The 56,957-nt window shown below is 39.6% G+C and overlaps 1 protein-coding gene across 3 annotated transcripts; it reads left to right on the forward strand.

Annotated features, from left to right (window-relative positions):
• The first annotated feature begins 272 nt into the window (after nucleotides 1–272).
• UBN2 (ubinuclein 2) lies at nucleotides 273–51,690 on the forward strand. Of its 3 annotated transcripts, none has more exons than XM_057430583.1 (17): nucleotides 273–1,059; nucleotides 5,565–5,657; nucleotides 11,186–11,287; nucleotides 22,872–23,009; nucleotides 24,171–24,283; nucleotides 25,331–25,829; nucleotides 29,150–29,220; nucleotides 29,913–30,042; nucleotides 31,353–31,471; nucleotides 32,135–32,248; nucleotides 33,553–33,696; nucleotides 41,491–41,541; nucleotides 42,823–42,865; nucleotides 43,557–45,092; nucleotides 49,156–49,402; nucleotides 50,199–50,288; nucleotides 51,458–51,690. In XM_057430583.1, the coding sequence occupies exons 1-17, from the start codon at nucleotides 601–603 to the stop codon at nucleotides 51,505–51,507; spliced, it is 3,999 nt and encodes a 1,332-aa protein (XP_057286566.1). In that variant the 5' UTR covers nucleotides 273–600; the 3' UTR covers nucleotides 51,508–51,690. The 3 variants fall into 3 exon arrangements, with proteins under 3 accessions (XP_057286566.1, XP_057286573.1, XP_057286583.1); XM_057430590.1 differs by having other exon boundaries at nucleotides 5,568–5,657; XM_057430600.1 differs by lacking the exon at nucleotides 41,491–41,541.
• Nucleotides 51,691–56,957: the final 5,267 nt, after the last annotated feature.

A 56,957-nucleotide genomic window follows, 5' to 3' on the forward strand; every position in this document is an offset into this window, starting at 1 on the left:
TCTCCTCCCGCCCCAACGGGGCCGCGCGGCGCCTCAGGGGAGGAGGGATCCCCGCCGAGGCCGCTCCCCTGGCGCCAACGGTCACCCTCGGCCAGCCGCGAGGCGCGGGTGGCGAGGGGGCGGGCGGGAAGGCGGCGGCGCGTCCGCCACTGCCCCGGCACGGCGTGCCGGCGGGCAGGGCTGCCCAGCTCGGCTCGGGGCGGGCTGGTGGCAGTCGGCGCCGCGGGCCCTTTAAGACGCGGCCGGCAGGCAGCGTGCACATCGCCAAGGCAACTGGGGGCGGGCGCCGGCGGCCGCGCTGACGTCGGGGGGAAGCTGAGCAATAACAACAGCGACGCGGGGCGGCGCGTCAGCGTCGGCGGTCCCAGTGCGCCTGCGCGGCCTGCGGGCCTGCTTCTATTTATGTGGGGGGGCGCCAAGATGGCGGGGTCGGAGGCGGCGAGGAGAACGTAGGGGGCAGCTCCGACCGGGCGGCGGAGGGGGGAGGGCGGAGGGAGGAGGAGCCGGGGCCGGTGGGAGGGAGCGCGGAGAGCGGTGTCACCGAACGCGTGAGGCGGGGGCCGGCGAACGGCAGGCGGGGGGCGGGGGGGGTGGCGGAGGATGGCGGAGCCGCGCCGGGTGCCGTTCATTAGTCTGTCACCGGTGAGGCGCCGCGAGGGCGAGAGCCCGGCGCTGGAGCGGGAGCCGGCAGGCCGCGAGCCGGAGCCGCCGCCGGCGGGCCGCGAGGCGCCGCTGTTGGAGCCGCCGCACGAGCTCTCCCGGCCGGAGCCGCTGCCGCCGCCCCGCGAGAGCGCCGCGCGCCTGGAGCCACCCCGCGAGACCGGCCGGGCCGAGCAGCAGCCGCAGCGGGAGCCCCCCCGGCCCGAGCCGCCGCCGCTGCCGCCGCCGCAGCTACCGCTGCCGCCGCCGCGGCAGAGCAGCCGGCAGGAGCCGCCGCCGCCGCAGGAGGCGCTCCCGCTCCGCCAGACGGTCCGCCTGGAGGTGGTGCTGAAGGACCCCACCGAGGAGGGCTGCGTGGAGTTCAGCTACCCGGAGCTGCTGCTGTGCGGAGACTCGCGGGTACGGGACCTCCCATTTCCCTCCCTTTCCCCCTCCCTTCCCATTGCGCTTCCTCCTCCTCCCGGCGGGTGGCTGCCCACGTCCCCGGCCTCGCCGATAACACTATCTGTCTGCCGCCCCTTGCTGCCCGGGGGTGGTCCCGACCCGGCGGGGCGGTGTCCTGGGGGGAAGTCCGGCGGCCTCGCAGTCGTTCTGAGCTCGTGCCCATGGGCGGAAAGGGAGGCTTCGCACTTGTCGTCCCTGAGTTGGCTGAGGGCTCCTGGCTTTGGCTGTGAGCATGGGCGGGGGAGTGCCAGTACCTTGTGCCCGGCTTTCCCCAGCTCTCGTTCCCTCCCCTTGCCTGCCTGGGGAGCGGTAGTGTTGCATCCTCCCTTTCTGGGAGCCTTTTCCGGCAGCTGGGCGAAACTTTTTAGCATGCCGGTCTGTTTTCCGGGTTGTCTATAGGCTATATGCAGGTAAATGGAGAGTTATAAGCCCGGCTCTGCTATAAGGCTGGGAAGCAGTGAACTGAGCATTAGCAGACTTGGAGATGAGTTTCTGCAGGGTGTTTTTTTGGGAGGGGTGATGGTGGTGAATGAGAGTTAATGTTGAAACTAACTTCGCCTGTAACTCTTTAAGAACTTCGTTCAAGAAAAAAAGTACTTTCACTTTTACTCTTCCTCCCAGCCAGAAAATATTTGGTACTCGAACTACTTCGGTTTTTCAGAAGATCTTGTCTAGATAACTTCAAGAAGTAAGCAGCATTAGCCAGTCAGCAGGACCCCCTGTTCAAGTAGGAAGGAGAAATGTGTGTCCTTAAGCTGGTCACACTTAAATCACTCATCCTTAGTGAGTTACGAGTACCAGTGAAGTTGCACTTGACTCAGATAGTTGTAGTCCCTCTTAATTCCAGTACATGATTTCAGAGGAGGTTTCGGGGGACAAGGAAGTAACTACTATTATGAAGGCTTTGATAGCTGTGGTGATAAAAGCAAACCTCAAATACGAGTACTGATATCGCCACTATTTTTGCATCCAGCACAAACTTGAGAATGGCTGAAACTTCTAATTTACCGAACCAAAGTGTTTCTAGGTGGTGATGCTGTATAACTCTACGTAGCAGCCTGCTTGCTTTTGGTTTGTTAGTTGGAGGGGTGTATGCACTGGATTGTGTTCAGATGTGGAAAACGGAAAAGTCGATGATTGTGATTTTAATTCCTCTGAGATCTAATGCGAGTTAGAAGGTTCCTTCTGTTCATCCTGTCCTACAGCTATTGTGGACAAACGGCGCCACTTACGACTCCTCTGAATTGGTGTGGCATAAGCATGCTGCCTTGTCAAGTGCCATCTTTCAAAGCAGTTTGCTTATGAAAAATTGTGTTAGTGTTTAGAAGTGGTTCAGTGTGTGGAGGTTGACTTTTCCTTTTGGCAGTTCTGTAACTGCCTTTTTTTCTTTTTCCTGTTAATCACACATAGTCATGGAAAAAATGGCTTTTGAATGTTGTTTTGGATGTAAATTCCGTGTCTTCTGGGGACAAGGACTTATTTATGGGATTTTTGGTACAGTTGGGACCAGAGGATATATAGGATTGGAGACTTCTTGTAAGGTAGAAACAGTCGTAGAAATGCTTTATAAGAAGTTGTGGGTTTTTTTCATCTCTCTCTAGAGTCCAAATTTAAATGAATAGATCATAATGGTCTGTCTTGCTGAGCTATGTGGAACAATCAGTTGATTATGTAAAACAGTGTTATAAATTGTGATCCTCTTACAGAGATTCTGGACTTGTGTTCTTGTAGAAAAACTGATATGTATTTGGCCTGTCAGTTTACATTCTTGTTTGCTATATGGTAGGAGCTGGAAAACCTACTCTGATGTGGTAGGGAGGGCTTAAAATCTTGTCTTAATCAGCATGAAAAGTGAGGGCAAGCACATTTTATCCAGAAGTAAAATTAGTGCATGCTGATTCCTTCCCAGTTAGAGCAAATACAAGAGGAGAATTTGCTCTGCACAGTGCAGGAGGCTTAGCATGACAGAAGTGTGTCTTCTACCCATTTATGTTAATTGTTCAAAGTCCTAAAATAGAAAAAAAATTGTGAAAGGAAAACTGATCCTGCTTGTGGAGTAGGATAGCTATGGTAATTTATACCAGTTAATGCAGCAGAGAAAACTACTTTGTTAAAATGAAGCTTGACCAAGAAGTGCCAGCCCTTTACACTTTTCTGTAGAATCTGTAAGATTTGCTCTTTCTAAGTATGCAGTAACTAATGGGCAGTTAATGCTGTGGTTTTCAGTGGAGTGTTAGATTTCCTTTTTTTTTTTTTGTTTTGTTTTTAGTAATGATTCAGTTTAAAATGAACAGTTCATACAAACTTAGCTATGCAGACTGGTTTTGTAGTAGAAGATTGACTGGCTTTTCAGAGAGCTTTTGCAGGCTTCTTAATCCCTTGAAGAAGTTGCTTGACTTGCTTATATCTATTCCCATTAAAGTTCAATGTTACAAAATTGGGAACTTGTCTTTCTATCTTGTGTTGCTTGGAACTGGAACAACCAAGAAAGTTTTTCTATAGGCAGGCAGTTCTGGGAAGGCAAAGGCTGATGCACAGGAATAACTTCAAACATGGCTTTAATAGGTCTTTTAATAAATGGTAAAGAATCCCAAAACTTACTTGACAGGAGGAGTGCAGGTTTTTTGGTTTCGGGTTTTTTTGTTTGGTTTTTTTTTTCTTATTTGTTTAATTACAAATTTGGGTTCATAGCCTGAATCAGAAGCAAGTGGAAATGTTTGTTAGAATCTCATGCTGTCTTTGTCCTGCTTTTTTGCCTTGATCAAGAGACTATCCTTTGATAGGGGTGTTGATAGAGTTCATCTTTTGGTTGGAATTATGCGTGTAGAGCTTTTGTATGCGAGTAATAAGTTGGTGTGGATGAAGAGTTTGTCTCTTTAAAAACTGGCAGAAGTGTGCTGCCTTTTCTGTTGGTGCAATAGAAGCTTGGTGTGTAAAACTTAAAGCGAGTGAGCCAGAAACCCAAGACGGCTTCAGTCAAGTTAGGGTATGAAGGCACTGAAGTAATGTCATAAAGTTACTGCAAAGTCAGAGTCATTCATCCTGCAGAAACTGTCAAAACTGAAACTTCCTTGAATTTGAGATTTCAGTAGTGCTTACTTAATCCATCTGGTAGTCAGCTACAACTTTGAGCGTGGTGGAGAGGCAGGTTAACACTTAAATTACCAGATTTTGTCCTATTTCACAATTAAACAAAATCAAACATTTGCCTAGTAGTATTCCCAAATAAAGGTAGAGAAAGCAGTGCTGCATGTATTGAGTGGTATTTTATATTTAAGTATGCCTGCAGGAAATATGTATGTAACTTCAACTTATGTTTCAGGATTAACCTACTGATTTTTTTCTTTTAAGTTATTAATTTAGAAAATGTAAGATAATTATGTGGTGTTTTCAGTTGTGCTTAGCTTACCTTCCTCATTACATTTGTCTCAATACTGGTGGGCTAATTTGCCATTATTTGGTCACCATTTAGTCAATATATTGGCTTTTGATAGTGTGGAAGGATCTTGCTTTTCTGAACTTGGTGCTGCTTTTTCATTCTTAGTCTGCTGTAAAGCTTCATTTATTCACTTATGAGTGGTCCATGTGCCTTATAGTTGCTATCCATAAAGTTCTGTAAAATGGAACTCCAGTCCATTGTCTTTTAGCATCTTAGTGCCTCCTTCAGCTCCCCTTCCAACAATTGCTTGATGTTATTTGAATTCTTAAATTGAAGACAGCAGCCTGTTTTTCTGCTATACCTTATTTATTAAAAAATACCCAAAACACTATGTATATCCTTGATTACTGTATATTGACTTCATGTTAATGAAAACGTCATTCTCAAAGAAAAAAAAAGGGAGGGGGGATGTACTTCCTGCTTATTTGTACAGCTGGAATATTAAATCTCTCTTGTCATAGCTGCCATAGCGTCAGTAGAACTTGTGCTATGATTAGTGAAATTATCTGAAGAAAAGATAGCAATACAAGAATTAAAGGAATTAATTTATGGTTGCAACTTACTGAGCTTTATAGTCTTCTGGCTGCTTCCCTGCTAATTAGCATACCAGGTACCTCCTGCATATTGTGTCTGGAAGGATCACAGCACCAATAAGAGGCACCCGTGAAAGCAGAAGCAAAAGGTAGTTCTGTTTAGAGAGGGTTCTTTCTCTTAAATATCAAATGGCAATAGTTCTCTTATGCTTACGCTTAAAATTGAGGTTGTAGTGGAATGCTTGGGAAAATGTAAGTCTTGTCTTTCACTTAACTTTTCTGTTTGTGTTCTCATTAGAAGCAAAGTAACTGAATTGTAACTGAATAGGTCAAACTAATTTTTAGAGAATAAAATAAGTATTTGGACTCAGTATAAAATCCAGCTATTTAGTTATCAGGGCATTGTTTATTGACATAGAATGCCTCTAATAAAAACCCTACTAAAAGTGTTTCTTATGGAATGATATTTGACTTCTGCTTTTTTTCAGAAGAAATCTGTTCACTTGGAAGATCCATTTAATGATGAACAGCGTGAGCGGCATGAAGTAGAAATGCTAGCCAAGAAGTTTGAGGCAAAATATGTGAGTTATTTACCTGAATTAAAATGTGCAAATATTTAATAGTGATAACTTACGATGCTGTAGAGATGTTAACACCTTTTTTTTTTCTTTTTTCCTGAGTAAGGCTGCTAATGTAGTGTCAAATAACTTCTCTATACTTCAGAGCCGACAGTCTCATGATATTTCATTTAAGCAGCTTGAACCTGCTACAAGCTTATTAGACAAGTCTGCTAAATAGATTTGTCTATAGAACGTTATAGCTTGAGAAGCTCTTCTTCAAAGAGCTTCCTATGTAAACACAACTGAGTAATAGATGCAGGTTGATTATTAATGATAAATACTGTGCTGAAGGAAAGAAATTTTATGTAATACTGGTGTGCACTCTTGAACAGCTCTTCTGTTTGAGCAGAATACTGATGGATCTTGGTGAATTTCTGACTAGTTTGGAATGTTTCCATAGGAAGTTATTGTTGAATAGTAAGTCATTGCTTGATGAGTTTATCTTCTAGCTTCCAGCTGCCTAAAGATACTCTGCTGACTCCTGAAAGTGTAGCATGAATGACTTGAACAACACTAGGTAGTAACATAAAGAGGCTTTCAGTAATAAACGAAGGTAGAAATCAGAAAATGTTGACTGAAACCGCGCCCAAACAGGTCTTTAAGAATTCATATGGGTAGGGTTGGGTGATTAATTCTGAGCTGGCAATCAAAACTCATCATCATGCTTAGGCATGTTGATATTCTGGATTACTAATAGAGTACTTCAGTAATAAAGAAGGGAAACGAGCAGCCATTTGTATCTTTTGCTGTTAATATACATACTAAAATCTTTCTTGTCTGGTTTATTCAAGGTTTTTTTTGGTGGTTTGTGGATTTTTTTTTTTTCTTTCTTGCAAAGTCACATTTCTCTGAGTGCCAAGCCTATGCATTCTGTAGAAGTAATTACTGTGATACATAACAAAAGAAACCCTTAAACTGAAAGGAATCATTTTGGTCTTCTAGAGGGATTAGTGGAACCCAGTATACCCAGTGAATTGAGAAGGCAGTTCCAGAATCCTCTTTTTTTTTTTTTTTCATTTGAAAGATGAATTAGTTTTTTGAATGTGAGAAAAAAAAATGTTTCAACTGTTTTTTTCTAGGAGACTCATTTCCATAATACAAGTTAGAGATTTTATAATGCCCTAAAACAAGTTGCTTAACTACAGCAGATTAAAGTTAGTGTAGAGCACGTAAAGCAATGTAAGTAGGAGGGAGTGGTAGTGGAATTTAATTTTACATATGCATTTATGCATACATCAAAGCTAAACATGTACATTTATGGACAAAACATGTTGTTACGCTTAGAAAAAACAGAGTTAAATGCCCAATAGTCATAAAAAGGGGCAAATAGATACTTTTAACTATTAGAAAGCAGTAGGTAACAAACTTGTAAGATTAGAGTTTTAAGTTCACAGTGCTCTTGTATCTTGATTACTATTTGCACTTCTGATTTCTTGCATTTCTCTCATTCTCTGCCATACTTTCTCTTATCCTCTGCTATGCCCCCCTCAGCCCCACAAAATTCCTGGAAGGGGAATGTCTTCTGCAGAAAGAACTACTTATGTTAGGGCCAATACGCGTTGAGGGTGGTGAGTGATTAATAGTTCTTGTGTTAGATATTCCCTGCGCTGTTTCTCTTCGAATAAGAGAACCATCAATCTATTTACCATCCATGCTCAGAGAAATTGCATCTTTGTACGCTGACCCAGTACAATTGCTCATGTTCTGACAGTATCCAGCCATCTTTTCGTTCTTGTGGTGAGCTGTTCACACCTTAGCTTAAACTAGAACAAATTAAATACCCTTTCTCTCTCTTTAATGGTGTTTTAGTGTAAAAATAACCACTAGTTGTATGAAAGAGAAGTAGAGGTTTTTTGGTTTTGTTTTGGATTTTTTTTCTGTTTTGTTTTGTTGTTGTTGGGTTGTTTTTTTTTTTGTTGGTTTTATCAGCTTTGCAAGAATTACTATATCCTACTTAAACTAATTAGGTATTGCTATCTATATCTGTATTAAAATGAAGTAAAAGAATCTCAGCACGTGTGGCAATACTTATGAAAAATTTGATGCATGAAGAACAGTATTCTTTGAAAACTTTTTCTTTCTTTTCAGATAAATTCCTGTACTCATAATCAAATCGGTACAGTATTTGATATGTCTTGCAGGTACTAAGAAAGCCTGTGAATAAATATATTTTCATAAAGTAAGATGCAATAAAGTTAATGTACCGTTTGTTTACTTGATCAGAACTTTTCTCCAATTGCTGTGTGTTTTACACATCAGCATAAAACTCCGTTTGGAATGGTTCCAGTTTTTGTTCTTTTGATGACTGTTGCTTTCTAGACTAAATCAAGCACTGTTGTAAAAACAGTATGTTGAATCTCGGACAATATTGTACCTAATGTAAGAATTTTTATTGGGTCAAAACAAAGGTCCATGTAATGGATGGTAGAACAATCATCAGACACTAGTGGCATCCCATTTTAAACATCCTTGTTGGCTTACTGTTCCCTTTTTTGTTCCAATTTCTGTTTCTAAATTAAAGCATATTAATGGTAGGATGCCCTGATTTACTGATGGTATAATGATGACTTCTGTTTTTTTTTCCTCTGTCCTTTTTTTTTATAAGTCCCAGGTTTTGTGGGGCTTTTGGTATGTTTTTTTTTTTTTGACCGCTGTTGATTGTTGAGCAAATGTCACAGAACTGTGTGTAACAACTCCAGTGCTTCCTGAGCAGAATAAGAAATTGTGAGCACACCATATTTATTCTTGTTTGGGTTGTACTTCTTTTGTGTCAACGACTTTTATTGATAATGAATTCAGTTGATGATTTACCATATTAAGAACAACCGCGCGGTCTGTCTGTGATTATTTAGTTGTCTTCGTATATTTACTGTCATCAGCAATTTTGACATCTCATGCCCAAACCATTCTGTAATTTCTCCAACTCTTAGCCCTCTCTGTTGCTTCTAAAGATGAATGAATATACATCCCTAGGTGACTTGACTGATTACTTTCGTTGCCAAAATGAAATACTTATTCAGCCTTAAACTGGACGTTAATTTGAGTGGACCTTCCCTCTTATCACTTGATAGTTTTTTGACTTTACAGATATTTGGACCTTTTTTCAAGTATCTGAAGTACTGCTTGCTTTTACCAAAATTCTTCCCTGCTCTGGAATGTATATTTCTTGTGCTTGCTGGTTTTGTTGTTTATAACTTCTGTTGACTTGCCCAATGTAGAAATCAGGTTTACTGGTTTATAGACTGTTTTTTGTCCTTGGGAGATTTCACAGAAGTTGGCGTTGTATTTGCCACCGTCTAGTCCTGTTAATTTATTGAAGTCATATTGAGTTTTTTGAAAACTTGCATGAGTACTGTTTGCAGCCTCGGGAGCTAGCCATCTTGATTCGCTCTAATATCATGACTGCTTATGTTGTGGGACCAGGTTGGAGGAACTGTTTTGAGAAACGTGAAAAGCTTCAGTGGTAAAATATCCCTGAACTGGTGCATAGTAAACACTGATGCAGTTGATGATATAGTTCTGCTGTTGTCGTGCATCCTTAACATCTTGATCACATGGACTTTCAAAATTCTTCCTTAAAAATAAGTGAACCAGGCCTGAAGAAAATTCTCTGCCTATAGATAAAGCGGTTCAGATATTTTCATATGTCTGAATATAGGTTACTATTTTAATCCTGCTTTTCTTCATTCTGGTATTATGAACTTCTTTTTCATTAACTTTGTTCCATATCCACACTGTTTTTATGAATAACAGGCAGTCAGAATGTATTGAGAGTTTTTTAATATTTTTTGTAATGCCCATACACTGAAATAATTGGATAGCTGTTGCTGCAACAGGATTTTGGACTGGCAAACAAGGATATTGGTGGCTACTTGGTCTTAACAAGAGATGTGGTATTGAGGTGGATTGCATTACACACTGGTGATATCAGTAAAGTATAGTTTATGTAGCATTCTTCAGTCAACCTGCTAGTGCCTTGGTTAGGATCATGAGAATTACGTAAGCTTTTGCATGGGTTAAACAGAACTCTTAAGTGCTACCTTTATTTTTCCGAAGATTTTTTTTTTTTTTTTTCTTATTCAAACTCTTTTCTATGGCATGTTTTGGGAATATGCAGACATTCACCTGTGACATGAGTGACTGTAGGGGGATGATAGGAAGTTAGGAATACTTAGCTTGGAAATCTGAGGCTTGAAATATAGCTTGGAAACCTGAATTAAAAATGGCACTTAGTTTGGTTCTCCCCTCCCACTCCTCCCAGGGCTATTGTGTTTATTTGTGTAATTATACCTGAGAGATTCTTCTTTGTTTGCAAGAGCACATGCTTTACTTAGTTACAAACTTGAATTCTTGCAAAATATTGTTAAAGTGGAGGTGTTCAGATGCTTAGGCTTTTCATGAGACCAAGGATGAAACCTTCTTTGAACAGTGTCTACATATACATAGTAACAAGCAAGTTATGATATTTGGATGTCACAACTGAAAAGACTCAGATTTTAAATGTGCTTAACTGTAGAGTAGAGGCAGAGAAGCTTCAGGAGCAGTCTTTTTGAATTCATTGAAGATAACTAGTTAGCATTTTAGTAAATGTGGTGCCTTTTGCGGAATTTTATCTTTTAAGACTTTGACAGTTCTAACAGTATGTGGGAGTCAGAAATGTAGGTCTTATATCCTAAGTGGATTGCCATTTGTATAACTAAGTTTAGATTCCCTGAATATTTGAGCTGGGTGTGAGTTTTTACTTGATTTAACAATAAAACTTTCACGTGAGAAAAGTACTTACATGTTAAATTGAAGTTTATTGTGTCCTGGAGGCGAGTGAGCCCGCAGTCTGTGATGCACCTTCTGGCTTTGAGTCACTCAAGTAACCATGTCATGTCCAGTCCTATCAACTGAGGTGATGGATCTTGCATTTCAGGATTTTATCTTAACACATTTTTCTTCAGTTATGTCATATGATTGCTGTAATTTCTTGAAAACTCATAGACACCATATCTGCAAGTACCAGATCAATATTGTTTTATTTGTGACTTGGGCTTCACTCTCCTGTAGAGAAGCAGTTTATTTTGTGTGGGGAAAGACTTTACTGAATGCACGGCTATTAGTATTTTCCTTTGTAACAACTCTGTAATATCCTGAAAAACTTAACACTTTCTAAATTATCCCAGCCCTTCTATCACTAACAGTTCTATCACTATGCTTTAAAAACATAAAACAGTGAAACTTCTCTAAATAGGAAATGTTAGGAAAATTTCAGTAATGCAGAAATCAGGTGGCTAGTTGAATGCCTTTTAGGGATGATTCTGGTGAGGCACATTTACCAGAACTCATTCCTGTGTGAAAGTTTTTATTAAGTCGTATAGACCATCTTCAAGAAAGCAAAACTAATAATTCCCTGAATGACCATCCCTCAAATATTTTATGTTCTGTAGTCTTTTGTATGTTGTTTCCATGTTTCCTAAATTATCTAACTCTTGTTTTGTTTTCAGGGTGGAAAGCCCCACAGACATCGGAAGGATCGCCTGCAGGATCTAATTGATATAGGTTATGGTTATGATGAAACAGACCCTTTCATTGATAATTCTGAAGCAGTAAGTAAGCCTCATCATAGCAGCAAGAAGAAATAAGAGAGTGCTTTATTCTTTTTAATAAAGAAAGGTATGGGAAAAATTGTGCCAGTGTATAACTAATAGATCCAAAAGGCACCCTGTTTGGGAATCCAACGAGTGATTGTATTTGTAGTCTCATTCAAATATCATTATGCACTGCAATAATAAAGAAGGCCATTGGTAGGCTGCATAATTTTCCAGCTTTAGAAATTATTTGTGCCCTTCATTTACCCTGGTCTGAAATTACACTGGCTCTGTTTAGTTTCTTGTACCAGCTATCTGGATTGTTAGTAGATTACTGGTGTTAGATTTCCTGCATTAGATCAGGAGGGTATTCTGCTCTTAAAACCAACTAAGAACAGGATGGTTATTCTAAACATTCACCGAGTGTCTGAAAAATTTGAGATAAAACAGCTTGGTTAAACAGCACAACACTACAGCTTATTTTGTCTGAATATTTGCAGAAACGAAAGTACATCTCGAGGTAAAAGAAAAAGATAATGGGTTCAGGCAATATCAGGCATATCAGGAGGTTTAGAGAAGAGGCATTTGAAGACGTGTTAGGGATAGTATATGAACTTGTGAGAATGAGGAAGAAGCTTGGGAGAGAGAATGGATGATTTAAAATCTTGGAGACCTCCTATAGTTCTCCTTTATTGGATACCAGGAAGAAGGTATGCTGTTTAGTCAAGTAAAAACAAACATCATCCCCTAGAAAAAAAACATCTGCTACTTACCCAGCTTTCAGTTTCCTCCACTGCTTGCAGATACGAGTTACACTGGACAAAACAGCAGTGATCTGCTGCTCTGAAAAGGAGGAGGCTGAAAGTCTGAATGCGAATGGAAAGACGATGAAAAGGAGTTGTGAGGAAACAGGAAGAAAAACAGTAGAAGTAAAGTGCATTGCTTAGCGTGCATTGTGTTGCACCTCCACTTGGATGTAATAGTAGACTTAGGAAATCATAAAACTTTAAAGAGCTTCATTGAACACTGAGCTGTGAGGTATCTAGCATATAGATGTAGCAATAAATACTGCTTTTCAGAACTGTGGGTGGTGCACAGAAGGCATGCTGCAGAACTCACACCTTCTTAGCAAAAGAAGTTACACAGTGGATAGCAGGCTGAGCTTATCTCTGTTAGTTTTTGAAGTAGGTCTCGAAGGCATATGAGCAAGTTTCATGAAAAGTGAGTTTGCTGTATGTGCTTATTGTAGCTTGTATTAATTTGTCCTTTTTCTTGGTCTACATTAAAATTTTAGTTGAGCTTGCCAATATTAAAAGTGTCCTATTGTTATCCCTCAAATTCTTTTGTGCTGCTGGAACAGTACTGGGGCATAAGCCTTTGTATGTCCTTTCCAAAGGTCAGATTCTGATCTTCAGCTCAGTATGAACGAAGGTTCTTCACTCCTGCTGAGAAACAACTTGAGCCTATAGGCTTACTGGGTGTCACTGTTGCTTAAGTTAACCATCCTTGGTTTTGAAATTTTATCATACAGAACCCAAGTTATAGCTTGTTTTTTCTGGATTTATTGTGACCTATCACAGATCTGATACGTGATTTGGATAACTTTCAGTACTCAACAGTACAGGTGTCTATCAAAGAAGTGTGGGAGTCTAGCAGGGTGGAACACTCCTTACAGTGTTGCTGCTGTTACCAGCAGCAGATCCATTAGATTTATGGGAGCATTTATTTCTGATATCTTTTGCCAGACTCCTTGCAGGAACATACAAAAGGCAGTTGTTAGGGGACCAGATGGTTGCATCATGTGGTAGCTGTGGAAGCTACTGGGGAGAATGGTGTATTCTCTAAAGATTGCTCTCCTGAACAAATCATTATGCCTTGTGTCTGCATTACAAATACAGACTAGAGAGAGACCATCTCTTATTTTGCTTTCACCCCCATTTCTGTATAGAAAAGAAAAAAAAAAATGCACTGCGTGCCAGCTGCAGTTTATGGTGCAAAGCTTAAGGATCCTGTAATGTAGGAGTTAAGTTCAACAAAACTTCTCATTCCATCTCAGATGCAAATAGGAAGTGTTCAGAAAGATCTACGTGTCTGGCTTGCTCATCTTCTGTGTAGCCAGCTATTAAATCACAGTGTACCCTGAGAAATGGAAGAGCCAGGCCCAGCCTGGACTTGCTTCATTTTGGAAGATGAACTTTCTTACACATAAAAAGCTATAATATCCTGGGTACAAACACTTGAAAAATGAGTAAGAGTGCCTCTTGAATTGCTACAGGATTAGTGTCCTGTTGTCTCCCTCTGTACCCCAGAAAAAAATAATTGAAAGCTTCTTTAGAATTTTAGACCTTTTTTCTTGTCACAGGTGTTAAAGGAATACTGAGCTCTTTGGCACTGAAAGAGATATATTCCATAGCTTTAGAGATAGTTTCCTTCTAGAACCAGATTTTGAAGTAATGCCATGAAGTATTATTCAAGAAATCAATAAAATTGTAAGTGTGTTTTTAGCAGGCATTGTATTTAAGAAATTCTGCTTGCTTTGGATCCATTTCCAATTAAGCTATTTTATACATGTAACATGGATGTATATATAACAAATAGCATATGTAACAAACAGCATTTGGGTCCTCCGAGGATCCAGGAAGGCAATTGTTTTGCTTGTTTTCCTGAGGGCAGGGATTGGGGTCAAGTGCAGGGAATTCGCTAATGGCATGGTTCTCAGGTAACAGATTTTAATGGGGTTGGAATGCAGAGAGGTGCAGGACATGCCTGTCTGGAATAAAGTTTTTGGAAAGTGCTGACAAAAGGGAGCTTTTCCTGAGTGAGGAGACTTTTCCTGTCAAGCTCCTCAAAGGTCACTGGTACCTGCCCTGATGAAGTAGGGTAAATTTTGGTGTGCTTAGTAGGCTAGGTTGCCATTGTTTACATTGCCTTTTGTGTAAATGCAAACTGTGCACAAGCTTCTTAAAGATTTGCTTTCATTGTTTACTCTGCAAAGAATATAAGTACTTACCTACAGTGCAGTAAAGACATTAGCAGCATGGCTGCATTAAGACCCTCAATGTCCTGGGGGAAACTAAACACAGAAAAGTAAGGGCTCCGGAAGGGCGCCCTTCAGTGGGCACAGACATAATGCCAACTGAATGAAAGGGGTTTGGGTACATAATTACCCTAAGTGATGCAGTCAAGTTTCTGCCTTCCATCTTCCTTCAGGTGTGTCTCCTCTTACAGGAGTAAGTGCATAGTTGCAGGTTGCTGCTTGCTTTGGATGAATCTGATATATATGCTGCTCAGGTTTTTTACCTTGCTCCCCTCCTTGGAAAACTTCTAGCTGGTCCTTTTTGGAAGAAGTTTCTTTTCCTCTCTGGCTGCAATTGCAGGCAAATGGGAAATCCATGCTTCGGTCTATATCAGTGGATATTTTTGGGTTGAGTGTTTGTAGCCAGTGGGTTGTGAACTCTCCATTTGAAAAAAATGTAAATCAAGACCATCTTACTGTTGCTAACATGTGCTGTTAGTCTGATGGCAAGTTCTAATCTTTGCTTATCTTAAAGGACCCTTGTTAATATAGAAAATGTTCATAACTGGCAGAGCAAGCTGTCCCTCCTCAGTCTTTCCACTGCTTTGATGTTGAAAGTAGGTTTTACTATAGTGTAAACTGACAGGAACTGTGTTCTTTGTGGAATGATGTTCCTGTAGATTTCTGCTTCTGCTTTATTCTACCTGCATGCACACATGCATATCAGCCTGATTTGGCTGGACACCTTGGTGATGTGATGACCTCCGAATATTCACTTACTTGAATACCTTCTGGACAATGTAAGCTTCACATAGATAAGAAATTCCAGGGGAATACAGTGCTCTCTGAGCCTTCTGCTGTGTAATACAGAACAAAGATCTGAAGTAATCTTAAAAAAAAAAAAAAGGTGTAAAAGTATGCAATTTTCTCTTAATCAGAGGTAGTGAGATTTGCACGTCCAAAACAAAGACCAGCTAGCACCTTCACCCATGTATGCTATAGCTGAACTTCTTCCCATGCAGAGGAGGAATCATCTACCTAGAAATCTGTAACCAGTGAAAGCTGTCTTTTGAAGCAGCAGTACCAGGTAGCAACACTGATAGGACCTGAAGCAATATATGAACAACAAGAGCAATGGGAAGCATATACACTTCAGTACTTTGGATACTCAGGGCAATATGACAATATTTAACCCAGTGAACTATATTCATGGTTCCACAGCAGCCTTCTAAATGTGCTAGCGTAAGAATCCTGTGATGCTGGGTAGAGAAAACTAGCCTACCACTCATTTCTCATACACGGAAATTTTCTCCAAAATAGGTACTTAATAGGAAAACACTTTCTTCAGCTGCATCTTGCCTCAAGAGGTCAGACCTTCTAAAAGACAGTCTTTCAAGGATTGTATGTTGATTTTTTAGTAATTCTGAACACACTGGTAATAGAGTTGCTATTTTTCTATCTAGGTTGCCTAGAATACTTTCCATAATATACGGGCTTAGTCTTCGCAAAAATTCTGTGTCACAATACACAGTTTTCATGTTTTTCAGGATAAATTTGGTTTGCTTCATCTTGTTATCCCCAGGCTTATTAAAGGTGTGATTCATTTTAACATCCTCTTCTCTCCCATCCTGGCTTCCCCTTAAGTATTCCTAGTGGTGGGATCTAAAAGTTTAAGCTGATGGGCTGCCAGTAAGAGCATCTTGCCTAAGACTTGTGAATATCCGAGATGTTTTTTCCCAATGAGAGTGTTATCCATTTGAGGAATATCAGAGCTTAGTGTGCCAGTGGCCATGAATGATATCTACCTGGAGAATGGCAGAGCTCAGCTGATGGTAATTTTTACCTTGGTTTGGGTTTTGGGTTTTTTTTTGGTGGTGTTTTTGTTTTGTTGTTTGTTTTGTGAGATTCTGGGCCAGATGTTGTTCTCTCATCCTTTCTACTCAAAGGAGCATGTTTTATCCAAAGCTGTGGAGGGCAGTGTTGTTGCTTGAGAGAGATCGAATGTCAAACAAAATGAAGAACCCCACCAATGTTAGAAGCATATACAGGAAAATGCTGCATGGGCTGCATTAAACATACTTTTATGTTTGAGAGATAAATTCAACATTGCTGCATTTTTTTATATGGAAAGAGCTTACTTTATAGAACTCTATTGCAAAACTTCATCCATTCTGAATACATGAGGGTACATTAAAGCTTTCTTGAGATTTGGCTTATTAGCTGTTTTGTTGGCTCTGGATTTCTCTGTTTATATTAGTGGTCTGTCTTGTTCATTGTCACTTTGCCCAGTCTTGGAAATTCTGTGGTTGGAGAATAGTGCTTACTCAGCTGAGTGCACCATGTCACCTTTAACAAAAGAAGTCTTGCGTGCTTCCTAGGTGTCTTCAGGGTAGATCTGCCAGCTGGCACCTGACATGTCATATGTGTTTGTGTGAATACCAGGGCAAATTTCAACTAGGAGATTATTCCATTGCTTTTTAAACGTCCTCACCCCAAGATAAAGGTGTGAAATGGAGTACCAAACAAATAAACCAGGTATCTGTTCTGCATTAAGCAGAATAGTATGTTTATATACCCAGCAGGCCCCTAATCAAGAGCCATTATGGCTAGAGGGACAGAAGTAGTTGAATTAGCAGAACAAGTCTGCAACAGTAATGTTCTCTTGCTCCTTCTGTAAAATAATTTTTTTGTTAGGAAGGAATAAATAATTTCTTAAATTTTTTCCTTTTTTTTGGGGGGGGAGGGTGGTGTTTTGGGGGTTTTTTTTTTTTTTTTCTTAGTTCCATCTTCTGGTGTTGGGTTTCAACCAGGTAGTTTAGGACTGCTCATGTATTTAATATCAGTGGGGCAACTAGGAAAACTGAAAACTTGACTTCTGCATAGGAACTTGAAAAAACCTGAGACATCTGGCTTTTGTGTACATCAAGAATGTAGGAGTAAGAAATAATCATGTGTAGCAACTTCTTGGTTTTTGCTAAATTTATATTTTGAAGAGCACTAAATCACTTCTCAGAGTCATCTGAGCTAGTAGAGGGTGAGATCGTGGCCTAGGATCAACTATTCTTCACAACTAGATGAATTTATTTAAGCAACACAAGGAACTTGCTTGTGATTTTTTTTTTTTTAAACACTGTGATTATTAATATAATACAAAGGGGGGGGTTATAGCATGCCAAAATAAGAGATCTTTGATAAGAGCATTTGTCTTAAGTATCATATGTTAAGTCTGTTCTTCACATTAAATGAATCGAAAAGGAAAGTGTAACTTTTTTATTTTCTACAGAATCTTCTAGTAGCAATGTAACAGGTAGCCTGGAGAGGTTAAGTAATACATGGCATATTTATTTGTCATAAAACCCCTGAAATCTATTTTCAGTGTAGGTCAGAGCTCAGTCTTTGAACGAATTGAGTTGAACAGATAAAGGTGGTCACATGAGTGGTCATACATGTTACATCCTAGACTGAAATATTTTCAAGGCTGTAAGAACGTCATCCTGTTGCACTGAAGGTCGCTTAAGCTAATAGTCTGACTCTGTGGCTGCTGGAGGGGTATGAAAGATGGTAGTCATGGTGAGAACAAAACAGGACAACATACATGTACTAGTACTTCTCTCAAGGTGCTCTTGTAGGCTGACTGATTACAATATACTGACTACTAAACTAGGGTTCTCCAAGGAGACTATCCTATCCTAGTCTAGATTACCATGAGTCAGGTATTATATCTTTATTTAACAGTCTGTTACACTTTCTGTTGTGCTTTGTTAGCTGTCCTCTGCCCCAGGGTCAAAAAACACAGCACACCACAAAACAACATGCCTATGAAATTTGGAAGAGGAACCTTCTTTACCCATGGGAAAGCCCTTTCTGTTTGTTTTTTAATGTAACCTTGAATTACAAAAGCAATATATTGTTCCCCCTTAGCCTTGTCCAGGATTTCATTGTATATTTGATTATGCTATTTTTCAGGAAGTTCTGTTTGTTTGAACACTTCTCCTTAAAGGACAGCAAAGCCGAAGACTTCATTTCAGTTATTTGTGTCTGTAAGAAGCATAAAGATTTATCAACTATGTATGTTTGAAGTGCCCTCAAGTGTGTACTGAACACAGTGTATGGGTATTAAATCCATTTGACTGAAGCAGCCATACTCAAAGTAACTTCAGTAGTTTGACTTTATTTAGTAGGCTAATGATGAAAACTAAACAACCCACCCAGCTGGTTAAAGTAATCTCAAAAATAAACTGAACAAGGAATAAAAGTGATCCCTGCTTATCTTTTATCTGAATAATGCCAGTTTCACAACAAATAATGCACAAGGGTGCATGTCTTCAAAAATACTTGGATGTGTTTGCAGCAAAACTCATTTCCAGATCTCATTTCCAGAATTTAATATAGAAGTGTTATAAAGACTTTTCACATGTATTTTTATAATGTACGTTATTGCCTGGAAGAGAGCTGAATGAGCTCACAGTCAAAATATCTGCACACAGGAGCTGACAGTATTAATATGATACCGCTATATACTGTGGGTTTGGATTTCAGAACTAAATTGATATAATCCATAAACCCAACTAAATTTCTTTCACACCTAAACATTTCATTACATTAATGGCCCTAGAAACAGCAATGTAGCTCAAGGACAGTAGTTGAAAATAACTTACATGCTGATCTGCTTTTAGATGCTCAGACGATACGTCAGTCTTCCTTTGTTTTCTGCAGAATGATTCCATAATCTTCTGTTGGACAAATCTCTGTTCTCAGGAGTCTTATAGATGAAATCCTGTGTATTTGGAGGTCTGAGAATATTTATCCTCTATCTTGGAATGTGTAAGGAAGAGCAGAATGCTAAAGGGCTTTTACCTGTTCTGCTGAATAGGATCAGTTCTGTGATTTCATATGCAGAAAAGCTAGTGCAAAGCAAAAGTCTTGAAACCAATTAATCAGAAGATTTAGAAGTTTCAAGAGCCATGTTCCCTTTAACTGAGACTCCTGAAGAAACTTTAAAATGAAGTTTTATCCAGCTATTGCCAGTATCTTGTACAGCTGTATTCAAATTCTCTGTTCAATTGAGGTGCTACAAGAGAGTAAGCTTACCTCAAAGGAGAGGATACTAAGTAAATTGTGGTCTGCATGCCCCAGTTTTACTAAGTTGAAAATAAAATTAAACATTTAGTTGTAAGTTATACCTAATTTGGTAGGCTGAGGAAAAAACTAATTTTGGTAGGGAAAAGTAAACTCAAGGGTTAGGAGAACTGAATTTCAAAAGGCTCTTCAAAAGTTTTGACTGAATTCATAGTGCTCAGCAGAAGCTGTTGAAACCTCAGTTGATAAGTTATACTTCCAAGTGTTGCTGACCTTATTTCCCTGCTGGCTGTTATGGGATAGGTAGTTTGTTCATCTGTGTATTGAATGATTTCTGCCTCTCTGGTTGCCTTATTCTTACAAATCTGTGTCACATAGCATGTTGATCATTCTGTTAATCTGCTGTGATTCATGGCTTCCTTGGTTGTGGAATGTCTATTCCTTACTTGTGTGTTCTCCAGAGCTTCCTTACTGCTCTGCAGCTGAGTCTTTATTGCATTTTCCTTTACTTGTTATTCACTTACTATGTTAATGGTCCCAGCTTTAACTGTGTACTTTCTCCTTCAAAGTTGGCAATTACTGTATTCTTCTGTTTTGATCCTGTTCTGGCCCCACTTCACCAATACAGTTCACACCCTGTCAGCTCAAAAAGGAAATGCCTCCTCTGTTAAGCACTGTGGATAGTAATTTATTTTCTTTTCCTTTTATCTTCCTTGTGCATAATAAAGCTGGTTCTGAGAGCTGTGGAAAAACATCAGATTTCTCTGAAGTTCTTACCCAGCCTCCACTCAAGTTTACTTTGCACCTCCTATTTTGCATGGTCGTCCTGGTCTCTTAAGATGAATGACAAGCCCACTTTGCCTTATTTTTGTCCAATTAATAGATTCTCGTGCTTTCTTGCGCTAGTCTTTCATATAATCTTAGGGTATTTCATAGGTCTTGTCACTGCTTTTTATTTCCCTTTCTGCCTTTCTGTACTGCTTGTTAAGCCTTCCATTTCAGGAAGATAAAAGGTGATGACTCACTGAAATTTCTGAATACTTACTCAGATTAAATCCACATAGGTCTCCAGTTCAGGCTCTTTCACCAGCTTTCTTGTCAAAGTATACATTTTGTGTTTTCCTCTTCTGGTTAGTTCTTCCTGTCTCAATGCTTCTGGTAGCCCAGACTTCTTAGTTCATAAACCATTTTACTTTCATCATATGGAGGGGGAAATGAAATAAGTAGGTAGCTGACACTCTGCTTTGCACTCTGTGTGTTCTCTTCATGTAGGTGATCTCAAGTCCTTAGTTAATGTTGTGGCAGTTAAAATGGCTTACTAATTTATTCAGCCTGTTGATTTCTGTCTTCAGACATGCAATGGAAGGCCTGCTGATTCAGACTTCAAAATAACAAGCACATTGTTCCCTTCTCAAGTATCTTAATCATTTGGCTGAGCTACCAAACGTTTATAGCTTGCAGGTGTAACTCAAAATCGTCTTTTGCCTTTGCCACAGTGCACACCTCTGAGGTGTGCCAACATACTACCGTTTCAGGTAGGCAGAAATTGATTCTAAGTCTGTTAGACGCTGAGGTTTTTTGTAACACTTTCTGGTACTTACTGGTAACTGGTACTTCTGTAACACTTTCTAGGCCTTGGAAACGCTTCCTCCTTATCTTTGTTGGCAGGTGTGTGTCTCAGGCATTCTGGTTTAATGCTTCCAGGCAGACTATAGCCTCCAGAATTAATATTTGTTGCTTGCATGCACCATCCTAAAATTTTCCAAATTTGAAAACTAAAACTGGTAGTTTGAATTTGGAGTCGTTCAGGACAATGTTTTCTATCTGAGCAGCGGTAACAGCATTGTCAAGGCAACTCTCCCTAAGTTCTCTTGCAAACACTTCCATGACTGGCTTTGCTACTTACACATAGAGCTGGAATCAATCTACTCATCCTCCCAGCCTTTCTAAGAATTTGCTATTAACAAGATACTTCCTACAGTTTCCTGGTAATGCTTGGGAGAAGAATGTCATTCTGAGGAGGCTGCTAGTCATGAAATAATAGAATTCATGTCCTACCCTGTACTTCAGTATTGACCACTTTTCCTGTGTCTTTGGATTTCAATGTTTTTGAGATACAGCTTCGTACTTCTAAATGGGAAATTCCTTCATAAATACTAAATACTTTTCAAAGCGTGTATAAGAGTTTGAAACCTTGTGGTTTTAAAACTCTCTAAACAGAGTGAGAGTTTATATGACTTCCAGTGTAACAAGTTCTGGCACTGTGGTATTTGTGTAAGAGGCAATGTAATATTCGACACAAAATTAGAAATAAGCCTAACAGATACTGCACTGAAATTTCTCATGGCTGGGATAGCATTTTTAATAAAAGAAAATTTCAGGGTACTTTTGTAAGAGAAGTAGAATTTTGAGCAGAGCACTGTAGTTAGAGTTGGTACTAAATGTAGCATGTGTTGAAATGTCTGAACATGACATGCACTGCAGAGACTGGTATTAATGAAAATTCTGGCAGTCTTAATGAAACAGCATATAATCTTGACAAGTTCTTATGCTTAATTTACAGAAGTATCTCTACGATCTGTTCCTGGATATAACATCCAATTCTATAAAATTCTGATACAGATTAGTTTTCTTCCAGTGCAGTGTTCAGACTGTCATCTTTTCTGAAAATATGGAAGAATTAGGTTCTGGAAATAACTGTAGCTATCACAGATAACTTAAAGGGCCTGTGATAAAAGAGTATGACTAACAAAGTAATTTGAACCACACATTGTCTCATAAAATTGAAGGGCATTCAGTAGAAGTATTAAACGTCAAATTTAAAATCGGTAGAGGCAGGGTTGTGGGGTGGGGTTTTGTTTTTTTTTTTGTTTTGTTTTTTACAAAATTTTGTTTCAGCCAGTGATGTTGCTGATATGCCTGTAAGGCTGTCCTAGATGAAAACTAATAATTCACTATGTGCCTGCCTATTTCCTGGACAAAAGCAACCTGTGAACAATCAAGTAAACCTGCTTGTAGGCAGGGGGTATATATTTGTTCATATGATTTACATATCTTGAGATTTAACATCTAACATAATGTAACATGCCTTCAGAGACAAGAGACAGAATATAGGGGGGAAAAAGGTTGAAAGCTTGGGGTTTTTGTTTGTTTGTTTGTTTGTTTCATTTTTTTTTGGTTTTTTTTTTGGGGGGGGGATTTGGGGGAAGGCCTCTGTGCCCATCCTAATTTCCTTCAGAAAGCAGTACTTTTAATGCCATAAACCTGTCTTTTTCCAAAAAAGGGCATTATTTGAAAGTAGGAAAGTTATTCTGTGATGTCAGCTTCCTGTGCCTTGGCCAGTAATTTTTCAATAACATTACTATCCTGTTTCTATTCCAACAAGCTGTGATGTGTACTTGTATAGATTTTTTTCTTTTTTTTTTTTTAATGCATAGGGACTGGTAAATTAACTATATATTTATTTTACTGAGAAATGCTGATAAACTCATTTTTCCTCCTGCCCAGTATGATGAATTAGTTCCTGCATCCCTCACAACCAAATATGGAGGATTTTATATCAACACTGGTACACTGCAGTTCCGCCAGGCATCTGACTCAGAGGATGAAGACTTTGCAGAAGACAAAAAGCATAGGCCACCTAAAGTGAGTGATCTTACAAATGCTTTTTATACACAGCTTATGCTAGGTGGACACTGAGAAATATTTGATATGCATAGAATGGCTCAGATGAAGAGGTTGAAACCAGAATGCTGCACAGCACTGTTTTATTGGATTTTCTGGTTTGTGGCTCAGGTACTAGCCTTCAGGAAATAACTCGGGATGTCCAGTCTTGTAAGAGTAACAATTAGGCAAGCTAAGAAGTGTCCATCCATCCTCAAGTGACAGATGATTCTGTAATTTTATTGGGATTTTGTTATGAGATGAGAAATTTTCCAGTACTGCTTTTATGACTTTGCACAACTCTTGCATGATTTGAAAGTTTTCCTAATATTCAAAATAACACTAAACATGTCTGTTAAAGTAAACCTGGCGTATAAGAACAGCTATACTAAAAAGCACATATAAAGTTTTTCCCAAACAATGTGCTGCTCTGCGTACATTGACAAAGTTATGATCAATGTGAACATAATTGTTTGCATAGTACATTCACAAGTTCCATGCCATTCTAAGAGCTTCATGTTTTCTGATGTCCTTTCCTGCTCTATAATTCCTTAGCATAATTTTAAGGTTCTTATATTGGATCTAATTGGGATGGAGTTAACTTTTTTTTTCATAGCAGCCCTTACGGTGCTATGATTTGGATTTATGACTAAAATAGCATTGATGGCAACAGACAAAACTCTGATGTGTTAAATAATGTTTGCATAATGTGAAGGCTTTCTTTTTCCCCACTCTGCACCAGCAGGTAAACTGGGGATCAGCAAGAACTGAACTGGCCAAAAAGGTGTTCCATACTGTGTAACTTCATACTCAGCAATGAAGCTGTGGTAGCAGAAGAAGGTGGGGGGATTCAGTCTTCCAAGGCTATTTGGCCATTGCTTAGGAGTATCAGTCTGTGTGTGCCTTTCAGTATTTTTCTTGTTGAAAGCTCTCTGAATTCAGTAACTGTTTAAACATCAGTAATTAGTGAGATTTGTCAGCAACTGCACTGCTGCTAGGAATCCAGTGGTACTATTTGCTTTTACACACATTGAGGTATTTTTCCTGGCTCTGAATTGGAAAGTGTAAGGAAAACCAAATGTTTCTTGCTGTAGAAGTCCTTTAGGTGTAAGAATCATTGTCCTTTATTTGATCTCATTCTAGATAGCAAAGTTAAAAGAAAGTGAAGATCGTGGAATGAAGAAGCGCAAGCGGAAAGATGAAGTGACAGAAAAGGAGAAGAAGCCTCGGAAAATGAAACCTCCTAAATCGTTGGGGTAGGTTTCTTTCATTAGATAACCCTTGAATTGTATGTGAGGTTTGGTTTTAAGCTTGTGTACCATAGCAAGATTATCACAGCTGTTCAGAATATTTTTAAACTATAATTAATAGCAAGTAGATTTTGGGTTTGGAATTCATGTGGAGTTTTTTCATAATTCCTACAAACGGATTTTTTTTTAATTCCCCCCCCCCCCCCCCCCCCCCTATATTTTGAATAGCCAGTAACAAAACAGGGGCAAAAAGCATTATGGAAAAGAGGTGTTAAGTTTATGAATAGTATTATCCATCATTGTTCTACTCAAAGTCTTACATAGTACTAAGAATTACATCTTCTAATGAAAAATAATTTCCTTCATATCCCTCGGTTTCTAATCTGAAAAATTACAAACGTAGCTTAATTCTACATATTTCTTAGCAACTTTATGTGCTTTCCTGAGATCTGAGGCTAGCATGGAAAGATCAAGGCTGTGTTTTTAATTGGCTTCTAGAAAATTGTTGTTGAGTAAAAGTTATTTTGTTATGCATATTCAAGTTGGTATTGTAAATTTATTGATAGTTGTTCTTTATTTATCAAGGTGATGAATTGGCAAAAAGCGCTCTGTTTAAGTAGCGTATAGATGTTGAGCCTGAATGTCAAAATTCGTAGCAAAGAGAAATTTTTTTTAATGTACATGGTGTGCCTAGTCTCAAAGCAACCTGTCACCATTCACAAGCCTTGAGAGGCAAGTTTAAGTATTTTAGTAGGGTAGATCAGCCATGAGTTTAACAACTGTGCCAACTTCTCCATAATTAAATTGAGAAGTCAAAAGTAAATAACCTTTGCCTCAGTGTGTACATAACCTAACAAAACAAATCAGTTGGAGAGTATGAAATCACATGACCAGCAAAGTTTTATGGTAGTTGATAGAATAGTCTGAAGATGGAAGCAGAAAGCATTTGCTTCATTACCCCACTCATTTTTTGATTGTACTAAACTCCCAGGCTTTTGTAAAAAGGCCTCAAAAGTCACATGCATCCTAATGAAAGATTTCTTTCCTCTGCAGAGTAATGGCCTTAAATTCACACAAGTCTGAAAAGAAGAAAAAGAAACTGTATAAAGACTCTCTCTCTCTGGCTGCCATGATCCGTAAATTTCAAAAGGAGAAGGAAGCCATGAGGAAGAAGGAATCTAGTCCAAAACCGCCAGTGACTGTTGCAGCCTCTACCCCTAGTAAAATTCCTTCTTCCTCTCTCAGTGCAGGAAACGATATTTCTGACTTGAATCTTAGGATCAATGATCCTGTCCTCTCCATTTTTGGTAGCACAAATGAACGTGAACTCATGCAAGAAGCTGAAAGTGCCCTGGAGATGTTGGGAGACATTGACTTTGACAAGTTGCTTGATGGCACTTCTGATGGCAGCCCAGTATCTGAGCTGTCAGGAGAAAATGGAAATGTCACTCAGGCAACCTACACCTCTCAGGTCATGACACCCAAGCAGGTGCCTGCCCTCCCAGAAGGTCTGCCTATACTACTTGAGAAGCGCATTGGAGACCTTCGAACAGTAAGTATGAATTCACTGGTAAAGGATTACATTCAAGAATCTGTATTTATACTCAAATGAAACAGACACAGAGACAATGAAGGTCAATTGTTAAAGCAGTGCTTGTTTCACGGTGGAGACAAGGTTTTCTAAAGCTTCTGTGTATAATAACTTTTATTGTTCGTTTGAGGTTTTTTCCATAATGGAAATATCGGTGTTACTTTAATTTGAATGTTGATGAAATTGATGGATGCTTTCTTTCTTTGGAGGAAGAAATCTGAAATATGACAGCAGCTTACAAATGTCTTGGATTTTTGGCTTTGTAACATAACTGCTAACTTGCCAGTTTAAAATAACACAACAAACCCCACACCACAACCCAAAAAAACCCACCAAAACCCTCCACCCAGCTACAAGAAGAACGAATTCCAAAACAACCACAAAACTGAGTATTTTCTTTTGGAAAGTTAGCACGCAGTCCGAACTTGTTTAAAATATTAATGAAAAGTATTAAATCTACAACTTAAAAATATCTCAGTAGCTTATTGAAAGGGACCAGAGCTGTTAAGGTATGATGGGCTCCTTGTTTCAGTTGTGGATAAGTTGAGAATAAATTTGTTGTTTGATTATCCAGATTCTGATATTAAAATTTTTCCTTATTCATTACAAAGTGCAGCTTTTCCTTACTCAGCACAAATTTTGAAAAGCAGCTCAAGTTACTACCTTTTCAGAAAAATATAATTTGAACAGTAGCAGAGCTTGCTTTGCTACAGATAATGATAAAACATAATGTTTCTCACCTGTATGTAAATGGCTTATAATGTTCTTAGTCATTTTTAAATGTACCAAGCTAACTACAGCCAAGACGTTAATATCAGTTAAAGTGAGAGAGATTGTTTTGCCTAGCCTTGAATACTCAGATTAATTTTACTATGAAGTAATAATAAGCTTTTAGCAAAACTGAAGAAGAACTGTAGTAGGCCAAAAGTCAGTGGCCTACCCCCCAAATTCATGCTGCTTCACAGTATAACAAGCTCCACACAGCTGGAAGAAAGCCTTAATTCAGTGGATCTTGGAAAAACCTAACTTTTCCATCCTGTGCTTTTGATAATGTCTTCTGGAAGTTTGATGCTGGCAGAACAAGTTTATCCATACACTTGGGGTAAAACTAGACTGTTGACGTAAAGACTCCAACTTTCTCACCTTCTTCTGTAAACGCAAATCAACTGACACATCGTCAGTGGGGGGAAAACGTCTTCTAAAAGGCAGGAAAAAAGAAATGGTTCTTGTCAAATACTTCACATGCTCACAGCTTTAGTGCTCTTGAGTGCAAAGAAAGCTAAGAAGTTTATAGAGCTGTAAGAAGAAGGCTGTGTTGCAGGAATATGATGTTTCTAGACTAAGAACAGTAATAAAAAACCCACTGACTAAATACAGCAAAAATTTCCTGACCTCCTTTTGTAGATGAATGCATTCTTGTTCCCTAAATGGGCAATTCTGAGCTACCATGACAGAAGACAATATTGTACACCTGCAGGAAAATTAGTAAAATGGCTTTTTCTCTATTGTGAAGGTAACTATCAAGATAATCTGTGGGGAAAAGAAAAAAAAACAAAATCCACAAAAACCAAGCAAACAACAAACCCCAACAAAACTAAACCCAAGCACAGTTCAGTGATAGTGATGCAGTTTTTGAATCTGGAAATTCAGCCAGAAACACTGTCCAGTGTGACAGTATAATGCTGAAACTATCTGCGTGGGACCAAAATGTCAAAACGTATCTTTCCTCCCCTTCATATAAACCAGAAGATGATGATAATCCTTGTATTAATTATGCTTAAAGATACTGCATTTAAGACTTTCAAACTTGTCTTTCTGGTATCCTATTACCTTCAAACACTTGTAGTAAAACAATTACTAGCAAACACCTTTCTAAATTTTTTTTTAGCAGGACAAATGCTTTGATAGTACCATCCCTTCAGCAGCTGAATTTACAGTAGAAAATAGTGAGCAGAACACAGTCATTATAGGAACTTAAATTCTGCTATCAGTGTTCATGACTGAACTGGTAAAGCATTCAGACAATGGACTACCTTATGTTTTTTGATAGAGTATCAGACTTCTGTTTTCCTGTGCAGTGTAGAGTTTACAATTCCAGTAAATATTTTTCTTCTCAACTTAAATGTGTCAGTTTACAAATAGCAAGAACAGGAAGTATTTCATAGTAACAAAGGAATTTTATCAAGCTAACACTTGCATTTATTTATAGTTTTTACCTAATTTGTCGCAGTATTGGAGATTTTTGATTATTTGAATATTCAGCCTTGTAGCATATTGGCTGCTTCTAGTATTTGTCAGTCAGTATGATGATACCATACATGCTTACATTTCTGCATGCATATTCTTTCCTAGCTTGCTGTCTGGTCCCAGTGCCAAAATAGAAGGTGACAATAAGCCTGTAAAAGTAGGGCTTTTTTTTATCTTGATTCCTATAAATCTGCAGAGTGGATGGGCACTAGAGAGAAGACCTTACTGATTTTTGTAGAATGGTGCAGGGAACTGGATTTCTCTAATAAGGTGTTACTGTTTGTGAAAAGAAGAATCTAGGTGATAGGAATAAAGATACAGTAATTCCCATGTAAAATCCTTTTGAGATCAGTAAAACCTTCTAATAAAAGGAAGTATGTATAGGAATAAGACTGAGATTTTTTTCCTACCCCCAGACAAACTTAGGAAGAGACCAAAAATATTAGAGGTATATTTTAAAGATGCTGAGAATGCTGCACAGCACCAGAAAAGAGGGACGAGGTATTCCTCTACATACATTATCCCTTTGTTGAAACACCAGTGAAGGATTAAGGCATATCTAAGAAGGCTGGAAAGTTGTAACTGGCTGAGGCAAATAATGGAGGTAGGAAAGGAGCCTTTCACAGACTGAAAGTAGAAACGTGTTGATGCTGTTGCCTGCTTGACTTGTCCTCTTTTTAAAGCAAACAGTGGTAGTGGAATGTAGCTGGTTGTGAGCTACATGTCTACCAATTTCTTTCTTTGTAGCTATTGGAAAGATGAATGTGTTAAAATCAGTGATCCACGCAAATTATAAATGTAATGATTATTTGCCCTAGAGCAGGATGGTTTTATTTGAGTATAGTAACAACAACTGTCACGTTTTTTTCTAAACAGTTCAGTATAGTTTGGTTTTGGTTTTGGTTTTTTTTTCCAAAGTAATGCTGTTTTCCGGGAAATAAGAATATAATACAGCTGTAAAAGTAAAGATACAAAGGTTGTTGGGATTAACTGCTCTATGAACTTTTGGATATTCTTTATTGCTATGTTACCAGGCCGCCAAGATGTTTGATGAAGAAGGCAGGAAGAAGTTTTTCACGCAAGACATGAATAATATTCTGCTGGAGTAAGTGCTTATCTGTACAACCTTCCCTTTTTGGAAAGGGGGTGAAAGGAAAAGTGCAGAAGAGGAAATATTATTGAGGTTGTTCCAACAAAGCCCTTAAAAGTCAATGAAGGTAGATCAGTCTAAGCTAGTTACTAGCTAAAGAGATTTATATATGAATATGATTCCTGTCATGACTGTCTGTCTTTATCCAGTGTAAAGCGTTTTGTAGTGCCCTGTGTCCTTCACTTCATATGTTAAATTCAACAAAACTGCCATTATTTCTTCCTGTACCCCACTTTCATGACTCAAAATACCTTCAGCTTTCATGAAGGAAAATTCCAGCTCTTTTTACTCTGTAATGCTTCAATTAAGTAGAAAGTTCTATGTTCATATTCTAAGAAACAAAAATAATCTCTAGGAGATTGTAGTAGTCAAAATTGTATCAAGATTGATGTGCAGTGGTGGGAGTAAATGAAATTTGAATAATGTTCAATGTTGCTGGAAAAGTATGCATTTGAACGGTTTCTTGCCATTGATGAAGACATCCTCTTTTTGTAAAAAAAGTTTATCTGAAAATGTTCCAAGCTGATATTTTTGGTGCACATAGCTAGAATATATTATGCATAAAAGCTTCCTTAGGTTTTTTTTTTTAGCTGTCATTTTCATCTTGGGGTGCCTCAGTGGTTGACGGTCTCTTGTTTGTTTGCCAGTATTGAGCTACAGTTACAGGAGATAAATCCTGCCGTCCGCAATGGAGTGTACTCTCACCTTGAGGCTTTTGTGCCATGCAATAAGGACACACTAATAAAGCGTCTGAAAAAGTTACACCTCAATGTCCAGGTAAGGATAGGGAGATTAGCTCCAGCATGGATCAGTTATGTAATGGTGATGAGGACAGAGCACAGGAGAGTAGTGCAGCAGCCACACTGTCTCCAGTAAAGCAAAAGATTTTGGATCAGTTGTTAGATGAGCTTAAAAGTGCTTTTTTTTTTTTTTTTGTGTGTGTGTATGTATGTGTAATTGCTGTTGTCACTACTTTAAATACAAGTAGTTTTAAGTATTTCAGGCCCTTTATTTGAGAATGAAGTGCTTTCATCTTGAAAGCTAGGTACAAGGTACATATCAAAGTAGCAGAACTAGAAAGCTACAATAATCATGGTTATGATAGGCTAAAAAAAATACCCATAACTATTACATGCACTTTTGTGTCAAGAAAAAAGAAAGGATAATAGATGACCCAGCCTGTGCTGTTTGTGCAAAATAGCCTTTGTGGCTAGGTCTTACAAATACTTTGTGTGTCATTTGCAGTTACTTTTCTCTTAGAGTGTGTTTTCGTATTGAAAAAAAAGTTATCTGTCATCTGAAGTATCCTGACCTGATTCTTCAGATGAAATCTAGGACTAAATCTTGCAGACAGTCTGAGGATCATGAATGCAGAGTCTCAAACTTGCTAAGAAGACAAACAGATTCATGTGCTGTTTTTAAGCAGTAAGACATAATAGCACATAGTTTTCCAGTTCTTCTCAGTAAGCAGTTATGATTAACACTGTGAAGTCAGGAGATGTAGGAAGAGAATTTAAAACATGGGGAAGTATATACTATATTACTTTAATGGTTGAAGTTCTTAATTTGGAGGTAATTCTAAATACATATTTTTTACCTTTGAAGTACATGGATTACATATAATAATTAATATTCAGATAATCTGATACATGTATATTGTTCATTAGCTAGGATGTTTTTATACCACAGCATTTTTTTTGGAAACTTGTATTAATTGTGTGCTTATTTGCAAGTGTCATCTTGTTCTTCCCCTCAGGTTTTCTTGCTTAGTTTGGTTTTAATAACTGTCTAATGAGATCATGCCATAATGTTTTGGGATATTCATGATAATTTTCCTTGTGGCTTTCATTGTTTCTAGTCTCAAGACTTGAATTTTTTCATACAATTTTTTTTTAAGTATATGCATTTCTATAATCCTGTTGCACCTAACAGGATTCAAGTGCCATGTAGGAAATGGCCGTTGCGGTCAGTAGTTAGTGCTGGGAATACTGTGTTAGGAGTGAGTGGGAAGTAATTTTTGTGAAACTATCCAAAGCACTTTTTACATTGCATCTAATAAGACTGATCTGGTGTTTCTCTTTTTACAGGATGACCGCTTGAGAGAACCACTGCAAAAGCTGAAACTGGCTGTCAGTAACGTCATGCCTGAACAGTTATGCAAGTATCAAGAGGACTGCCAGGCCCGCAATCAAGCCAAGAATGCCAAGTAAGTATTTTTGGAGTCTGTGCATGCCCGTTCTAGAGTCCAGCTGAAAGTCTGTCTCCACATTGTTCATTCCCTGAGCTCAGCAGAGTACTTGGCTTCAGTTTACAGGTGTCTGTAAATTTTGAACTGTACAAAAAAACTTGGTTTTGGGTAGGTGATGTTATCACACCTAGCTCTAGAAAGAAATTCCATTAACTGAGGTCTTAAGAGAAAGAAATTGTAAACTGACAAATATGCTGGAGATTCTCAAAATGCCAGATTAATGGAGGAGGATGGTGTGTTCAGGGCCTTGATGTATTTTGCCCTTGTTCTTTATAATAGTTTCACTCGTCTTTCACTAATTTTAGACTTGGAGAAGCGTTAATAAACTGATAAGCTTCCTGCCATTTCTCAATAGAGACACTGTATAAAGTTTATAGCTAGTAGCCTTGATAGGATCCCTAAAATGTGTCCTTTTCACTTGTCTCTGAGGACCATGAAGCGGTGGGGAGATGAACTTTCAGGAGGGGTGTTATGAGAATCTGAAGACGAGTCTCTTTTTTTTTTTGTTGTTGTTGTTTTTTGTTTGTTTTTTTTCCTAGCACCTAAACCCACACTCCTTACTCAAGGAAACATTTTGTCTCTGTTGTATACCTATAAAGAAAATAATTGTTCTATCTGCAGGTTACAAGCGGAAGATGAACGAGAGAAAAATGGATCAGAGGAAGATGATGATGAGAAACCTGGAAAGAGGGTTGTGGGACCCAGAAAGAAGTTTCATTGGGATGACACAGTGAGGTGAGACAAAATCACCTTTCCCACTAAGAATTATCACTGACTTCTTAAAGGGATCTCTGAGGGGATGTTACGCAATGCTTTTCAGAAATACACCTCTGAGAAATTTTTGGAGAGTGCTGGGGCTAAGCAGGCAAGCTAGAATGTTGCCCTCCTTTAACATGAAGGGCAATACCATCCTATGTCTGATGGGATTTTTCGCTGCTTTTTTATCTGTGTTACCCAAATTAATATTTTCCTGGTCCTAGGACTTTAAGCTTCTTTAAGCAAAGAATGCATGTAAGCAGAGTTACACCTGCTTCCCACCATTCTAGGAACAGGTCACAAAATGCTGTCAACCAATGAGCAGTAAAGATTTCTGCCACAACAGGGTAGATTTTCAAAGTTGGTGATGCTGTTTTGGCAAGCCTCCCAGTCTTTGGGCAAGCCAGCATCCAGAATGCATGAATCTTAACCCCTCCCATCCCCTCCGAAAACAAATTCTATGTTATCTCTCAAGAGCAACACAGATTCTTATCTGAAATTATGAAGTCTCACTTTTCTTTTTCCTCAAATAGATTTTAACTGAAAACTGAGATTACTGTTATTTAAATAATCTAGGTAGGTTTCTAAGCGAGCAAATCCTTCTAAATCAGATATTTCCCATGCAAGATATAAGCTAATTTTAATACAAATGTATGTATTATTTAAAAGGGCTGACGGACTTCTCACAGTGAGTCTTTTTTAGTATGTTAAGATGACAGGGAAGCAAGCTTCACAGAATATATAAAACTAGTATAGCTTAGACTGACCTGGAGGGAGCCATACTTAACGAGAGATATTTAAATCTGCTCTTCATTGAAGAGGCTCTGAAAGGCCAGTGTTACTTTGTGCACTTTTTTTATATTTGAGGACAGTAAAAGACAACATCATTGTCAGGAAGAATGTAAAGAGTGTAAAATGGATTTCACTTGCTTTTAGACATTCTCCATCTTAAACGAAATAGAGGTCACTGTGAGCAACATGAGATGTTTCAGCTATGAGGAAGCTAGAAAAAAAAAAGAAAGTAAAACCAAGTACAACATTATAGTAAGGATGGCAAGAAGCGAGCCATATGGTCTGCTGGAAATGGAGGAAAAGTGGTAGTGACAAATCATACCAGTTGTAGTAGCAAGCTTCCAAAAATTCCAATTGGAGCTGAGCTCTTCCTACAGATGGTGATGGGCAGCAGCTGTATAATGGTATCAGTCTTTCCATTTCTCAGCCTTTTTCTGTTGAGCTTTTGAAAGTATTGTTTCTTTCAGTACACCTATTGTGTCTTTTTGCAGGTCTCTGTTGTGTAATCTTGTCAAGATCAAGCTGGGATGCTATGAGCTAGAGCCAAATAGAAGTCAGTCTGCTGAAGATTACCTCAAAACCTTTATGGAAACAGAAGTGAAGCCACTTTGGCCTAAAGGCTGGATGCAAGCAAGGTAAGGTACCTGCTTTGTGTATCTATTAATCTTGGTACTAAATATTTCTTGGATCTTCTTTATTGTCATACATTTGACTGAAATAGATCCTGTTAATTTTGGTTAAAACTTCAAAATATGTCAGTGGAACTGAAATAATTTAGAAGATAGAAAATTAACTTCTGAAGAACATTCAGGCTTGTGTGCAAGCCTGAGAGCTAAAAGCCCAGTGTTGTCTTTGGAGAACTGTCTGCTGTTGTCATCTGCTGGAGACTGAATTTGTGACAGTTTGTAACACAGTGTGTGATGCTTCATTTGAGAGAGAGGTATGAGGAGTGGGGGGTAACTGCTGAGGAAGTTCTTTCTATGGTATAGAAAGTGATAGTAATATAGAAAGCAGCCATGCCTATATAACTTGCAGGCAGTCTGATAACACAGTGTAACATGGACTATAAGATTATAAACTGGAATTTCAACACCAGAGTTCACAAAACACTAAGGTTTGTGCTCTTTATTTCCTGTATGCAACGGGGATGCTCTGTGATGCTGTGGTTAAAAATTCACTTGTTTCTTGACGAAGACTTATACTTGTGTCCTACTGACTTAGGTGGAAACAACCACACAAAGGAGGGAAAATGAGAGCAGTAGTAATCATTGTGAAATACAAATTTGACAGTTTTCAAATACTTTGAAGTGGAAGAAGAGAAGCAAATATAGGTGTTCTTTCCTTCTGTACATCTGCTGCAAAAGACAATTTCCCAGCAAATCTTTACTGTAAAAGCTTAATGATATATTATAAATGCTCCATTCCTGGCAGTGTTCAAGGCCAGGTTGGATGGAGTCTTGGGTTACATGGGTGGCGAGGCACCAGAACAGGCTGTCCAAAGAAGTGGTAAATGTTTCATCCCTGGCAGTGTTCAAGGCCAGGCTGGACAGAGTCTTGGGTGACGTGGTCTAGTGTGAGGTGTCCCTGCCCATGGCAGGGAGTTGGAACTAGGTGATCTTAAGGTCCTTTCCAACCTTAACTATATGATACATTAATACTAATCAATGAGATTGCCTTGATTGGAGATTACCTGCCCCAGGGAGCGTGAGCGACCAGGATCGCTGTGAACAGAGCGGGTCGAGGCAGTTTGTGCGGGTAGGCGAGCAGGATGGTGAGCACTCGTCGTATGACCAGGGCCCGGTCCGGGAGCTCTGGTCTGGCTGCTCCGGCGGTCACCAGTGTAGGCACCTAGACAGAGCCGATGAGAGGGGAGGCTGCAGTGCAGAGCTCGGGGTGTAGAGAGTGCCTGCACTGGTCTGGTGAGGGGAGGATGCACAATGGGCAGGGCTGCACTCGGTGCTCCCTGGTGGAGGTCCTCCTGCAGCAGGTGGCTGAGCTGCGGGATGCTGTTAATAGACTGCAAGATGTCAGGGAAGCTGAGAGTAAGCAGGAATGCTTGCTCCTGGCCCAAACTGTGCAGGGGCCTCGAGCTTCACCTCCAGCTCATGAAGGAAAGAGGGAGGCCTTTAACCTGGGAAGCTGGGAATTAGTGACAGAAAAAAACAACAAAAAAAAGGAGGAAAAGGACAACCAAAAGCAAGGGGCTTCCCCCTAAATCTGTTGTCCCCACGCAGAACCGCTTTGCTGTCCTGCAGGGGGCTAACGAGGGAAAACACTAGAGCCAGAAACAGCCTGCTGATGCCCTGGTAAAGAAGATCTCTACTGGTGCTGCTAGGAAAAGGTGGCAGATCATAGTAGTAGGGGACTCTACACTGAAAGGGACAGAAGCACTTGTCTGCCGGCCAGACCCCGTCTCAAGGGAGGTGTGTTGCCTACCGGAGGCACGGATCAGGGATGTGGCAGAGAAGCTGCTGCTCTAGTAAGTCCCACGGACTATTACCCACTCCTGGTGATACATGTGGGTGCTAGGGATATAGACAGTAGCAGCCTGGGGAACATAAAGAAGGATTACAGAGCCCTGGGGGAGGTGGTTAGGGGCTCTGGAGCTCAGATAGTCCTTTCGTCAAATCTCCAGGATACAGGGGAGGACCTAAAAAAAGCTAGGAGGATTAGTCAGGTTAATATAATGGTTAAAGGGGTGGTGTCATAGTCAGGGGTTTGGGTGCCTTGAACACGGGACCCAAGTTTGTAGGCCAGGTCTAGTGGGGGCTGATAAAGAAGGGAAAGAGCAGTTTTGGTAGGAGGCTTGCCAGACTGGTCAAGGAGGCTTTAAACTAGATGTGCTGGGGGAGGGGGGCATCATTCCATCCCAACACACCCAGTCAGTTGCCAGCACCTATAATAAATGCTCAGAGCAATGTAGAGATATCCCAGCCGCTCCAGCCAATGAGCCGGCTTCATTTGGAGCTCGGCTCAGATGCCTCTATACAAACACCCGTGGCATGGGGAACAGACAAGAGGAATTAGAGATGTGTGCACATCTACAAGGGTATGATATAATAGGCATTGCAGAAACATGGTGGGGTGGCTCCTATGACTGGAGTGTTGGAATGGAAGGTTACAGGCTCTTTAGAAAAGACAGGCCTGGCAGGCAAAGAGGGGGAGTTGCCCTTTATGTTAGGGATAGGCTGGAGAGTATGGAACTCTGTCTGGGGACAGGTGAGCAGTCCACAGAGAGTTTGTGGGTCAGGGTTAAAGGGAATATAGCTATGGGAGACATTACTGTGGGGATCTGTTACAGACCGCCTGATCAAGGAGAACCTGCGGACGAAGCACTCCATAGACAGATAGGAAAAGCCTCATGCTCACAGGCCCTTGTTCTCATGGGTGACTTCAACCACCCTGACATCTGTTGGAAGGATGGTACGGCCCAGCACAAGGAATCCAGGAGGTTCCTCGATTGTGTGGAAGACAACTTCCTTCTGCAAGTAATAGAGGAGCCTACAAGGAGAGGTGCCATGCTTGACCTTGTGCTCACCAACAGGGAAGGACTTGTTGGAAATGTGATGCTCCAGGGCAGCCTTGGATGCAGCGATCACGAGATGTTCGAATTTGAGATCCTCAGGACAGTGAGAAGAGCATGCAGCAAGCTCACTGCTTGGGGGGGCCCAAGACTCTTGGTTGATATTCAAGGATCACCTGCTACAAGCTCAGGAGTGTTGCATCCCAACTAGAAGGAAGTGCAGCAGGAGGGCCAGGAGACCTCCTTGGATGGATAAGGAGCTCCTGAGGAAAATTCAAATGAAAAAAGAGGCTTATAAAAGGGGGAAGCAAGGACAGGTGGCATGGGAAGGGTACAGGGATGTTGTCTGGGAAGCTAGGGACCAGGTTAGGAAAGCTAAGGCCCAGTTAGAATTAAACTTAGCTAGAGGTATTAAAGATAACAGGAAGGGATTCTACAGGTACATAGCAAATAAAAAACAGACTAGGGAGAACGTGGGCCCCTCAGGAAGTTCTCGGGAGAACTGACTACACAGGATTTGGAGAAGGCTGAGGTTCTGAATGACTTCTTTGCTTCGGTCTTCACTGGCAAAGGCTCTGACCAAACCACCCAAGTCTTGGAAGGCAGACGCAGGCACTGTGAGAGTGAAGACCTTGAGCCCACTGTAGGAGAGGATCTGGTTCGAGACCATCTTAAAAATCTGAACGTGCACAAGTCCATGGGTCCTGATGGGATCCATCCGCGGGTCCTGAAGGAGCTGGCAAATGAACTTGCGAAGGCGCTGGCCATCATATTTGAGAAATCATGGCAGTCAGGTGAAGTTCCCAACGACTGGAAAAAGGGAAATATAACCCCCATTTTCAGGAAGGGGAAAATGGATGACCCGGGGAATTACAGACCAGTCAGTCTCACCTCTGTGCCTGGCAAAATCTGGGAGCAAATTCTCCTGAAAGGCATGCTAAGGCACGTGGAAATCAACAACGTGTTTGGTGACAGCCAGCATGGCTTCACTAAGGGGAAATCCTGCCTGACCAATTTGGTGGCCTTCTATGATGGGGCTACAGAACTGATGGACAGGGGTAGAGCAGTTGACGTCATCTACCTGGACTTGTGCAAAGTGTTTGACACTGTCCCACACGACATCCTTGTCTCTAAATTGGAGAGACATCAATTTGATGGATGGACCCCTTGGTGGATAAAGAACTGGCTGGATGGCCGCACGCAAAGAGTTGTGGTCAATGGCTCAATGTCCGGCTGGAGACCAGTAACGAGTGGCATCCTTCAGGGATCAGTGTTGGGACCGTCTTGTTTAACATCTTTGTCGCTGACATGGACAGTGGGATTGAGTGTGCCCTCAGCAAGTTTGCCGATGACACCAAGCTGTGTGGTTCAGTTGATACCCTGGAGGGAAGGAATGCCATCCAGAGGGACCTCGACACGCTTGTGAGGTGGGCTCATGCCAACCTTATGAAGTTTAACCATGCCAAGTGCAAGGTCCTACACCTGGGTCGGAGCAATCCCAGGCACAGCTACAGGTTGGGCAGAGAAGAGATTCAGTGCAGCCCTGTGGAGAAGGACTTGGGGGTGTTGGTTGATGAGAAAATGAACATGAGCTGGCAGCGTGCGCTCGCAGCCTGGAAATCCAACCATATCCTGGGCTGCATCAGAAGGAGCGTGAGCAGCAGGTCAAAGGAGGTGATCCTGCCCCTTTACTCTGCTCTTGTGAGACCTCACCTGGAGTATTGTGTGCAGTTCTGGTGTCCTCAACATAAAAAGGACATGGAACTGTTGGAACAAGTCCAGAGAAGGGCCACAAGGATGATCAGGGGACTGGAGCACCTCCCGTGTGAAGACAGGCTGAGGAATTTGGGGCTGTTCAGCCTGGAGGAGAGAAGGCTGCGTGGAGACCTCATAGCAGCCTTCCAGTATCTGAAGGGGGCCTCTGGAGATGCTGCCGAGGGACTCTTCATTAGTGACTGTAGTGACAGGACAAGGGGTAACGGGTTAAAACTTGAACAGGGGAAGTTTAGATTGGATCTAAGGAGGAAATTCTTTCCTGTTCGGGTGGTGAGGCACTGGAAGAGGTTGCCCAGGGAGGTTGTGAATGCTCCTGTCTGTGGCAGTGTTCACGACCAGGTTGGACAAGGCCTTGGGTGACATGGTTTAGTGTGAGGTGTCCCTGCCCATGGCAGGGGTGTTGGAACTAGATGATCTTAAGGTCCTTTCCAACCCTAATGATTCTATGATTCTAAGCTGTAAAGATAACTGTACTGATTGTTTCCTAGAATAGTCAGTGTAGAAAATGAGGTTGTAATAAGCTGTTTGTGAAACAGTAATGAAAGGAACAAATGAAGCTTTACACTTCTTGGCATACAGCTGACTTATTTCTGTTCAAGGATCTAGCTTTGTATCATAAGTATGCTGATGAGTGAGAGGTTATCTCATATGAAGATTCTATTGAAGTAAACAAGATGTAGAATCCCATTTTAGTTTAAAAACACTAAACGGAGATCACTGATAGTGGCACAACAGTCAAGTGATAATGTGAGGTCATCCAAGAATACACAAGGAAAGCATGTTAAAACTTTGCTTTTGAAAGCGATATAACATACGGTTCTTTCCCTTCCATATGGTAAGCATGCTGAAAACTTTCTGTAAGCTTTGAAACTACCTATAAAAGGGATTTCAACACAAAAGGACAAAAATCAAACAAACCTAAAACCCCCCAAATGACTTCTCGCCTTATACAAAACAAAAAACCCCAAGCAAACAAAAAAACCTTTACCCACCAACAAACCAAATAAACACCAGGAGCTGCCTCAGCATAACTTTCTGTAGACCAGCAAGACTTCTTTTGCCAGCTAGGCAGTTTTGGTGCCATAGAAATTGTTCTGTATTTATAGGGAGGCACTTCACTGAGTTCTCTTTAGGAAGTGGTGTATTGTAATTTGTAGAGAAACAGTTACACATGGAAAGAGAAAAAGCAAGAATTTCAGGGAGTCTGATAGTGGTAGCTCCTAATACAGTACATTTTATTCATATGCTGGCTGGATGCTCAGTGTTGTTAATAAGTTAGAGTAAGGATTATCATGCTGAAGGATTTACTTTTATGCATGGTCTCAAGTGAGAAGGAGCTATGTAAGCTGGAAAAATGAAGGCTTTTAATGTTAAAAATGGGCTGCTGACTGCATTTCACAAGAAAGACTTCCTAATTGGAGTAGGTCTGTGGTACCAGAACTTTGTGGGATCAGCCTACAGGAAAAATTTCATGTGTGTTAGAAAAAAGTCTGTGACGTAAATATGTGTATGTTCAAAAATGAAGTGTAAGGAACAGGAAGTCTGTTTCCTTTAATTCCAAGAGTTTAATAATCATTGGAGGTCATCATGCATGTAGGCTTGGAGAACATTTATTTTGTGCAGGTCAAGCAGCATGCTTAACTTGAAATCATGATCAGAAAGAAACAATCTCATACTGATCTCTCATCAGTTTTTAAATCTGAATATATTTATGCAATGGTGGGGTTATCTTCCAAGTGTGTTCTTGCTTTGGAGCATACACTGCACTGTCCTTTCTTTGTACTGTAGCTTCTGTTCCTGTAGTAGTACACTTTTGTCTTGAACCCATAAGGATGATACTACAAGTTACTGGGGCCTGGATTAATTTTGGATTTTCATTCTCAAAAAGTTTAAGGAACAGACAAAGCACCAGGAAGGAGGTGTGAGAGAAAAATTCTGGAGAAATTTCTGGGTAGGACAGAAAGTGGCACATGGAACTTGTAGTAAAAGGAACATCTCATTACCTTATGTTCTTCATGGGCATTCATTAGTTCCTGATGGGGAGCAACGTAATACAGATTTGGAGTTTAGTATCGTAAAGAAAATGGGACAAAGTGGAATCTGAGAATTAAGGCACTGAAATGTAGCAAGAGGATGTCAATGTTTTCTTGCCAGATTATGAGATTTTGCATACATGGCTTTTCCATTAACTATTGCAGCTCTAAGGATGTGTTACTGGTGAAAAGCTCTTGTTTAGATAGCGGTTTATGATGTGATCACTGTTAGTGTGATAGTAGTGGTGTAGGATGATCTTGTCTGTTCTTGTTTGCCTACCCTGGAAACAGGGAAGAGGGCCAAGTTTTCATTAGTTGTCTACGTATAGCTGCATTTGGGTAGTAAAGCTGCAAGATAGGTACAGGTCGAGAATCATTTTCACTTCTCACTTGTCAGTTTATGGGTTGATAACAAGGAAATGAAAGCATGTGAACTGTTGAGATTTGTCATACCAACTCTTGCCATTCATTGGCTCTGTAGTAAAATGTCTGTTTAAGTCCAGTGTAGTGGAAGTCACAGAAATGGTACTCAATGGCCTGTGTAAAATATTGAAGAAAATCAAAAGCTGGCATGGCTGCTGTATTCTGACTTTTTTCCTCTGTTTTAAAAAACAAAGATAAAAAAACAGACACAAAAATAACACCAAAGCACAATAGACTAACCTCAAAACTCAAACTGTGATCAGTGTGTGACTACATAGTGTGAAGAGTTTATCATAATCCTTAATTTAATATTTGAAATGTCTCATTTGGTATTTGAGGAGAGAATTCAAAATTCTATTACATTGACTTGTGCTTGGCCATTCACTGAAGTGTTTTGAATGTAAACTTGAATTAGGGGTTTGGTGTTTTTTTTTTTGTTGTTGTTTTTCATTGTTGTTTGTTTTTTGTTTTGTTTTGGGTTTTTTTGGCATTCTATTTATGGGTACCTGGAGCTACATCATGTTAGCAGTACAGACAAGCTACCTACTAGCTGCTTTGGGGACAGATGATCAAAGTGTTCTTCTGAAAATTCAAGGATATTTGCATATTTGGTGGTCATATGCTGATTGTCCCTGTAGAATCACCTTATGTTTCTTTACTTGTCACTCTTTTAGGATGCTTTTTAAAGAAAGCCGAAGTGTTCACAATCACCTCACTTCTGCTCCGTGAGTATAACATTTATAACTGCTATCTTTAGGTTCTTTGTAGTGTCTTCAGCCATCTTCTTGCTACATTTTTTTTTTTTTTTTTTTTTGGACGGAGGAGAAAAGGGAGAGATTTTGGGATTTGTTTGAAGAAACTTATGATGTTAATGATAAGTAATGTTCTTGTGGCATGATATTTTAATTCATTTATGAAGTGGCTAGAGAAATCAAGAGGATATTCATTCTTGGATTAATGCCTTTAACTCAAGAGTATTTCAAAGTGCTGTATGCTGTCTGAATTTTGCTGTACAGCATATTAAATTGAACTTAGAGGCTGCAGTACTTCCTGCTCTTTTCTTCATAAATATCTCTGTAACAACATAAGTCTGTGTATCTTAGTGGAATTTTACCTCTGTTTTCAATGACACTGTGTACCTCTGGGGACCTGTCCGCATTCAGCCAGAATTCAGATAAACAATTATGACTTTGAATAGCACACAAATTGCAATCTCTGTGAGAAATGATTGATACAGGATATTTTTATACATAACAAAACTGAGTCACGGTCCACCTACAGTAAGGTTGTCTTTTAACCAGGCATATTCCTAGTTGTGTGGGAAAGGAGAGAAAATGACCTATAAAATGTAAATCCTTTTGAAGAAATAGAAATGTGTGAAATGCCTAACTTAAAAATTGAAGCTGATGACTAATAATCCTTAATGCTGTCCTTGATTGCATAACTGCAGTTCGTGCTAAGATGTTCACTTACACTGCAGAAGACCCTGGAAGCTTGTTAAATGACTTCTTGCAACAAACAGAAGTTAGATACAACAGTGGAACAGTTTTTAAGCAACAGAACCCTTCTTTTCTTTGGGGGGGGGGGGGGGGGGAGAAAGCAACTGATTTTATGTGGTTTGAAATATAAATGAGAACACAAAGTATACTCCTCAGTGACAGAGCCATCAATGTAAAGTGAAATTACTTGATTTCTTTTTTTTTTTTTTTTTTTTTTTGGAATGTCTCTAAATTGGACAAGTAAAAAATGGCTCTCTTGATACATATCAGATTATATCAGCAATTTAGTGAATTTTGCATCTAAATGACTAGAGATACATGACCCAAAAATGGATTAAAGGTGTGCTTGTTCTCTCCCCCTCTGTATTTTAACTCATTTTCTGGATGTTTTATTATTAAAGCTGGATTACAGTAGTCATCTGTCATATCGGGATGGGGTAACAGTTAAAACCAAAGTGACTTGCCTTTCTGTTGTCTTCTGATGTACATGTGTATCCTCTGTTTTAGGGCAAAGAAGAAGGTGATTCTGGCCCCTAAACCCAAAGTGAAGGTAAATATGCCTGTTTAGATATCTGAATTTTATATGACCACTTGATACAAGCTGTTTCCTGCCTCTGATCCAGAAAAATTCTGGCAGAAGGATTCTGTCAGGAAATGCTGTAAGAGGTTATTGACTTGGTGCTGTAGTACTACAAAAAAAGTAGTTCAAAAGACTTCTGTATAGCTTTGTAACTTTAGGCTATATTAGCTCTTTGAAAATGACTATTAAGAGGTACTAGTTCCAATAAAATTGCACTTTTTTTTTTAGTGTTTTTTGTGTTCTTTGTCAGCTGTATTAAATTTGGTAAGACTGGAAAAATATGTGGTTGGGAGAATAGCGCAAGTTGATAGAGGTTCTTGTTAGACATGACTAGGTGTTGTCTTAGTTCAGTAGCGATTTTACCTAGCAGTCAGGTTAGCTACCCTGTTCTTCACAGATTATTCTTAACTGTGTGGGGCGCTCTTAGTTACAACAGTAACTAAGTGGAGCAACAGGTTTTAAACACAAATAGGTTTAAAAACACAAATATTGAATTAGCATGGAGGACTAAAAGTCCTAGATATCATAGGTAATACAAAAGTTTCAATAATAGACCTTCTTCAGTTCATCTGAATATACAGAATAACAGAATTTCACTAAAGAAGACTTTAGATCTACTCCAGAAAGGCTATTCAAACCTGTGTAATCTCTTCATTCTCAGGACTCCAGTCCAAAGAAAGAACAGAAAACTTGTATGTCTTCAGTCAGTTCAAGTTGCGCTACTGTACTGAGTTCCAGCACGCCTGTCTGCACCCCAGCCAGCTCTAGCTGCACACCAGCTCCAGAGACCATCTGTTTGGATGACTCACTGGATGAAGACCTCTCGTTCCACCCACCTTCACTGGACTCTATATCTGATGCTCTGGCAGTTATCAATAATGGTGCCAAGGGATCACCTCTTGGATCCACCATAGACCCACCAACACCCAGACCTCGTCCTGGACTGAGGGAAGAGAAACTAGCAAGCATTATGAGTAAGTTGCCCCTGGCAACTTCGAAGAAAGTAGAGCCCACTCAGACATCCCATTCATCAAGTCTTATTGCTGGTCACACAGGGCCAGTACCAAAGAAACCCCAGGACCTAATTCACACTGGTATTTCTTCAGGCCTTATTGCTGGATCTTCAATTCAAAATCCTAAGGTTTCCTTAGAGCCTTTGCCAGCCAAACTACTTCAGCAAGGACTACAGAGGTCAAGCCAGATCCAAGCCGCTTCTTCCTCTTCACAGACTCATGTTTCTTCCTCTAAGGCCCAAGCAGCTATTTCCGCCTCTCAGAGAACCAAGGATGCTAATATCTTGGTATCATCTTCTGAGGCTCAAGGTGGTTCTTCCTCAACATCGCAAGTGACAAAGGTGCACCAGCATTCAGCTGTACAGCAGAAATATGTATCTCCTTTACAAGCAACTATTAGTAAATCACAGACCAATCCAGTGGTGAAATTGAGTAGTAATCCCAAACTGTCTTGTTCATCACCAGTCATCAAGGCTCAAGATAAGTCCGTAGTATATCGCCTGCCTTTGTCTAATCCCTCGTCTGGAAGTGGCTCTCAAGTGTCTCACCCACTGGTTTCTCGGACAACATCCAGCACCTCTACCTCTAGTAACTATTTAGCCAAGGCTATGGTGTCACAAGTTTCTTCCCAGGGTTTCAAGCCTCCCTTCTCCATGGCTGCCTCTCCTAAACCTGCTGCCTCTCCCAAGCCCACTGCATCTAAACCCTCTGTCACACCCAAGCCCAGTGCATCACCTAAATTTTCATCCAAGTCCACCTCATCCCCCAGGCCTGCAACAACACCCAGTTCTTCCAGCTCAAGTGCACTAGTTTCTCAGAGTAGTCACTCCAGCAACAACCCCCTTCATAAACAGTCCAGTGGTGTAAATATCAGCAGGCAGTCCCCCACAGTGAATTTGCTGCCCTCTAATCGCACCTCAGGCCTTCAGCCTGCAAAGAACCCTCAGGCTTCTTCAAAATTGCCCAACTCTTCTCCTTCTGGAACTGTTGGTAAAAATAATCTGGGTGGAGTTGGAATGAATGTACCTGCCAGCAGAGGCAGTAACCTTAACTCAAGTGGAGCTAGTAGGACTAGTCTGTCTGGGGGAGCAGGAAGTGGAACACAGGGTGCTACTAAACAATTGTCAACTCCACACAGACCATCTTCTGCCTCAGGGTCTCCAGTTGTAGCAGCCAGTGTGCAGGTACGCATCTAACAAGTTTACATTTAAACCTTGCATTAATATTTATCACACTTATTTTGTAAACATTCTTTCTTACAGTATCTTGATTTGCAAATGTGTCATAAATTTAATGTTTATACTTTACTAAGCATAAATGTTAATACTGATGAAACTGATTCTCACTAGTGGATAGGTATTTCCAGCTAATGTGCAATTCAGGGATAGTGTGGAATGAATCCTCACTGTAAAATGTTGGTTGGTCTATTCTGCGAAACAGAATACACTTTCGTTTGTTTGTGTTAAGAACACTAGAAAAGGTAAGCCTTCTGTGGCCGTATTTCCAGGGGATGTGGTATTTTCTTGCATTATTGGGTTTGTGTATTCTTACATATTTGCCTATTTGTAATGGTGCTGGTCACATGAACAGGTGTATTGGTACATTTTTTGCCAAGCTCCATGAATAATTTGTGAAACTAGAGTTCAGTTGCTTGTGGTTTGAGTATAAAGCAAGACATATTTAAAGTTAACACATGCAGGGCTTTTATTTAGTATTTGTGATTAAACATGTATTTTATATCTTAGGGTCTAGTCAAACTGCATGAGACATCTCTAATATATAAATATCCTAGAAATTGTCTGAGAGCTATGCAGAACTTTAGCACTGGAGATAAAACAGTCATACAAAACAAATACTTTGAAAATACTGTTGTCCTAAACCCCATGCAAACCTATGATTTACTCAGAAGACAACTTGCTTTCCCAAATTGTGTGGTGTTCTTACTGGGAACTATTTAATTACTGAGCTGATTTGAGGTTTTGCTCTCTCTTACTCTATTCTGAGGTCTTCACTACTGAAGTAAACTTAGGCAATATCACTGTAAATCAGGGTCTTGGTGTACAGCAAATCAAAAGCTTTGTATTTTTCTGAACAGTGGACATAGCTGTTGTATGGAAGTGATGTATGCTCAGCTTTTAGCAATTGCTTGTAATTTTTTAGCTTGTTAGCAATTTTTTCTTAATGTAGCTGAATTACAGGAGGAAGTTTTTTGTAGTTTTTTTTTTTTTATAGGACGTTTTTATGGTCTTTCATCCTACTGTACTGTAAGTCTGTTACAGTAAGCAAGAAATGTCTGGCAGGCTCTGACAGAGCCCTGTCATTATTTTGGGTACTTTGAATAAAAAAAAAAAACAACAACCCAACTAACCCACATGCTGTGCAAGGGCCACTGTGGTATCATTTAGAGTCTAGAGAAAAGGTGAGCCAGATACAGTCCGGTTTGGGTACTCTGGAAGGTGCCTAGTGGAGACAGAAAAAGCAACAGTGAATGGACTGGGAATGGAGTTGTTTCTTCCTGGTGCAATCAACAGAATCCAGTGGATACCATTTCTATGATGTAGAAGAAAATGTGAAATGGGTGTGGTAGTGCTTAAAGATGAAGGATGAGGGAAATAAATAGTATTGTGTTGGATGGTGAGATGAATTCTGGCAAATCTTCCTGTGGTTAAAGGCAAGTGATTTTTTTTTTTTTTTTTTTTTACTTATGATCTGGGAAATTAAATGTATTTTGGCAAATGCTGATGTTGAGCACTTGGGGGGGGGGGGGGGGGGGGGGGGGTGGATAATCCAGTAACATGCATACTGTAATACAGCAAAATAAGATGTGTTGATATATAGGAGGGGGAAATCAGCTAGAGGTACTGAGCAGCACATAGTATCACTAAAATTAATGACTTTCTATGTGGGTGGTTTTGACACTTCAGAAGTTACTTTGGTAATCTCAGAATGGTTCAGAAGAATGGTGCAAGGCAGATAAACCATTGAATAGGGTTGTTGCTGCTGTGCAGACTGAAGTGTAGTCAGTGGAGTATGTTCAAGAGAAGATTAGAATCAAATTACCTCCCAGTCCAAGTACAATGAAGGGGAAGAGATTGGTGATAAGAGGGCTTTATATTTATTTAGCCTTAAAGATCCAATGGCTGCTGAACTTAATTCCAGAGTAGTTTTTAGGTGCAATGTATTAAGATACAAAGTACTGCAAACTGCAGTGGACCTCTTAAAACTCTGCATAAGGCTGAAAGTGAATCTCCTTTCCATAAAGTTTTAGGGATTTAATTCCTATCTGAGATACTGTTAATCAGTCAGATGATGAGAATGGTACTTGAGTCGCTCATTAGAATGTTGTGTTGACATCTTCAGCGTCTTCCTACATTGAAGATCAGACTAGATGATTTCATGTGATAATAAAGATGTTCCTAACTGGGAAGAATTTCCAAGAAGAGTTTCCCTCCTTTCCCCTTTTGATTGACACATATATTTACCAGAATATAAGCATACGCGTGCTGCAGCTCCACAGAAATTTTACTCTGGAATACTCTGTTAAGTTACATCTTAAGAATACAAAGCCAAAGTAATCTAAAATTCAGTGATTATAGTGTGATTTCCTTAAAAAGCTTCTACCTACCACTAGTACTCGTTAGCAGAATCTGGCTTAAAGATCTTAGTGACTCAGATTTATATGACCAGGATGAACCCTTTTATGAAGTGCTAATACAGGTGAAATAAATAGAAACATCTGAGCTGTGTCTCTCTTAGGGCATTCTCCATAGCCCTTTCCATCACTGAACTTCTCTCCCCTTTTTGATGGAGTAAGTTATGTCTTGGCAGAGCATACTACAAAGCTGCTTTCTGTTTTCAGGCATTTTACAAAACCACAATTACGAGAGGATTACTGTTGTATGGCTTTTTATTTTGCTGCACAGTAAAGATCACATAGACAGTGAATGGTTGCATTTTTTTGTGCATAGGCTTATTGTGCAATTAGTACTTTTGAAGGCAAAAGAGAATAATCAGGGATGAAAACCTTCAACATACTTTAATACCCTACTTGTGGGATGGAGTAAGTCTGAGAAGCTGTCACTCCTAAGATGACCAATACAAACACTTGCTACCAACATCACATCTGTAGTTGTTTACACTTAGAGGATGTTTTCTCATAAGCAGCAACTTTTTTTAGCTGCTTTCATCTGAACACCTTAAGACCAAAACCTGGTAATAGAACCCTATTGCTTCTAGGAATTATAATCACTTTGCTGCTTCTGTAAGTTGATATTACAGAAGTCACAGAGACTTCCATTTCATTTCAATGTGAATCATTAAAATAATTCTAAGTTTTGGGTTTAGTTAGGGCTTACATGTATAAATACACAAGTTTGAAGTCTTATTCAGTATCGGTCTTTTTAACTCAGATATCTGAAATATCTGAGCTTGAGTCTGATTTAGAATGCTTTCTGTACTGTTTTGTAGTAGATGATGAGACAATATTAATATATAATTAATCATATATCAGCCTATAAAATTAGTATTGCATAGTGAAAAACAATTAAACAAGAATAAGATGATCTAATGTTAGAGGAATTAATGCAATCTGGGAGTTGTTGTAGCTAAAATATTCTGGCTAATCTCCACATTTTCATTTATAAACTACAGTGAATTTAACTTCATTGGGGCCTGTGTAGAGTGCAGAGATTATTTTCCTTTGCCTTTTGCTTTGACATGTGTATACACATGTATACCTACATATGTGCGTATTTTGGTAACCTGACTTCTCTTTAAGTGTGGGGTTCTTATATAGGAATCTTAATTTTCAAAAATCATTGCTTCTACGCAGCCACTTTAGAAATAGTTAGTGTTCTGTTGAGACCCAGATTTGGAGAGGGGAGAGTAATACTGTGCTTCTAAAGAACTTCAGATCTACATCTGACGATTTCATATTATTAATCTATAGAAGATGCTGCATTAGATTCTGATTGTAGACCCAGTGCATAATTAGAAAGGAGATAGAGGAAATGACCTGAGAAAAACATGAGAGATGAACCATACTGTCATGTCTGAATTTGAGACATAATTGTACTATTTTAATAGATGAACAGTGGGAAGACCTCCTGGGTAGATAAGTGGATATTTATTAATAGTTTAATACTCTTCTTAATAGTGCCACAGTTAACAGAAGATCGTTGATTCTTATCTCCTTAAAGAATGCAACTCAAAGCTTTAAAATCTTGAAGTACTCTTTTCTTTGTACAGTCAACAGCAGGAGCATCATTACTGGCTAACGCCTCACCTCTGACTCTTATGGCATCACCCCTGTCTGTAACCAGTCAGAACGTGACATCTGCACCATTAACTCCTTTTGGGATGCTGGGCGGCCTTGTACCTGTGACCGTGCCCTTCCAGTTTCCCTTGGAGCTGCTTGGCTTTGGGACGGACACAGCTGGAGCGACAACCACCTCGGGATCTACCTCAGCGGCTTTCCACCACAGCCTAACTCAGAGTGAGTGGAATCAGTTACCACACTGTGCTATAAGGAAAGATGGATCCTGAAAATGGAATTTAAGAAGAGAAGCAAAAAAGTTCTGGGAGACTCCCATTTGGTTTATGAAAATCCCTACAGGAGAGTAAATGTGATTTCTTCACTGGTAAAACTTTATTATCCAAATTAAGATAATTATGAACCATCTTTGATACAAGCTTAACTTCATTGCTACATTTACAGTATATGTTTAGTTTTGAACATGCTCTTTTGGGTGAACTTTTAATCCTCTATCTTTAGAAAAGAATAGAGCTTAAAAATCTCCAAATGCCACAACACAAATAAGACTTAATATGGTGAGTCCTTAAAATATCCTTAGCTTAGTAATCTTGGATATCAAACAGTTCTCTTAAGAGGAAGTATCAACCCAGATGGCACTTACTAATTTTTTTTTTCCCTACTGCTTGAAAAATTCTTTGGGGTTTTAAGCTGTATTAGTTCTTGGCCTTTCTGCTGAAGGAAATTAATGCAGAGTTGCATCCCAATAGCAAGGCATGGTTCTTGCTCTGACTTTTGATTAACTATATCTGAATAGGTCTGTTTCTGTTGACTTCCTCCAGCCATCGGAATGTTATCAGGTACTTACTCTTTGTTGTTGAGATACATCTTCAGAAATCAGTGCAAGTTAGCATGCTACTATAGCTATTATAAACCCTAAAAATAAATATACTATACCCTAAAAATAAAAACTTCCTATTTCATGAAGGCTACCTCTTGTTTTTAAGGTTTATCTTTGTTGCTCTCCTTTTTCCCCCAGACTTACTGAAGGGTTTACAGCCAGGTGCTCAGCACGCAGCAACACTGTCTCACTCACCTCTGCCTGCTCACTTGCAGCAAGCTTACACAGGTAAAGACACTGTGTTTTTCTTATTACTTATTTTTAACTTAGAAGTTAGATTTCTGACCTAGACTGACTGTACACCAGAACTGAAATCGGTTTAAAAGAGACACAGCAGAGGGATAAGCTTTAGTAGCAGCTGACAGTACACATTCTATCACAGCAGTATTTAAGGAACCTGAACTTTCTTTTTTCTTCTTTCTTGTCTTCAATGTCAGGAGCAAAAAAAAAGCTCAAAACCATCAATTATCATAGCACTTCTAGAAACCAAAGTGTATAAATTCAGTTGGGGGGGGGGGAGGAATACGACTTACTGGACCCTAACATGATTATTTACAGGCTGCGGAAAGTCTGTATTGGTGAGATTATTTTTTTCCACTTGGTTATAATTTCTCCATTGGAGGAGAAACTGACCTTCCATCTGGAAGCTTCTTCATGCTTCTTACAAGAGTGTATACCTTGTGTACAGTGTAATGATTCCCTAATGGAATATTTGCCTTCCCTGATAATTTTATCCTTGATAAGAGTTGCATATTTTGGTAGAGAAGCTTTAAGTAGAGTATCTTTTTTTCTGTTTGTAAGGCTTGATACTGAAAACTATCAAAAAGCTTTAGAAAGTGCAGTTTATTTAGACTCTTTTCTTTGCCATCTGTAGGTGTTTTGTTTGGTGGGTTTGTTGGGTTTTGGCTTTTTTTTCCAGAAGGAACAGGAAGGGTGGGAGTTCTTCATCTTGTTCTCAGCACCAAAAAACTGAGCAGTGTTGCTCTAAGAGGCTGTGGAAGCCAGTTGGCTTTATTGGGTACAATCATAATTTTGTTGTCACAGTAAGTGCCATGGGTTGAATACTAAAATACCAGAACTGCTTTATTAAAATGTAAAGGCTTCCAAAGAAAGGCTTGATTTTTTTTTTTTTTTTTTTTTTAATTTTGGTATCCCAAGTTGCAACTTAATCTTTAGAAAGATGGTATCTTTTCATCTGAAGCCTGATATCTCAGGTTTCAACAGCGCTATTTCTAATAAATGAACTATAGAGAAGATGCAGTCTTCCACCCTGTAATGTACATTTTGGTAATGCTAAAGCTGAACGTGCTAAATTCCTGTCTCTTTTGCTGTAAGTTATAAAAATAAAAGGTCACTCATGCTTTTTTTTCTTCCCTTTTCCTATCTCTAAACTACAGATGGAGGCCAAAGTAAAGGGGACACTAAGTTACAGCGAAAAAACCAGTGACTTCTGGACAAGCAAGGGAGCTGAAGCAGTTCTGGTTGGCTGACAGAATCTGCCCAGTTGGGAAAGTGCTTATTGTCACAGGGCTGCTGTTTCTGTCGATGTTTACATATTTTGATCCCAAGCACTGTGGTGAGAGGAAGAAGAAAAAAGAAACCAATACTTGATCAAAGAGAGAAGGAAAAGGAGGTCCTGCAGACTGGTCATAGTCTGATCTTGCCTAAAGAAACAAGCTTTTTTACCTGTTCTGATTGGCTTTTAAAAGAAATTGATCGTCAAACCCACAGCAGCACAAACATGTGTTTTGTTTTGGTCTTTCTTTCTGGGTGATGTCCAATGAAGAGTTGAAAGCGTTGAGAGGAGCTGGAATTGGTTTCTCCATCCATTGTGTAAGGTGGAATCATCCCCTTCATTAGTGCCCAATATACAGTGTGTAGGTCCTGAGTGTACTATACGGTTGTGGACCAAAAGTTATCTAGAATAGAGGTGGTGCTGGGACACTTTGCATTATAATAAAACCCTTACACAAATGCGATTTCCCATACAGGCATGTTTTCCAGCATTACAAGGCTGTTTTGGCTTTAGGGAGCCTACAGATGGGTGCAGTCTAATTAGAGAATTGTCTTCAAAAACAGATCTCTTGGCATATCAAGATGTGGGAAAATTTCTTGCTCCTTATTTGATTGGTTTTGTTTAAATATGAATATTTAAGGGAGGAAAGGGTTGGAAAATTTTCCATTTACATGAAAAGGAAGCCTACATTTTATTGGTCAGACTAGCATTTCTAGCGCACATCATTTTTTTTTAAAGACACACAGATTTTTCAGTGCTTCCATTTGTTAAGCTTTGTTTTCCTTTGCCTTGTGCTTATCTGCTACTGAAATTAAGTAATGTTCTACTCGTTTATTTTTTTATAAAACAACCAGTTCTTTACTTATTCTAGATCTTCCTCATCTTTCATCTAATTCCTCCCAAAAGCCACGCATTATACTGATTTGGTAGATAAAGAAAGCTGTTTGTGACCTGTTCCAGAGCCAGGTTAATACTGCTTCAGGCATTAGCCAAAGAGGAGTCGTTCAAAAGCGACCAGAGGTGCCTTCTCTTCTGGGGGCTGAATGGGTTGTCTCCAGCATGTCCAGCCCCTGCTGGCCTGGGGAGTTCCTGACCTGAATTCTTTCTTGCATGGTAGCACAAGACTGCAAAGCTGGCTTTTTTGTTTGGGTTTCTTATTTTTTTTAATAGCAATGCATCGACTGGTTTATTTGTAAGGTTAGGAGGTATCCAGCATATGTTGCACTTTCGACACTAGGACAGAACTTCACTGTTGAGTCCCTTGCGCTGTCAGGTGAAAGGCGAGAATAGCAGAAAGTGAAATAAGTCATAGGGGAAAGGAGCAAATAAAGTTGTATGATGCCCTTCTCCTTGAACTCTGAAACATTCCCTTGATCAGAGATGCTGAAATTCTAGTAACTAGTCTTTCCAGTAGTTCAATTTGAGAATGAACCAGTGACTAGTCGTTATCTCACACCTTCCAGAGAGACTCTGACCCTTGGATAACAAATCTTCAATGTTTTTTTTCCTAGATTAACTTATAGCTTTCAGGTTTCTTTTACATGTGATTTATTTTTCTTAGACCAGACAACAATTCCTTTTCTATTTAGAGCTCATTTTAATTTTATATAAATATATATACATGAATTTAAAATAATATATATTGTGTATTTAGTATAAAATGTTGGGTTGAGCTCAGCAATAAATGTTTTTGCACAACACTTCTGTGAAAGACAGATTGAATTAAAATAAGATGCATTAGTTCATTGATTTCACTCCACAGCATCTGCCAATTAAATGCTTTTTAGCTAGTGCAAATGTTTTGTATGTGGCATGTTAATTAGATAAGCTTGCATCTCCATCATCAAGGTTAATTTTGAGTTGAAACATACAGCTACGTAGACCCTGATATTCTTAATACTGTGCAAATTCTGTCAGAGTATCATATATTCAGAAAGCAAGCTTTATCTGATTTTCCTCCTCCACCACCACCTTTTGTCCAGGAAGAGTTGAAGGAAGATAACTTTCAGGTTTTGAGACCTAACAGTTCTGGCAAAATGCTGATTTTCAGAACTGTGTCAAACTGCATACTTCTTAACAATGTATGTAGCTGAGGGAGTTGCAGCAATGAGCATCAGACAGCAATGTATTTAAAGACCCTGTCCTAAGAGAGTTCTACCTCTTCTATGTTTTCTTCATCAAGGCATCTCATTCAAATTGCTGTCTTTTGTCTTCATATTTTAAGAAATTTTAGACCAGGAGACTTGGAGCCCTTTATACAGCACAGATTTCCTTTCAGCATCCCTCCCTTCCTGGAAGTATGCCTCATCTTCAGTTAGGGAATTTCCTCTCTAAATTTTAAGAAGAGTAAGAGTAGTCCTGTCTGTGCAGCCTACTGAGCTTCTCAGTCTTGGGGAACAAGTAAACTAATGCTTACCGTGGAAATAAGCAGTAGGATGATGAGACTAAAGATGACCACATGTTCTTTGTGAAGCTAGTTCAAACAGCCCCCCAGGGGGTGTGTTCAGTCATTACGCTCCTGAGCTGCTTTGGAATCGGCAGCATAGCTCTGAAAGGGTCTACATCCCCTGTTCGCTGTTTTCCCTGGTTAGACCTAGCAAGGCCAAGTTAAAGGAAATAATAGAGTGGCTCCTAGAGACCTTTGTGGGTAGCATAAACAGGGTGGGGAAGTGAAAGATCTCTGCAACGTCCAAATGCAAAATTGGGTTAATGTTTCACTATTTTCTGCACAGCAGCTCTTCTAAAGACATTTTCCCCAAAGTTTTTACTACTTTTTAAGGGCCTTTGTTAATAAATAAACTGTAGTTGTACATACTAAATAACCCTCAGTATTCACAAGCAATAAGAAAGCCACGTAGAGCTGTCTTTTCCAGGCAGCAAGGCTGAACTTGGTTTGGGGACTGTATATGAGCTAACACACGAAGCTCACTGAAAGCTCCAAACAAATGCAAGCAATAATTTCAAACACAGGTTTTAGATGTTAAAACCGTCTGGGTAATACTCTCTGCTACATGATCCAAAGTCCCAAAAGTCATAGTAGCTATTTTAAATCCTTTCAAGACACTTGCAGAGAAAGAAGGCAGGCTAGATGAAAAACAAGCTGCAAAGCTTCCTAGTATCTTGGACTGTAACTGCAATGTTCTCCCACTCCAAGATGCAAATAGCCTAAATCATTTTGTCTGGCCTTCTCTGTTGATACGAGAAACATGACTAATATTGATCAGTTAAGTCACAAGTGTGGATGCTGTGGGTTTCACATCTGTTTTCTGCTAATCAGAAGTAACTTCTAATTACCTGGGTTCTGCTTCTTGTTTGAATCCGATCAAAGTTGTCTGATGCACAGATTTGGGGGTTGGACAGGTGCCAAGAGCCTGTTTCCTTCCTGCAGTCCCATCACCTGACCCTTCCTCCACACTCCTTCTCCACTTGGTGCAAGACCCCTGAGGACATGAAAACAGAGAAATCCTGCAACTCTCCCAAGCTGTCATCAGTTGTGTGAACCATTAACCCTCTGGGAGTCATCTTGGACTCCAACTAACTTTATCACATTTGCTGCTACATTCGTAAAATGAACTTTTGGGTGTATTTATTAGCAAATTTTAATCTAGTTTACAGGTTTTTGTTTTGATTAGTTTTTGCCCACAGATGGATTAGAAGTGTTGGGGTGTTTGGGTTGGTTTTGGTTTGGGGTTTGGTTTTGGTTTTTGTTGGGTTTTTTGTTTTTGTTTTTTTTTTGGAGTGACTTGGTGAAGGCGCAGTGGTCCCTCTTCTGCTTGTGTTTTGGATATGTTTGAAGATGGCGTTGCAGGGAAAATCCATAGCCAAGCTGTGGAAGGCTTCCTCCCACACTTTCATCTTTTGCTCAATCAGGGAGGGGGGATCATTAAAGGGACACTTGTTTTTTGTTTGGGCTTGTAATTTTTTATTTTTTTACTATAAAATGAACCGGAAGGTGAAAGCAGTAGGTAAATGAGTTATTAACACTTTATGCAATTTTAATTTTATAGACATTAAAAAGGTTGGTAGATTTTGATTGGTCCTAGCTCTGGTGTAATGGCTGTTACCCTCCATGACTTACTTGATTCAGGCCTTTGTCCTTTGTTTAAGTGCCTTTTTTTTTTTATTTTTTTTATTTTTTAATTTTATTTCCCTACCCTCTTTAAACTGTTCTCAGAGATCCTGAAGTGCTGGAGGGCATTTTGGAGGAAAATCTTAAGCTTGCCAAAATGGCTTTATGCTGTTAAACTATTTTTCCCTTTTGTAAAGAAAACAAAAAAAGTGTGTAATGTGTGTCACTTCATAGCTGCTGTACCATGGCGTTGGTTCTTTGTGCTTGTGCATTCTTTCTCTCTCACGCTCACACATATGCACACACACACACATATACAGCAATATTCCTGAGAAACCTCTTTATCTTTCTGCATCCTGCTGGCTTTATTAAACACTTGAAAGGTGAATGTTTGTGCAAAGATGGCAGTACAATAAAAGAGTGTGTGCTGAGTGCATATATGTGCATGAGAGAAAAGTGGCTAATGGGAATGAAACTTCTTGCATTGTTTTCTGAAGGTTTTAAATTTGGATCTTAATTAGGTCGCAAGTAAAATATTATGGGCCCTGTCTGGCAATGTTATTAAATACAATTGCTGAGGCGGCAATGTGTGGCTAGTAAGCCCAAGGAGGGGGGAAAGAAAGAAGGTTAAAATAGCAGCTTGCAACAAGTTGAGTTGAGATGAATCGCAAGGAATCTTATGTGTTGCATCTGTTTGACATGAGTTACTGCAAGGATTCACACATTTACCAAAGTTGTTGCTTTCTACTGTGCATCGTATGTAAGAAGGAATTTGATAAAACCTGTAAGAGTCCAGCTGCTAATTGAAGTTAGACCTGGCTATGCTGCTCACGCTGCCTAAAACATTCACCATGAAGTATGTTTCATGTTGTACTTTCTGTTTGTTGAGATTTCATCAATGGTTTGTTCTTTTAATATAATGAACAGTTAAGTTCCTGTGTTGTTAGTTGCAAGTGAACCCTTGTAATAGTGTCTGTGCTTGTTTCCTTGTTCTCTGACAAAATTAGCAAATCTGCAATAGATCATCTAGTGATTTATTAACAATTCTGTGCCAATAATCTATCTTAATTTATGATTATTATAAATGTGTACCTGAAATTATCAGTTCACTTGTTGACCAAGTGCTAAAATTAAGGTAACATATGTACACATCACTAGACTGAGCTAGTTCTGTGATGTGTTTTCCTGGTAAGATCTAATTTTGAGTTGCAATATGAAAAGGAAGCATTTGCTTTCCAGAATGGGAATGGAACAAAGAGTCCTTTGTAAGTGGAGAATCTACCTAGAGAGCAGAAAATTAGATACTGAATAT

The sequence above is a fragment of the Pezoporus wallicus genome, unplaced genomic scaffold, assembly GCF_028554395.1.
Source record: "Pezoporus wallicus isolate ANWC-B61680 ecotype Strahan unplaced genomic scaffold, APGP_CSIRO_Pwel_v1 scaffold_3294, whole genome shotgun sequence".
NCBI lineage: Eukaryota > Metazoa > Chordata > Aves > Psittaciformes > Psittacidae > Pezoporus > Pezoporus wallicus.

Excerpts from the sequence above, each read along its gene's own strand:
- UBN2 (XM_057430583.1), top strand. The coding sequence starts at position 601 with ATGGCGGAGCCGCGCCGGGTGCCGTTCATTAGTCTGTCACCGGTGAGG. Across the intron at positions 25,830-29,149 it reads GCATTGGAGACCTTCGAACA|GCCGCCAAGATGTTTGATGA; the intron begins GTAAGTATGAAT and ends CTATGTTACCAG. Across the intron at positions 31,472-32,134 it reads AATCAAGCCAAGAATGCCAA|GTTACAAGCGGAAGATGAAC; the intron begins GTAAGTATTTTT and ends TTCTATCTGCAG.